General features: G+C 43.1%; 1 protein-coding gene and 2 pseudogenes across 3 annotated transcripts; 1 reads left to right on the top strand and 2 right to left on the bottom strand.

The window, feature by feature from the left end:
• Positions 1-21,145: 21,145 nt before the first annotated feature.
• Positions 21,146-22,311, bottom strand: LOC311132193 (sclerostin domain-containing protein 1-like; the record flags this gene model as incomplete). The annotated part of the gene is made up of 2 exons (XM_084165413.1): positions 21,146-21,630; positions 22,116-22,311. The coding sequence occupies 2 exons, from the start codon at positions 22,309-22,311 to the stop codon at positions 21,146-21,148; spliced, it is 681 nt and encodes a 226-aa protein (XP_084021539.1).
• Positions 22,312-29,371: 7,060 nt separating this feature from the next.
• On the bottom strand, positions 29,372-34,925 carry LOC311131902 (ankyrin repeat and MYND domain-containing protein 2-like; annotated as a pseudogene). Its single transcript has 10 exons — positions 34,859-34,925; positions 34,353-34,417; positions 33,345-33,483; positions 33,084-33,182; positions 32,715-32,875; positions 30,926-31,140; positions 30,502-30,637; positions 30,062-30,190; positions 29,785-29,890; positions 29,372-29,538 (listed from the first exon to the last, which is right to left on the bottom strand). The product of its transcript is annotated as an ankyrin repeat and MYND domain-containing protein 2-like (transcript).
• Positions 34,926-35,288: 363 nt separating this feature from the next.
• On the top strand, positions 35,289-59,404 carry LOC311132017 (eIF5-mimic protein 1-like; annotated as a pseudogene). Its single transcript has 12 exons — positions 35,289-35,408; positions 45,574-45,643; positions 47,371-47,547; positions 49,543-49,646; positions 54,083-54,148; positions 54,470-54,605; positions 54,742-54,851; positions 55,139-55,309; positions 55,507-55,653; positions 55,836-55,974; positions 56,213-56,335; positions 59,376-59,404. The product of its transcript is annotated as an eIF5-mimic protein 1-like (transcript).
• Positions 59,405-72,089: the final 12,685 nt, after the last annotated feature.

The following is a 72,089-nucleotide window of genomic DNA, read 5'->3' as shown; positions in this document are numbered from 1 at the left end:
ACACAGAGTCCTGTCTGCCATGCTCGCGTTGTGGTGTGGGTCGTAAATACAGTATGTACCACTCCTTTAAAAAAGCCACAATCAAACGGGCCTGAATGCCGCAATTTCTTAGCTAATGGGCCATGTCACAACACTGAGCCATGTTTACATGGAACCAGACTGGCTTCTTCACAGAGATGATTAATCCCAAACACTGTAGGCCTAAATAACGGAAAACCTTAAATGTTAGATAGCTACACTCTCTCTACTTCCCTCTATTACAAGTGTACATTAGTAATACAGACATGAACACACACATAGGAACACACACACACACACACATGCATGCACACTCTCTGAAACACACACACTTTTTCTTTCACACACACACACACAAAACACAGACCCTGTCGAGGGTGTTTATCTGACAGAATTAGTTTGATTTAAGAGGATATAATCCTATTTATTGTGAAGATGATGATGATGATGATGATGATGATGAAGGGTACATAGTCAATCTGCCTGTCATAAACACTGGGATAAACAGATGTGTATAAACCACCATGTATGGTAGTCTGACAGAGTGCAGAGCCTGGCTCTGTTCTCTCAGTTCTGTCTGGAGGACAACACAATACGTCAATGCGTTAACTGTGTTCATGTAAATATACTGGGGTCCTATTTTCATTATGAGTGTAGTGATTGAGGGGGCAGAACCAGCACAGCCTGAGAGGGACTTGAACCAGTGACCCTTGTGCCATGAAGGTCAACACCTCTTCAACGACTTTCTATCCTGCCCAGTCATACAGCAATGAGAAAGAAGAGACAGACAGACAGACAGACAGACAGACAGACAGACAGACAGACAGACAGACAGACAGACAGACAGACAGACAGACAGACAGAACCGGCTGAGAAAGAGGAGAGAGAGAGAGAGAGACTGCATCGCTGGCCTTTACAACATTATATAACTCTCATGGTGAGAGTCTAAACAACAATCCGATTAAATCTGACTGAAGGAATGAGATTATTTGGCGGGCTGTGATAGGAGGAAAGACCACTTTCACTAGTCCCATAGTCTCTGACCTTCATAAGCTGGCCTCCATATAAAACAGAGTGGAAGAATATAAATCTTGCTGTCACTCACAGTCCAAACCCTCAATCCAGCCTGTATAGTGCCAAGCACTGCATCTTTCTAAAGTCAGGATCCTTAGGCAAGCTGAAGACATATGGATCTAGAGGTTGACCACAGCCGGATCATCCACATGCAATCAGAGCTCTCTAATTGAAGACAAGGCTAACGTGTCATGTACGGCAGTCATGAAGCTGAAGGATTAAAGATACGGCTGCTCCCTCTCTCTGGGTGGAAAGTTCAGTACGCAGGCATTTCTCCTTCACTAAGAAAGATGTGTTATTTATGGCCAGATGATGCCCTGTGGATGACCCACCTAAGGATATCACACACACCCACACGTGGATACACACACACACAGTCATATGCAGAGATCACTGGTATTCCACAGGGCCTCAGACGACTGACCAATGACTGACCAACATACCTATTATAGCCTGGAACAGGCTCAGCCCGACACACACTAATACAGCCAACGCTAACACAGGTTTGCAATTGGCTACGGTGGCTTATGTCTCCTACCTCATGATTGGCTGTTCAGGAACCCATCCCCAACCCAGTGCTGATGGGTCCAGGCCGGGCCCCAGAATGTCGGTACCGCCGGGCTGACCGGGCCGACCGCAGACTTCTGGTCGTGTGAGCCACACAGTAAATCCAGAGCCCCCACATTAGTTCATGTCTACATCACACAAATTATTTTGTCAGCATACTGTTTGGGTGAAGCTAGCCGCATGCCATCTAAACCACAAAGATTATGTCATTTCCTGCTTTTAGGAGGGCAGATATTGCTGTGGGATGCTGGAGAGGGGCTGAAGGGAGGCTGGTTCAGGGTGCAGGGTGGAGAGTGGTGGAGGGTGGAGAGAGGAGGGCTGAGGGTGGTGGAGTTGGCCCCAAAACATTCTAATTAAAGATGTTAGGAAAGAAAAGAGGCCCCTGGAATGGCATGGAGCCTCTATCTTCCATCTAGGGGCCTACCGGCACGAGACGAGAGCTTTTCCAACATGACTCACCACCACCTTACCACAAACTGAGAGGCAGCAACGTCTGAGCATGCTGAGGATGGGAGGAAGGGGAAGAGGGAGGGAAGGAGGGACAGAGAGAAAGAGAAAGAGAGAGAGAAAGAGAGGTATGTGTGGCGTGTGATTTGGTGCAGGAGGGCAAATCACAGAATAAAGGTTTATTCTGTATATATGTCGATACAAAGTACAAGGAGCTCCACCGAGCTCATATAACCTCCACAATAAGCAATCACACACAAAGACAAGCGGGCAGAGGGAACACTTATACAGGTACTGATGAGGGGAATTGAAACCAGGTGTGTGTAATAAAAAAGACAAAACAAATGGAATGATGAGATGAGGAGCAGCAGTGGCTAGAAAGCCTGTGACGACGAACGACGAAGCCTGCCCAAACAAGGAGAGAAGGCAGCTTCGGAGGAAGCCGTGACAGTACCACTTGACGCGCAGCTCCAGCAGCATGCCGACACCGGCCTCGGGGACGGCCAGGAGGACGCGGAGCAGGGCGAGCCGGATGGCGACGGTGGAAATCCCACAACAGGGAGGGATCGAGGATATCCCTCACCGGGACCCAACACCGCTCCTCCGGACCGTACCCCTCCCACTCCACGAGGTACTGAAGGCCCCCTACCCGACACCTCGAATCCAGGATGGAACGGACAGAGTACGCCGGGGCCCCCTCGATGTCCAGAGGGGGTGGAGGGACCTCCCGCACCTCAGACTCCTGGAGCGGACCAGCCACCACCGGTCTGAGGAGAGACACATGAAACGAGGGGTTAACACGGTAATCTGGAGGGAGTAGTAACCTATAGGTAACCTCATTGATTCTCCTCAGGACTTTGAACGGCCCCACAAACCGGGGCTCAACTTCCGGCAGGGCAGGCGGAGGGGCAGATTCCGGGTCGAGAGCCAGACCACATCACCCGGTACAAAAACCGGGGCCTCACTGCGGTGGCGGTCAGCGTTGGCCTTCTGGTGACGCACGGCGCGCTGGAGGTGAACGTGAGCAGCATTCCACGTCTCCTCCGCGCGCCAAAACCAGTCATCAACCGCAGGAGCTTCGGTCTGGCTCGGATGCCACGGTGCCAGAACCGGCTGATAATCTAAGACACATTGAAAGGGAGTTAGGTTAGTGGAGGAGTGGTGAAGAGAGTTCTGGGCATATTCGGCCCATGGCAAGAACACCGACCACTCCCCCGGCCGGTCCTGGCAGTAGGACCGCAGGAACCTACCCACATCTTGAATCACCCGTTCCACCTGCCCATTAGACTCAGGGTGAAACCCAGAGGTCAGGCTGACCGAGACCCCCAGACGTTCCATGAACGCCTTCCAGACCCTGGATGTGAACTGGGGACCCCGGTCAGACACTATGTCCTCTGGCACCCCATAGTGCCGGAAGACGTGAGTAAACAGGGCCTCCACCGTCTGCAGGGCTGTGGGGAGACTGGGCAGAGGAAAGAGGCGGCAGGCTTTTGAAAAGCGGTCCACAACAACCAGGATGGTGGTGTTACCCTGAGAGAGGGGAAGATCAGTTAGAAAGTCAATACACAGGTGGGACCATGGCCGTTGTGGAACTGGTAAGGGCTGTAACTTGCCCGCTGGGAGGTGCCTAGGTGCATTACTCTGGGCGCACACCGAGCAGGAGGAGACATACACCCTCACGTCCTTTGCCAAGGTAGGCCACCAGTACTTTACGGTCAGGCAGCGCATTGTACGACCGATACCTGGGTGACCAGAGGAGGGAGACGTGTGGGCCCAACAGATCAGACGGTCACGGACAAGAGACTGCAGCCCAACTGGACAGTGAGGTGGAGATGGCTCTGTGCGTACCGCCCGCTCTATGTCCGCGTCCATCGCCCATACTACCGGCGCCACAATGCAGGAGGCCGGGAGTATGGGGGTGTTGTCTATGGGCCTCTCCTCTGTGTCGTACAGTCGTGACAGCGTGTCTGCCTTCACATTCTTCGTACCCGGGATGTATGACAGAGTAAACTCAAACCGGGTGAAGAATAGGGCCCACCTGGCCTGGCGAGGGTTCAGCCTCCTCGCTGCCCGGATGTACTCCAGGTTACGGTGGTCCGTCCAGACGAGGAAAGGGTGTTTTGCCCCCTCGAGCCAGTGCCTCCACACTGTCAGGACTCTGACTACAGCCAACAGCTCCCGATCACCAACGTCGTAGTTCTGCTCCGCCGGGCTGAGCTTCTTGGAGAAGAAGGCACAGGGGCGGAGCTTGGGTGGAGTGCCCGAGCGTTGAGACAGGACAGCGCCTATCCCTACCTTGGACGCATCCACCTCCACTACGAATAGTAGTGATGGATCGGGGTGGGCCAGTACCGGGGCTGAGGTGAACAGAACCCTCAGGTTACTGAAGGCCCTGTCAGCCTCAGCAGACCAGCGGAGCCGGGACGGCCCACCCTTCAACAGAGATGGGATGGGAGCTGCGACCTTGCCAAAGCCCCGGATAAACCTCCGATACTAGTTGGCAAAGCCAATAAAGCGCTGCACCTCCTTTACCGTGGTTGGAGTCGGCCAATTACGCATGGCTGAAATGCGATCCCTCTCCATCTCCACACCTGAGGTGGTAATGCGGTATCCGATTAAGGAGACGGACTGCAGGAAAAACAAACACTTCTCTGCCTTGCCATATATAGGTAATTTTCCAACAGTCGGCCCAGCACTTTGCGAACCAGGGACACATGCTCAGCGCGCGTAGCGGAATACACCAGAATGTCATCGATGTAGACCACTACACCATGACCAAGCATATCCCGAAACACCTCGTTCACAAAGGACTGGAAAATGGATGGAGCATTCATCAAACCGTACGGCATCACCAGGTATTCGTAATGCCCCGTGGTTGTGCTGAATGCGGTCTTCCATTCGTCCCCCTCTCGGACACGCACCAGGTTATACGCACTCCGGAGATCTAATTTTGTAAAAAAGCGCACCCCATGCATTGACTCGATCACAGATGGGATGAGGGGCAGAGGATAACTATAACGTATTGTCCCCTTGTTCAATGCTCGGTAATCAATGTACGGGCGCAGACCTCCGTCTTTCTTCTTCACAAAAAAGAAACTCAAGGAGGCGGGCGAAGTGGAAGGACGTATGAACCCCTGGCGCAGGGACTCGGAGACATATGTCTCCATCGCCTCCGTTTCAGCCTGCAACAGGGGATATACATGACTCCTGGGAGGCACAGCGTCTACTCATAGGTTTATTGGGTGAAACGGGCAAGCCACTCCCAGGACGTCCTCTAGCAGCCAGCAGGTTGGCCATGTCCACCAGCTGGTCCAAGGTTAACATGGCATCCTGGCAGGCTAGCTCCCTTTGGACATCCTCTCGCAGGTTGCACCGGAATCCGTCATTCAGGGCCCGCTCGTTCCACCTGGATCCAGCTACTAGGGTCCGAAACTCCAGGGCGAAATCCTGCGCGGTCCTCGTCCCCTGCCTCAGTTGGACCAGACGTCCCGTCAAACTCCCTCAGTCGGGATAGATGAATCCCTCAGGGTGATGGAGTGTGGGTGGCCGGATCCGGTCGCTCAGCTGGTCCCGACGGGTCGTGTCCTCTCCTCTCCAGGCGTTGGACAACCTGGAGAACCCGATCCATCACTTCTCCCAAGCTGGCTAGCATCCTGGAATGCTCGTGGATCCGTGCCACGACTCCAGGCATGGGCTCTTCTCCTGCTGACTCCATGACGGGTGTGTGATTCTGTGGCGTGTGATTTGGACGGAGTCAGGCGCAGGAGGGTAAATCACAGAATAAAGGTTTATTCCGTATATATGTCGATACAAAGTACAAGGAGCTCCACCGAGCTCATATAACCTCCACAATAAACAATCACACACAAAGACAAGCGGGCAGAGGGAACACTTATACAGGTACTGATGAGGGGAATTGAAACCAGGTGTGTGTAATAAACAAGACAAAACAAATGGAATGATGAGATGAGGAGCGGCAGTGGCTAGAAGGCCGGTGACGACGAATGCCGAAGCCTGCCCGAACAAGGAGAGGAGGCAGCTTCGGAGGAAGTCGTGACAGTATGAGGGGATATGACTTACAGTTTGGTCTATAACCATGGTGAGAAAGCTGCTCTACACCTTTCACTCTACTCTTCTCTCTGTGTTGATCTGTTTATAGACCATTGGTTTGTGATGGAAGTCATATAGGAGTATGTGGATTTATGACATACGCCTAAAGATGTAGGATCTTAATTTGAGCCAGCTGCTACAGCAGGAAAAATTATCCTGCAGCAACAAGAAATGTGAATTATTATTTGGATTATAATGAATGGACATTTTTGTAGTGGTTGATACATTGTTTGTAAACAAAAATCAAGTGTGAAATTTCTAAGTGGAAATTGCAAACTTCAGAAGCCTTTGTAAACCTCAAATACACTGGAAGGTTCTCCTGCAACAGGGTGATCAGATTAAGATCCTACATCTGTACATGGTATTTCAAACCCTGGGATATTCCATGTCTGATGACTAGAGAGTGTAGGTCATTCAGCACAATGCTATGCTACAGTAGAGTTACAGACAGATTTACACACTGCAAATCAATTTTTACAGATATCGTGCTGACAGGGTTTTGACGATGACAGAGTCTCTGGCACCATGTTTTCCATCTCAAAGAAAACTCATGTTGTCACGGATAGCAAGGAAATTAGGAAACATTTGGTTTCAATTTTTTTCCACTTAGAGTGGATGTGTTTGTGTTGACAAAGGCTGCAGCAGAATCACCACATGGATCATTCAGGGTCTATTCTGCTCTCTTGTGACCTGTCAGCATAGAAATTAGAACACATTCTAGAGCTGTGTAGGTTTATGACATCAGCCACTCTAGTATAGTTTCTCTGGCCAGCCAAGGACCCATCTCACAGTGCAGTAACCTAAACTTGTCACCATGTTGGAGGTTTATATCCTGGGATGTCTCAATTACATAACTCAAACAACCTGTACCTGCTGGAAATGGAAATGGCTGCAAATCTGATGTGGGGGTTTTTATGCTCCCCATAAAAGACTTTCACACAAATAAGTACAGTAAATTGCCATGGCTCTAGTTAGATATAAAAGGTGACCAGTGGTGTAAAGTACTTAAGTAAAAATACCTAAAGTACTACTTAAGTAGTTTTTGGGGTATCTGTACTTGACTTTACTATTTATATTTTTGACAACTTTTAATTTTAATCCACTACATTCCTGAAGAAAATAATGTACTTTTTATTCCATACATTTTCCCCAAAAGTACTCGTTACATTTTGAATGCTTAGCAGGACAGGAAATGGTCCAATTCACACACTTTTCAAGAGAACATCCCTGGTCATCCCTACTGCCTATGATCTGGCGGACTCACTAAACACAAATGCTTAGTTTGTTAATTATGTCTGAGTGTTGGAGTGTGGCTATCAGTACATTTTAAAAACAAGAAAATCGTGCCATCTGGTTTGCGTAGTACAAGGAATTTGAAATTATTTATACGTTTACTTTTACTTTTGATACTTAAGTATATTTTAGCATTTACATTTACTTTTTATACTTAAGTATATTTAAAACCAAATACTTTTAGACTTTTACTCAAGTAGTATTTTACTGGGTGACTTTCACTTTTACTTGAATCATTTTCTATTAAGGTATCTTTACATTTACTCAAGTATGACAATTGGGGACTTTTTCCACCACTGAAGGTGACGATAATACACAAATGCTGAGGTGTGTGGAGCAGTACATTGAGGAAAACAAGGTTATTCTCCCCCGAGATCAAGGAGATTACAGCAAAACGAATGTACAACAAGCCAAATTATGCTGTGCAGTGTTCTGAAAGAGGCCATCAATATTTTCCCGCAGAACATTTCACCCCTTCATTCCCACTCTAAATATCAGTTCACATCAATAACTAACAATACAGAGAGTAAACACGCTGCATTTTCATTGGCTGACAGGGGTGCGGTATAGAGGGGAAATTGCCGTGGTAATTAGTGATTGGCCCATTTCACTTCATTCATTTTGGGTTGCATATTTTGAGAAAGCAAAGAACAGAACTGGCATTGGCATAATATTTCCTTCTCCCTTGTGGCTAAAGGCCTATTTTTGTTTCTTTTCTAACCGGAAAGACCAAAACCACCACAGTGTTGTGATGTGGAAGGGCAGGTTTGATGCTTATTCTGTCCACAGCTCTGTGGTCTTACTGTAGACACTAGCCCTGAGATGTGTGAGACCCTTCCTTGACCCTGACCTCTCACCCCTAACCACAAACTAGAGTTTTGTTCAAACCAAAAACAAGCCTTTCTTATTGGACAAGTTCAGGTAGTACCGTAATGGCTAATGAACACCCCACATGTGACTCCACACTGCGGAAAGATTGCAGCTTAGTAAAAGCCCTCCTCTCTGTCCTCACCAAGCAGTTGACATACGGTTAGAATTACTGCCACACACCACCAGGTGACACTGTCCTCTCATAATTCAGATTTAGTATTTTATTAGGATCACAATTAGCTGTTGCCAAAGTAGCAGCTACTCTTCCTGGGGTCCAAACATAGACAAAGCATTACATCAAACAAAACATTGTGCATTATACACATTTACATTGCTCCATTATTACATTACAATATTACAGTATTATATGACATTACTAAGAATAATGTGTGGGTGTGTGTGTAGAGTGGGTGTTTTAGAGTGGGTGTTTTAGAGTGTGTGTGCGTGTGTGTGTCTTCACAGTCTGCATTGTGCCGTGAAATAGAGGTTTCCATGAGTAAAATTGAGGTTGTATAGAGTAATATTGAGGTTTTCATGAGCCTGACAGAAGCAGTCAAATATAATGAGTGTGTTTCCCAAAAAATCCAGAAAGCTGGGGAAACGATTTTTTACCTGTTTTAGTCCATTCATGATGCATTGCATACCTCTCACAGCAAAAACCTTGGTGCTGCTCCACAAAACAACAGTCTCAACGACAACAGTGAAGAGGCGACTCCGGGATGCTGACCTTCTAGGCAGAGTTGCAAAGAAAAAGCCATATCTCAGACTGCCCATCTTAATCTTTTCTTTTTATTGGCCAGTCTGAGATATGGCTTTTTCTCTGCAACTCTGCCTAGAAGGTCAGCATCCCGGAGTCGTCTCTTCACTGTTGACGTTGAGACTGGTGTTTTGCGGGTACTATTTAATGAAGCTGCCAGTTGAGGACCTGTGAGGTGCCTGTTTCTCAAACTAGACACTCTAATGTATTTGTCCTCTTGCTCAGTTGTGCACCTGGGCCTCCCACTCCTCTTTCTATTCTGGTTAGAGCCAGTTTGCGCTTTTCTGTGAAGGGAGTACTACACAGCGTTGTATGAGATCTTCAGATTCTTGGCAATTTCTCGCATGGAATAGCCTTCATTTCTCAGAACAAGAATAGACTGACGAGTTTCAGAAGAAAGTTCTTTGTTTCTGGCCATTTTGAGCCTGTAATCGAACCCACAATTGCTGATGCTCCAGATACTCAACTAGTCTCAAGGCCAGTTTTATTGCTTCTTTAATCAGCACAACAGTTTTCAGCTGTGCTAACATAATTGCAAAAGGGTTTTCTAATGATCAATTAGCCTTTTAAAATGATAAACTTGGATTAGCAAACACAACGTGCCATTAACAATGTCTACACTGTATTTCTGATCAATTTGATGTTATTTTAATGGACAAAAAAATAGCTTTTCTTTCGAAAACAAGGACATTTCTAAGTGACCCCAAACTTTTGAACGGTAGTGTATGTGAGGACATAATCATAATATGCCGATTTGCAAAAACAATCTATTTGCATGTAATCCTTTGGAGTTTGGACTGGAAATGCATATGGGGGCAGAACTTCAGAACCATACTGTCACGATCGTCGGATATAGAGGACCAAGGCGCAGCGTGGAAGGTGAACATACTTATTTATTAAATGACACACGAACAAAACAACAAATCGATACGTGACGTCCACAGGTGCAAAACACAAACCAACACGGAACAAGATCCCACAAACACTGTGGGAAAACCACCTGACTAAATATGGTTCCCAATCAGAGACAACCAGCAACAGCTGATACTCGTTGCCTCTGATTGAGAACCACTCTGGCCAACATAGATATACAAAAACTAGACTAGACACAACGAGCACAAAACATAAACTCTACACACCCTGGCTCAACTTAAAAGAGTCCCTAGAGCCAGGGCGTGACACATACATTGTGTCTATAAATGGAGAAATCCTTGACAAATAATCCAAAACATGTGCTATTTCACTGCTGTAGGTCCTCTCTAGTCTAGAAGGCCTCTTGAGACGGTAACAAATCTACCTCGGGGGTACCCACTCCAACAGACATCCTATTATCACATTGGTCGTTAGCAGAATCTTACATCCAATAGTTTGACAAATGACTCGACATTGGAAATCAATCCATTGTGTCTGTATTTTGCACAGACCTGGGATCACTATTCGTTATCTTTTTAATACTTTGGCCGTGCTCAATTGAGCTTGCCTGGTACAATGGAACCAACGGAATAGCCCCAAAAGTGCAAAACCCTGCACATCTGGCACACCAGGGCAGGCTCAATCAAATGCTCAAAGCATTTGAAAGAAAACAAATACTATTTGAACCCATGTCTGTATTCTGCATGGTCCTAATTGGGATCTGATGCTCACTACCATAAGAGGCCAACTCTGTCAGCGGGGCTCACAATGCTATTTGGCAAGGTAGTAGCGCTTTCTCTGTAACACAAAACAGATTTGTGGGATTTTCAAGCTGCAGTTATAATTTGTCATAGAGAAAATATTCTATCCACAGCGGTGTTCTTTTCCCATAATATTATTATTATTCACCATTCAACATATTCCTTTTTCCATTAGCATCCACTAAACCACTCACACTCCCCACTAAACTCCTTTATACACACAGCCTTGGTCTGTGGAGCTTTGTCAATCACCCACAGAGATATTGGGTTGCCATTCGTATGTTCGGCAAACGTTTTACCTTCTATTTGCCCAAAGTATGAGGGCTTTAGTGTCTGTTCACCTCAATGACATTGGCCCAGATCCCAAAAAGTTAGCAGAAACACAGTGACAAGGAAAAACTCCCTACAATGAAGAACACTTGCAAGGAACCCATCTCTCAAGAAGGGAGGGCCATTTTCCTTTGGCTATACTGGGTTGAGATTAGTGTACACTACAGTAGAGTGTACTTAAGTGCTACCAGTCCTTTTCTCTGTCATTTCAGAGCATGAAGCATGGTGCAAACAGTTTGTGAAAGGCTAATATCCAGCGGCAAGAAGTCATCCATAGAGGAGCAGGAGTATCAGGTGGCTGTTGTGTATTAATCTCCAGTCACACAATACGTAACAAGAAACAAATAACATTGCTCTTTCTATTTCCTGTCTTTCAGGATCAGGTGTCTGTCACAGTAGCACAGTCTCGTGTACAGGGATACCCGGTACTCTTAATGTGTGCAATATAGCACTTCCCTAGTTTCATCATCAATGATTATGGGGCCTGAGCTCATGGCTAAAGTGCTCCTGCACAGTGACATCAACAGGTTTCACAGTAAAGCTGTGAGCAATGCTTATTACATAGAGAGAGAGCGAGAGCGAGAGCGAGAGCGAGAGAGAGAGAGAGAGAGAGAGAGAGAGAGAGAGAGAGAGAAGCCTGTAACCTTTTAAAGCAGATTAATACAAAGGCTTGTCTCACTAGATTATTAAAATGTATTCTGACACAGTCACCATTGTGGGTAGCTATTTTTCATCATCTCAGGCATTCATACCTCCTACTTTATGCTTGCGACTGAGTTTCAACCTGGGTTGGCTGCCAATAGACTGTGTTAGCCCGCTGAGCTAAAGTCTAGGCGTTAGATTGGGGAGCTATCTCAAGTCTTCAGATCTCAGACAGGATTACTCATCATGTGAGAGTAGCACACCGAACCACCTCTGTTACATGTACAGAAGCCAGTGTAGAAGTTCACCACGACTGCTTTGACAGGTAATTGTCATTCTAGAGGTGATCTCATTGTAAAATATTGAATTATAATAATTGAATAAATATGTTACATACTGTACTTTCAGGAATCATAGCTTATGGTAGGTAGGGATGTGGATACGATGCATGTATAGACATTAGGTTAATTAATATAAAATATACAATTTCCATAGGAGTACTAAAAGTCAATGTAACTCATCATAAATCATCAGGTTGCAGTTTTACAGTGCTACAGTATGTGAGCTAGTGAGTTTACCCTCAAGTTACCCTCCCTCTCTTTACCTGGGGCTATGAGCTGTCAATCTCCTGCAACTCTTAGTGTTACAGTCCCTGTCCTGTTGGCTATGAGCCATGCTATGCTAATCTGTCATATTTCATCCAAGTTTGACTCTTAACAAAATAACTTGTTTAATCAGATTATGTTATAAAACTTTTCCAGTGATTAGGAATAGTTCTTAAGGAGCAATGTTGACTAAGAGCCAGGAAGCTTGCTGCCTCAGGGTCTGTCTCCCTCTAACGCTTTGTTGTTCTTCTAACCAAACTTTCAGAGGGAGAGAGAGAGTTATTTGAGTGAGAGAGAGAGAGCGGGAGGCGAGAGAGCGAGAGCGAGAGAGCGAGAGAGAGAGAGAGAGAGAGAGAGAGAGAGAGCAGGAGTCCAGTGAGACTACCCTGGACTGGCTCAGTCTCAGTTATGTGACTGCAGATGTCCTGAGTATACTCCACAGCCGGCCCACCCAAGTAGAACCCAGTGATCTCCCCTGGCGATGACTGATGAGCACTCACCAGGAGGAAGAGAGGCTTATCATCGTCATCATCCCGGCAACAAAGCTTGGTGACACACACACACTCTTTGCCTTCTGCAGCTGATGACCTGACAGGCTTGTTTTTCATGGCACACCTGGGACAACACAGACAAGCTCACCTGGGAAGACAGAGAGAGAGACAGAGAGACAGAGAGAGAGAGAGAGAGAGAGAGAGGACCACAGGTGAGAGTAAAATGCTGAATCACTCCTCCAAGTGGTATTTCAACAGCATGAATGTATACTACACAATACACAGCACAGCTACCCTAAACCATATTACAAGGTGATGATGCCATCAGCTCTAGCTGACAGTATACTATTGACTCACATGAATCAAAGTAAACACCTACACTACAGCATGGCTGGAGAAACAACAGCACATAACATGTCTGTCTGTCTGACTGTCAAGATCTCTTAACAGCATTTTCACCACAATAATGATTATAAATATTAGAGTGTTCAAGTTTAGGAATGTTATTTATTTGCCCATCTGGTTTCTGCATTCTGAGTTGTAATTGTATTTCTATGTCATGGTGAGAGGCTGAACTATCACTGAACTAGAAATATGACAGAACGTTGACTTGACTGGGAATGTCCATTCTACTGTACTAGTCATCCTATTTCTATGGAAACCTACCAACCATCCACTGGGCTCATGAGAATGTTACTGTACTCTTTAGCCTTAAATCAGTCTGTCATGTGACCCGATCAGGTGTCTCTTTGTCGTCCTGTCAGCTCTGAGTTGTAAGGGTGTTAAGAGCATACTCAGGCTAGCACTACCCAGACCCACTCTCACTGTTGATATCTCTCTGTAGATGTCCGGAAGCACTCCCCAAGCTCTCGAGGGCCAGATATCTTACGCTCTCTGTCAGGTAAGAGGAAGATATGAACATGAGTACCCATGAAGGGCCTCTGTGCAAAGTACCCTCTCACGCAGGCACACACGTGTGCACACACACACGAGCATGCGCGCACACACATACACTTTCAATCTCATTCATCAGTTACACTGGGGCCAAATGAACATAACTCTTCCTGCGTGTGACATTTATTTCTCTCAGTATCGCTGCCAGTTACTGTGCCATGTCATTACCGAACTAAAATGTCCGTCTCTTCAGATGAGGTGACAAAACCAACAGTTCTCACTAATGAAGGAAAATCCTACAGGTGCCAATGAGGAGAAAGGGGAAAAAATATTTTATAGATCTGTCAAGATCTAGACGTTGTGAAGTTGTGAGGATAATGATGAAAACATTTCTAAGGAAGAGATCACTGTGTTGCATTTTATAGACTGGGTTGAGGCTTGAACATACTGTATGTAAGGGAGTGTGTGGTAAGTTTTTTATTTTTGCAGCATCACTCTGTCAAGGGAAATGCATGTATAGTATTCTTTCCAACAAATATGTCTACATATATTTCAATGATGTTGTCTATCCCTGGAGTTAATCAGAATTAATGTCAACATTACAGTTTTGAAAACATAGCTTGTCCAAATAAAGTGGTCTCTTGGCACAACTTATCCCGGGTATGGGGTAAGTTGAGCCACAGGACAGGGTAAGTTAAGCCGCCTACACATTTCTGTACTGTATGAAATATTACCACTACCTTTTCACAATCATGTCTATCTTTATTTCCCAAACACAATTAAACACATTCACAATCGTTTTTTTTTCTTTAAATCATTTTAAGCTGATGCTCTGCTTTTTTGACACCACACTCCAAAAAGCAAGTCCTGCAGGCTCTAGCTTTGTCTTATATTGATTATTGTCCAGTTGTGTGGTCGAGTGCTGCAAGGAAATACCTAGTTAAGCTGCAGCTGGCCCAGAACAGAGCGGCACGTCTTGCTCTTCATTGTAATCAGAGGGCTGATATAAATACTATGCATGCCAGTCTCTCTTGGCTAAGAGTTGAGGAGAGACTGACTGCATCGCTTCTTCTTTTTATAAGAAACATTAATGGATTAAAAATACCAAATTGTTTGCATAATCAACATACACACAGCTCTGACACACACACTTACCCCACCAGACATGCCACCAGGGGTCTTTTCACAGTCCTCAAATCCAGAACAAATTCAAGAAAGCGTACAGTATTATATCGAGCCATTATTGCTCAAATGAACAGCAAACCTGGTTTAAAAAACAGATAAAGCAACACGTCACGGCACAACACCTCTCCCCTATTTGACATACAGTGAGGGAAAAAAGTATTTGATCCCCTGCTGATTTTGTACGTTTGCCCACTGACAAAGAAATGACCAGTCTATAATTTTAATGGTAGGTTTATTTGAACAGTAAGAGACAGAATAACAACAACAAAAATCCAGAAAAACGCATGTCAAAAATGTTATAAATTGATTTGCATTTTAATGAGGGAAATAAGTATTTGACCCCTCTGCAAAACATGACTTAGTACTTGGTGGCAAAACCCTTGTTGGCAATCACAGAGGTCAGACGTTTTTTGTAGTTGGCCACCAGGTTTGCACACATCTCAGGAGGGATTTTGTCCCACTCCTCTTTGCAGATCTTCTCCAAGTCATTAAGCTTTCGAGGCTGACGTTTGGCAACTCAAACCTTCAGCTCCCTCCACAGATTTTCTATGGGATTAAGGTCTGGAGACTGGCTAGGCCACTCCAGGACCTTAATGTGCTTCTTCTTGAGCCACTCCTTTGTTGCCTTGGCCGTGTGTTTTGGGTCATTGTCATGCTGGAATACCCATCCACGACCCATTTTCAATGCCCTGGCTGAGGGAAGGAGGTTCTCACCCAAGATTTGACGGTACATGGCCCCGTCCACAGTCCCTTTGATGCGGTGAAGTTGTCCTGTCCCCTTTGCAGAAAAACACCACTAAAGTATAATGTTTCCACCTCCATGTTTGACGGTGGGGATGGTGTTCTTGGGGTCATAGGCAGCATTCCTCCTCCTCCAAACACAGCGAGTTGAGTTGATGCCAAACAGCTCGATTTTGGTCTCATCTGACCACAACACTTTCACCCAGTTCTCCTCTGAATCATTCAGATGTTCATTGGCAATCTTCATACGTGCATGTATATGTGCTTTCTTGAGCAGGGGGACCTTGCCGGCGCTGCAGGATTTCAGTCCTTCACGGCATAGTGTGTTACCAATTGTTTTCTTGGTACTATGGTCCCAGCTGCCTTGAGATCATTGACAAGACCCTCTTGTGTAGTTCTGGCCTGATTCCTCCCCGTTCTCATGATCATTGCAACTCCACAAGGTGAGATCTTGCATGGAGCCCCAGGCCGTGTTTCTTCCATTTGCGAATAATCGCAGCAACTGTTGTCACCTTCTCACCAAGCTGCTTGGCGATGGTCTTGTAGCCCATTCCAGCCTAGTGTAGGTCTACAATCTTGTCCTTGACACCCTTGGAGAGCTCTTTGGTCTTGGCCATGATGGAGAGTTTGGAATCTGATTGATTGATTGCTTCTGTGGACAGGTGTCTTTAATACAGGTAACAAACTGAGATTAGGAGCACTCCCTTTAAGAGTGTGCTCCTAATCTCAGCTCATTACCTGTATAAAAGACACCTGGGAGCCAGAAATCCTTCTGATTGAGAGGGGGTCAAATACTTATTTATATTATGTCATGTTTCATGTTTTGTGTAGACCCCAGGATGAGTGGCTGCTGCTTTTGCAACAGCTAATGGACATTGACTAGAAATCACTGGCCACTTTAAAAAATGGAACACTAGCCACTTTAATAATGTTTACATATCTTGCATTACTCATCTCATATGTATATACTGTATTCTATATTATTCTACGGTATCTTAGACACTTTAATAATGTTTACATCTCTTGCATTACTCATCTCATATGTATATACTGTATTCTATACTATTCTACTGTATCTTAGTCCAATGCCGCTCTGACATCGCTCGTCCATATATGTATATATTCTTAATTCATTCCTTACTTTGATTTGTGTGCATTGGGTATATGTATGAGAAGAAAAAAAAATTATACACTCACTAACTGTAAGTCGCTCTGGATAAGACCGTCTGCTAAATGACTAAAATGTAAAATGTAAAAAATGTTGTGAAATTGTTAGATAATGCTTGTTAGATATTACTGCACTGCCGGAGCTAGAAGCACAAGCATTTTGCTACACCCGCAATAACATCTGCTAAACACATGTATGTGACCAACAACATGTGATTTGATTTGATAATAGGGATCCTAATAAAATACTACAAATACCAAATCACAGGCTTAACACCTAACAAAAACGTTGTACTTTTTTAAACACCTTTAACATAGGCTCTGTAGTTACCTCATATCTCAATGATAATGCCTTGCATTACAGCTGGGAAGAAAACACTTCAATTTGCTCAACATGCCATTGGCTCAACCATTGGCTCAACTTACCCCAAGGCAAACATTTTGACTATATTAGTCTACACAGCTACAAAGGTGTACTTTCATGCTAGGTTTAGGACCTCATATTAAAGCTTTTAGACCCCAACTGATGTATAGAACGATCTTAAAATGATCTACTTTGGTTTAGATACAAGCATCATGAAACCTGTAACACAATACATTCATTTGACTTTGTGAAAATCTGTTTTTTGGATGTAACTTGCTTACCACTTTTTCCATGTGGTTTCTTGCTTCACAGACTCCATGAAATGATGAAGTCTTCCTAAATATTTGGTCAAATGATACATTTTGTGTATGGTTTCCTAGAAACAACGGTGGCTCAACTTACCCCTTTGGCACAAGACTCAACTTACCCCACTATCCCCTACATCCCCTGGCTGGCCTATATCATTTCTTGATGATGCTCTAGCAGGGCAGATTATGTATGGTCTGGATGAAGAGATCCCAGTGTAACATCCTGCAGGAATTAGAATCAGGTGTGCGTGTGCATCGCAGAGATTAAACTCCTCTCTCTCTGAGAATTAGGCAGCTGTTCCCTGACACCCTGGCTATTGGTTTCAGAATCAGAACACACGGAGACCGCCTGGCTCGCCGTCCATCTACAAGGCTCTGGACAAATGTTAATTCTAATTTATTTTATTTTATTTGTGCACTAGATACTTTAAACAGGGGTGCCATTCCGGAAGCAGTCATTTTATTTTGACTATGACCAATATGCTCTATGCTGTGCAAAAGGGATGCGATGTTTGGTTGCAATGAGCTGGATTGATGGAGTGTTGCTGCTTGCTGTGACTGATAATTTTTCCCATCAGTGTCAGATCAGTGTCAGATCATGAGAGCTGCTAGCCCATGTATCCACATGTATCCTCATGTATTCTATTGGTGACAGGGAGGATTAGCCCAGTAGTGGCATTGGCTCTGAGAGAGACTCTGGTTTGGCAGAAATTATGTCATAATTAATTGGGCCTCATTATAATGGATCGTTACCACATGGACCCAGATGGACCCAGCTCAGTTCAGCTCCGACGCCCACCTGCCCAGCACCCTGCTGGGGTGAGAAGGTCACAACCTACCAACCATTCATCATATCAACCCCCTGGTTGAGTTCAGTTGGGCACACCATAGAAAAGGAAACATTTACAAATGTTTTGAAATGGAAAACGAAAATGACTGTTTCTGATTGGAATAGTATGAAGTCCAAGTTGTCCCTCCCTGATTTAGTCCTTGTTTCTTCTGATGCTAATGAACATGACCCTGGTTTCTCAGGTATAGGTTCTGGTGGTAGAAAGTAGAAAGGTGCATCACATTTCCTGGGAAAGCATTCAATGCAGTTCTATCAGTGTGAGACATCAGGCTACGACAGGATGTGGAGTTCTATACAAGTCCAGTATTACAAGATTACAAGGCTGAGACTCAGAACTGCTTCCATAAGCATGTGATTATGAGATTGTGTAATAGTTTATGGTCCTACACAGAGCCAGGGTTGAACAGAGAGCGAGAGAGAGAGAGAGCGAGAGAGAGAGAGAGAGAGAGAGAGAGAGAGAGAGAGAGAGAGAGAGAGAGAGAGAGAGAGAGAGAGAGAGAGAGAGAGAGAGAGAGAGAGAGAGAGAGAGAGAGAGAGAGAGAGAGAGAGAGAGAGAGACAGAGAGAGAGAGAGAGACAGAGAGAGACAGAGAGAGACAAAGAGAGACAGAGAGAGACAGAGAGAGACAAAGAGAGACAAAGAGAGACAAAGAGAGACAAAGAGAGACAAAGAGAGAGGAGAGAGACGAGAGAGAGAGAGAGAGGGGGGGGGGGATGAGTTAATAATATGATTGCAGATTGTCGGACAATGTCTATAATTTTTTAAGGGTATCCGATTGATTTCGCAAATACGAGTTGAAACGTGGCCTGTGGCCCATGACCAGTGGATCACTTTCAGTTTCTTGTAAGAAACAGCGTGTTTGTGGTAGTTACAATTCAAATTAAAGGTAGGTGGTCCTATACCATCACTGCTACTCAGGAGGAGAATATGTAGTCAGGGATAATTATAGAGAGGAAGTTTTACAAGCCTTGTATTATTGTGTCAATAACGCAAGCTCTGCTCTGAGATTCACAGACATGATTTCCCTATGCTTCTTCCTCCTTCTGGAATGCACCACTCTGGTGCTGTCAGTTTTAGAACCACTCTGTCCTAATACCAAAACTAGCTGTCATCCCCTATCTAGGAATATCAAGGGTTCCCAATGCTCTTGGAGGAAGAGGTAACTTTCATGGTGATACAATGAAGGGATATCTGATACAATCATGTATGTTAACATGTAGCCGCTGACTGGAACAGGCCCAGTAGCCTGAAGGAGAGAGGATTCCTGCACAGAGTACTGTTTCTATTACACACAGTAGAACATTTCATCACTGGCTAATGCTTCTGTTGTTACTGACTTCCTGTTTGCTGTGAAGTAATAGCTCCTCTGTCTAAGGCCTCATGCTCAAAGCATTTAATTACTAATGATTAAAGCACAATTTATTGACAAGTAAATAAATTATTATTATACTAATTATTAAAGAAAAGTCATTTTTAATATTTAATCATAGTAGACAATATTTATTTCATTATCCAAAGGCAAATAATTTGAGACACAATTTGTCCTGAAAGTGATTACATGGAATCTAGCAAATATATAAAAAAAATATTAACTTATTTCTATTAAGTTTAGCTATCCCCGTACAAAAATATATTACATTGTCATAGTAATCCTTTACATAAGTAATTATAGATGTGGCCGATGTACCCAGTGTAACTTTACGAACAAATGCACAATGTTAAGGTAAAGGGCATCATTACGTGTTCCACAAAAAATTATACCTGATCAAGTGTATTTGTGGTCTATGCTATGTAGGAAAAATGCTCTAAAAACAAGGATAGCAGAACACAGGAGTAATATCAGGACCCTTGACCAGAGAAACCCTGTGGCTGCGTATTTCATGGAGGCTCGGCACAACATTAGCTCTCTGAGATACATTGGTATCGAACATGTTAAGACTCCTAGGAGGGGGGGAGATACTGATAATCTATTATTGAGAAGAGAATTGTATTGGATTCAACGTTTGTGTATCATGTCTCCTAAAGGTCTGAACCATGAGTTTGATATCAGACCATTTCTTACACGAATATGTCACGTTGATTTGTTTTGCCTTCCAGGTCTCCTGCTTGGTCATTTTGTAAATATATATTATTTTCTGGAAATACTACATGTGCCAATCTCACTGATATCAAATTATTAGAGATACACAAATTGTTTTTGCACCCACCATGCGTCATGTGCATAAAGGTGAAATGTGTATATTTTGGGAAGTGAGCACTCAGTTTCGGATCTAAACGTGGTCAATAAAGAGGTGAATTGGGAGCTTAAAGAGTGTGTGGGCCTTCTTGTTCTTTACTAGTATACTTTAAAAAGTAACACAAAGAGTATAGAATCACTATTTATATACATACTATGCCATTTTCTGTTATTCTAAACATTATTATTTGGACAACATATTCAGCTGTTGATAGGAACACTTCATCTTACGTTGTCTAATGTGGTTCTTGTGCTATTTAAACTAGTCTCATTCTATCGCATACAAAAACACATACATTTACAAACACATCCACAGTGGTCAATATTTGGCAAACCAGTTGCACTGTCTGAGGAATCATTGCATAGCCTCCTCCATATAGCTGCATTAAACACAGCGAACACATTGGCTCCATCTAAACAAACTAGTGTCTGTTGGTGCTGCATTTGTTTCTGAAGTGGGGGCACAGAGAGACTTTCCATCCCTTCAGAGGTGTACAGAGCCCCCCTGACCAGAAAGCTCAGTTCAGTAATTTTTAGGCTGTTCTTCAGCCCAGTCCTCCTGCCCAGAACGTCCATCCTTCCCTTCCTTTTCATTCCTCCTCTTGGGCCCCTGGGGTGTGGAGCTCTGCCCCTGGGCCTGCCCCACCTCCACCTCTGACTTTCCATTCCCCGAGTCATTGTGCTGCCTGGAGTAGCGTTTACACTTGCAGGAGGTAACCACAGTGATCTTGTAGGTCCTGGAGCTTCCGTTCTGACACTGCAGTCTGATGCGCTGGGTCCGGGTCCGGTCGATGACGCAGCGCCACTCCTGGGACTCCCGCCGGCTCCAGAACTTTCCGGTGTAGCCGGGGCCGGAGCCGATCCAGTTGGGCAGTAGGTGGGAGGGGAGACACTCTCCAGCACACACCAGCTCCTTGACCGGGTTCAGGCTGGTGCACTGGCCATCTGAGATGTACTTGGTGGAGCGGAGCTCTCTGCAGCCCACTTGGCTCTGTGCCTGGCCCTGCTCTGTGATGGAGAGAGAGAGAGTGTTACCTTCTGTCAGATACATATTGTCAAAAACGAATCTTGCTGTCAAACCTTTAGGCAGAAAATAGAGTAATCCCAAAAATTCTAACTCAAAAATAAATAAACGCTCCTCAAATGATAATGACATGCAAATACTGTGGCATGGTCAGGGTAATCTGATGTGCAGCAGGAGTTAACAAGAAGTCCAACACAATTCCAAATGCTTGAACTTTGAACTTTTCTCCCATTCAAACACTCAAGTCTCCCATTCAAGTCTATGATTCAACTTTAATTTGATTTAATTCCCATTTTTGTCTATGGAAAATGTGCCTATATATGGAATTATATAATTCCAATATTATATCATCAATACTTTAGCAATAGACATATTGACCTATTGCTAAAAGGATCAGTGAATACAATGAATCTATTTGGTCAACTATGAATTGTTGAATTAATCAATTTGAAATAAAAATGCAACTCACCTTTCCCCGCATCGCTGGTCAAACGCCTTCCTCCGTTGCGTGCTTGATTCATTGATACATTACTAATCGGTGTATCCTGGACCGTACTTATTAACTGAGCGTTTAACTTTTCCGTGGCGCCGTTCTTGACAGCTTGACAGCTTCTTATCAGAAGGCAAAATAGCGCAAGCTGGTACCCACTCGTGGTAAGAAGCATCTCTGCACCTCCCCGTAGGCACTCCGCAGGCAGGTAGATAGAGAGTGCGAGAATGTATGTGCCGCGATCTAAAGGAGGAATAATATCGTTATGATGTTACTTTACCTTTCGTTCAGTCGCTTATATACCCGCCTCTTGTTTTGGCACAACATGTTAGTGCGCATGCAGTGCGTACATTTTCTGAATGAACTAGGCGTTTTCACGCATAGCTACGCCCACTGAAGCAAAGGGAAATGCGTTTTTTACAGCTTGTGTACTCCTCCAAGTACTATGTACAGAGCCTACCAGTTAGTTGAGTCAACATACAGACAGACAATTAATAGATGTTTCTACCGATATAGTTTGATGAACGTTGCTGTCCTCTATGGATAGGCCACTGACAGTGGATAAAACAGGATCAACACCTATATAAATGCTGATAATAAACTGGTAATAATACTGGTTTGTTGACCATCAGGTAACTGTGTGTAAATAATGTATTAATAATTGAATTAATGTATGCAAATCATAAGTAGACAATCAAAGAGTTCTCGAAAAATGTTTTGGGTGCCACATGCCCGAGGCATATTCTTTGATACTCTATTTAATGTTGATTTGTAAATTTATAGTTCAAATTATATTCATTTTCTGAAAGGATTGATTTGGCTTAGCAAGGAAGCTCAGCTGGAGACCCTGCAGTCAGACCAGGTGAGTGCTTAGCTCTTGTCCAGGGCGATAGTGTGCTTTTCTAGAGGAAAGCGCTAACGCCATGGACCAGAGCTTGTGATTACTGTAGTTCTCATGTTGTGTTCTCTCATCCAGTGAGCTCTCCATCTCTGCAGGTCAAGTGCTTCAGGTGAGCTCACCAACATGATGTATGATGCATTACCCAAATCAGAGAATAAGACAAAAGTTTAGATCTCCTCCTTCATCCCTCCCTCTATCCCTCCATCCATCCATCCATCCATCCCTCCATTCATCCCTTCATCCTGCCAACTCCTTGCCCCTAAGAACCAGAGTGTCCGTTTTCACTCCGTTCCCAGGGCTGCCCTGACAATGACTTCACCCAATGTCTCCTCAGCTATGTCCCCTCCTTTGATAAGAGTGAAAATAAATCCACTGTAAAACTGTCCAGGCTCATGCCATATTGTTAAACAGGTAGCTTTTCTTTTTCATATCTTATTTCTTCTTTCTTTTTAAAAGACCCGCTGTCCAAACAATCTCCTATTACCCCAAAAAAAGCAATGTTAGTCATACTGTCGGGAAGAAGGGGAGGGAATGGATGAGGGTGAGGGGAAACTGAGAAGAGGGAACCTGGGGGCTTAAAAGAGGACTATCAAAGTTATATGATACCATGACACAGGCAGCATTCGCACATTTTTACATCTCAAAAACCGGAAATTTGAGATCAATCCTTTTATGCGTCCGTGAGCCCTCGGAGTGACATGACATATAGGTGAGGAGAGAGAGAGATAATAGAGGGGGAAACAGGGGGATGGGGGGGGGTGAGAGGGTGTGGAGGATTGGGGGATTGGGGGATGGAGGGATGGGGTGGATGTGGAAACAGGGGGGATGGAGGGATGGGGGATGAGGTACATTTTACATTTTAGTCAATTAGCAGACGCTCTTATCCAGAGCGACTTACAGTTAGTGAGTGCATACATTATTTTTATTTTTTCATACTGGACCCCCGTGGGAATCGAACCCACAACCCTGGCGTTGCAAACGCCATGCTCTACCAACTACATCCCTAGGTAGATGGGGACACAGGGGGGATGGAGGGATGGGGGATGAGGTGGATGGGGACACAGGGGGGGATTGAACGATGGGGGGACTGGGTGGATGGGGGATGGAAATGGGGAGATGGGGGATGGGGGATGGAGGGATGGGGGATGGGGGTGGAGGGATGGGGAGATGGGGGATGGGGATGGAGGGATGGGGGATGGAGGATTGGGGGATGGGGGATGGAGGGATGGGGTGGATGGGGTGGATGGGGAAACAGTGGGGTGGGGAGGATAGGGGGATGGGGTGGATGGGGAAACAGGGGAGTGGGGAGGATGGGGGACTAGTGAGTTATGGCTGTATTGACAGACAGGCAACACGACAGCACCATGCTCCTTAGTTAGCTGGCCCCTATGAGCAGCAACCACACACACACACACTCGCACGCACGCACGCACGCGCACACACACACACACACACTATGAGCAGCAGCAGCCATAAGAGGCATGGGCCACTGTCTGTTCTCCCGTGGGACCCTGGGCAGTGGAACCTTGAGAACAATGCTGACAGGAAGCAGAGACAGGGGTCTATAGAATTCCACAGCATGGCCGTAGGACTTAACTACCTGATGTATGTATCTGATGTTTGTGTGAGAAGATGGTCCAAGAGGGCCCCTTTCCTGCCCTTGGCCATGGGAAACTATAGAGTTATTCTATAGATGGTGTTGAAGACACTCTGGAAGATGTGCATAGCAACCAAGAGGAGGCTGCCAACAAAAAAGGTCAACAATTGAGTAATTGAAATATTGGTAGATGTACAGTACCAGTCAAAAGTTTGGACACACCTTCTCCTTCAAGGGTTTTTCTTTATTTTTACTGTTTTCTACATTGTAGACTAATAGTGAAGACATCAAAACTATGAAATAAAATATATGCAATCATGTAGTATCCAAAGAAGTGTTAAACAAATGAAAATATATTTTACATTTGAGATTCTTCAAATAGCCACCCTTTGTCTTGATGACATCTTTGCACACTCTTGGCATTCTCTCAACCAGCTTCACCTGGAATGCTTTTCCAACAGTCTTGAAAGAGTTCCCACATATGCTAAGCACTTGTTGGCTGCTTTTCCTTCACTCTGCCGTCTGACTCATCCCAAACCATCTCAAATGGGTTGAGGTCGGGGGATTGTGGAGGCCAAGTCATCTGATGCAGCACTCCATCACTCTCCTTCTTGGTCAAATAGCCCTTACACAGCCTGGAGGTGTGTTGAGTCATTGTCCTTTTGAAAAACAAATGATAGTCCCACTAAGCCCAAACCAGATGGGGTGGCATATCACTGCAGAATGCTGTGGTAGCCATGCTGGTTAAGTGTGCCTTGAATTCTAAATAAATCACAGACAGTGTCACCAGCAAAGCACCCCCACACCAAACACCTCCTCCTCCACGCTTCACAGTGGGAACTACACATGCAGAGATCATCCGTTCACCCACACCGCGTCTCACAAACACACGGCGGTTGGAACCAAAAATCTCCAATTTGGACTCCAGACCAAAGGACACATTTCCACCGGTCTAATGTCCATTGCTCGTGTTTCTTGGCCCAAGCAGGTCTCTTTTTCTTATTGGTGTCCTTTAGTAGTGGTTTCTTTGCAGTAAATCGACCATGAAGGCCTGATTCACACAGTCTCCTCTGAACAGTTGATTTTGAGATGTGTCTGTTACTTGAACTCTGTGAAGCATTTATTTGGGCTGCAATCTAAGGTGCAGTTAACTCTAATGAACTTATCCTCTGCAGCAGAGGTAACTCTGGGTCTTCCTTTCCTGTGGCAGTCCTCATAAGAGCCAATTCCATCATAGCGCTTGATGGTTTTTGTGACTGCACTTGAAGAAACTTGAAGTTCTTGAAATGTTCCGTATTGACTGACCTTCATGTCTTAAAGTAATGATGGACTGTCGTTTCTCTTTGCCTATTTGAGCTGATCTTGCCATAATATGGACTTGGTCTTTTACTAAATAGGGCTATATTCTGTATACCACCCCTAACTTGTCACAATGCAACTGATTGGCTCAAACGCATTAAGAAGGAAATAAATTCCACAAATTAACTTTTAACGAGGCACACCTGTTAATCGAAATTCATTCCAGGTGACTACCTCATGAAGCTGGTTGAGAGAATGCCACGAGTGTGCAAAGCTGTCATCAAGGCAAAGGGTGGCTATTTGAAGAATCTCAAATATAAAATATATTTTGATTTGTTTAACACTTTTTTGGTTACTACATGATTCTATATGTGTTATTTCATAGTTTTGATGTCTTCACTATTATTCTACAATGTAAAAAATAGTAAAAATAAAGAAAAAGCCTTGAATGAGTAGGTGTGTCCAAACTGTTAACGTTAGTGCATTTGTTTATCAAGGACTGTCTGCACTGTGAGAATTGGTCATTGGAATGATCTTTGTTTTGTGTTTCAGAAATAGAGAATGCTCACTCTCTGCAGAGAAAGTCTGACAGCATGTTGTATAGATCTGTAGATTCAGCAGATACACCATCATGCTCCAGTCCCCTTTGAACCCTGCCAACAGAGTGCCTTAGCTATATTACCACTAATCAGAATCAGTGCAATTGATGGCATTAATGGGGAATGCTGCCATCTAGTGTCAAAACTACAATTTGGGAATGTCCCCATAACAACAAAATGGACAGTGAAGGACAATTATTAAGGCACTCTTTATTGACGTGATTGAAAATGTAAAACTGGAAACCAATACACAAGCCATTTGGGTGTAAAGGGTTGGCCAGCATTAAAATTAATATAGTCATTGGGCCATTTGTGGATCATACAGTGGGGGAAAAAAGTATTTAGTCAGCCACCAATTGTGCAAGTTCTCCCACTTAAAAAGATGAGAGAGGCCTGTAATTTTCATCATAGGTACACGTCAACTATGACAGACAAATTGAGGAAAAAAAATCCAGAAAATCACATTGTAGGATTTTTTATGAATTTATTTGCAAATTATGGTGGAAAATAAGTATTTGGTCACCTACAAACAAGCAAGATTTCTGGCTCTCACAGACCTGTAACTTCTTCTTTAAGAGGCTCCCCTGTCCTCCACTCGTTACCTGTATTAATGGCACCTGTTTGAACTTGTTATCAGTATAAAAGACACCTGTCCACAACCTCAAACAGTCACACTCCAAACTCCACTATGGCCAAGACCAAAGAGCTGTCAAAGGACACCAGAAACAAAATTGTAGACCTGCACCAGGCTGGGAAGACTGAATCTGCAATAGGTAAGCAGCTTGGTTTGAAGAAATCAACTGTGGGAGCAATTATTAGGAAATGGAAGACATACAAGACCACTGATAATCTCCCTCGATCTGGGGCTCCACGCAAGATCTCACCCCGTGGGGTCAAAATGATCACAAGAACGGTGAGCAAAAATCCCAGAACCACACAGGGGGACCTAGTGAATGACCTGCAGAGAGCTGGGACCAAAGTAACAAAGCCTACCATTAGTAAAACACTACGCCGCCAGGGACTCAAATCCTGCAGTGCCAGACGTGTCCCCCTGCTTAAGCCAGTACATGTCCAGGCCCGTCTGAAGTTTGCTAGAGTGCATTTGGATGATCCAGAAGAGGATTGGGAGAATGTCATATGGTCAGATGAAACCAAAATAGAACTTTTTGGTAAAAACTCAACTCGTCGTGTTTGGAGGACAAAGAATGCTGAGTTGCATCCAAAGAACACCATACCTACTGTGAAGCATGGGGGTGGAAACATCATGCTTTGGGGCTGTTTTTCTGCAAAGGGACCAGGACGACTGATCCGTGTAAAGAAAAGAATGAATGGGGCCATGTATCGTGAGATTTTTAGTGAAAACCTCCTTCCATCAGCAAGGGCATTGAAGATGAAACGTGGCTGGGTCTTTCAGCATGACAATGATCCCAAACACACCGCCCGGGCAACGAAGGAGTGGCTTCGTTAGAAGCATTTCAAGGTCCTGGAGTGGCCTAGCCAGTCTCCAGATCTCAACCCCATAGAAAATCTTTGGAGGGAGTTGAAAGTCCGTGTTGCCCAGCGACAGCCCCAAAACATCACCGCTCTAGAGGAGATCTGCATGGAGGAATGGGCCAAAATACCAGCAACAGTGTGTGAAAACCTTGTGAAGACTTACAGAATACGTTTGACCTGTGTCATTGCCAACAAAGGGTATATAACAAAGTATTGAGAAACTTTTGTTATTGACCAAATACTTATTTTCCACCATAATTTGCAAATAAATTCATTACAAATCCTACAATGTGATTTTCTGGAGAAATAAAATCTCATTTTGTCTGTCATAGTTGACGTGTACCTATGATGAAAATTACAGGCCTCTCTCATCTTTTTAAGTGGGAGAACTTGCACAATTGGTGGCTAACTAAATACTTTTTTACCCCACTGTATGTGACATGGAATGGTATGGATACATCACTGGTAAGACATTCATGAGTCAACAAAGGGAACATAACAATAATGATAATATAATTCTCAAATTATAGCAAGTTCAGAATAACACATAAATAAGCCCTTCATATTGTGTTTTTCATCCATTGCAATAATGAAAAAATAACAATATGACATGTATTGTTCAGTAAGATGGTCCCATTTCAACATGAGTGCATTTTTCACATTACTACGGTCAGAGATTAAATTGTTATTTCAAGACATTACTTAAAGAATATTCAAGGCTCACATTTGAAAGAAGAGAACGAATTTGCTCAAAAGACATGCAAACAAGCAAAGCACATTAAAACCAATACAGCTACAGCTCAATGGCTGTGTTTACACTTGCAGCCCAATTCTGATCCTTTGCCCAATTTTTGGCAAAAGATCTGATCTGACTGGTCAAAAGACAATTTATCGGCAAAATTGGTCTGCCTATGTAAACGCAGCCAATATGCTGTTGTACATCATATTCACACCCTGAATACTTCAGCCTCCCCTATCCTAAACAGAATAGACCTCATTGGGTCCATATTAACAGTCCTTCCAGCTGCCTGGTGAGTAAAGCGTTCATCCTCACTAGCCCCTTTCCCTCACTAGCCCCTTTCCCTCACTAGCCCCTTTCCCTCACTAGCCCCTTTCTTTCAATCTGGACATCCTGGCCAATCAGTAGTAGTGCTTATGTTCTGGTTTTCATCATTCCCCTTTAATCAGGGACTGATTCAGACCTCAGAAACCAGGTGAATGGAAGCAATTCAATTCAATATTCAATACAACTTCATTATTAATATCACTGAACTCTGGCCAATCAGTAATATTAATCAATGAATGAATTAACTACCCAGTAGAAAAAGAACAGCAGCAGTCCCTCTCATTCCTGGTTGCAGGATGGTGGTCCCTCTGAGGATGTGGAGGGGCAGTTCAGCTGGTCTGGCGCTGAGGGAATGGGACACCCTAATGACGCCATGCGCTCTTCTGCCTTCAAGCACAGCTCTGCCAGGAAGCTGGCTGTCTCCTTCACCATGTCACTCTCCTCATCTGGACCCAGGATAGAGAGGAAAGGGGGAAAATGGTTTAAAGTTGGCCTTAGAAGGCGCCACAAAGCTACAAGTATGTAACAAGTTCCAGTAGTAAAGCCGGCTTTAGAGGTCAGTATCCCAAACCCAGAATAAGCCTATTCCTGGGCTAAAAAGCATGTACAGTATGGAGTACCATAGCACACTGTAGTATAACTATAGTGAACCTACTGTATGTGTTTTCAACAGATAGGAGTGTGTAGTTTACCATTGAGCTCCCTCAGTCTCGGGGTATCCTTCTCCTGCAGTCCTCTACAGATCTTCTTATGGGTGAACCAGTGGAGTCGCTGACACATCAACCCACAGTACGTCACCTGTAGTAGTAGTAATAGAAAACATGTATTAGCATTTATTAAGCATTTATAAGCATATAAGAACGGTGTATTCATGAACGTTATCATTAAGTGTAACCAAAGTAATAGAGAGGGAAACGAATGAGAGAAACCATGTGCTTCTGTATCGGAGTTCGGAGGTGTTTTTCGTACCATTTTGCAGAGGGAACATCTCTTCTCTGCCCCCCTCTCTCCACACGTAGCCCAGAACTCAGTGTCTATGAAGGTCATCTTACCCGTGAGAGCCTGGGTTAGCACCGAGAACGCTGTCGGGTCGTTACCCTGAAGACAAGAGAAGCAGTGGAACATGGAATGTTAAACATTGAACAGTGAACGCTCCCATACAGAAAGGCATTTGTAATAACATCAATTGTCAATATAATCAGAATTCATTGAGAATGATCATGGACTCCTTAATATGGAAATTAAACATTGAACATGTTTTGCGTAATCCAGTCAATCTTCAATTGGTTAATTTCCCGCGGGGACAAATTACGTGAGTCCATGATTGAGTCCATAGGAGGAGCCTTACACTGGATGAGACCTAAGTCAAGGGAAGGTTTGACTGGATGAATGACTGGAAGTTCACTCACGATCTCCACTGGTGCGATACTCCTGACCAGCTGCTGCAGCAGTGTGGCTTCACAGTAGGGAAACTTCCTGATGCAGTCTCTAATGAACTTCTCCTGGTACTGAGGAAAACCATCTCCATCCCTCCCCTTCAACAGGCTGAGAGAAGAGACATACAAATTACAAATTATTTTAAAGACAATGAAGCATGGAAATTGACTAGGGAACTGTCTATACAGTTTACACACAGCATGCATGCAATATACTGCACTATAAAACACAACAATTAGTACCCAATGGTTAGTCTGGAAATGTTTACAACAACAGAAAATAATACAATTGGATGGGTACAGGTTAGAATGCTAGCAATGCAATCAGTCACAGCAACCACTGTCAAGAGGAACAAGAAGATGCATGGAGAGTGACAACACACATACACACACACACCTCTTGATGAGCACATCTAGCTTGTCATCACAGTCCAGAAGGAAGGCCATGCATTTTTGCAGCACATAGCTAATGTAGTGCATCTTCATGGCCAGCAGCTCGTTCATATCCTGCTGCTTCACACACTGCTCACACAGCAGGTCCATGACATGGTAACACTTCTCTAATGCTCCCACGTCCACCAGCAGAGGGTTCTCCCTGACCAGAAGCACCAGCTGGGGGATGGGGGGGTGAGGGAGGGAGGGAGGTAGAAAGTGTTACAGAGAATGATAGAAAGAGAGAGACGGAGCAAGAGAGAAAGAGAGTTAGAAAGAGAGAGAGATAGAGAGTTAGAAAGAGAGAGGGAGAGAGAGAACGCGAGAGAGAGGAAGAAGAGTACAAAACGAATACCTTTTTTGTTTTTGTTTTTTTTTCTCCTATGGGGACAGCCGAAGAACCCTTTTAGGTTCTAGATATAACCTTTTTTTCTAAGAGTGTGTGAGAGCGAGGCCGTCACAGCTCATGTTCTAGAGAAGAGATTCCCAATGTCAAACAAAGCTGTTTAAGAGAAACAAATGAACACTTTCCAATGTTTCAACAAATTGAAGTCCTATTACGTAAAGAAGCACTAACCTTCACAGAGACAATGTGGCAGAAACCACAGGCTGAGTACTGACTGGTCACTTGGTATGCTACTGAATAAACACACTCTCCTATGACTTCATAACTGACTCAGAAAAACACTTGTAAAATAACTAGGCTATCTCATCTAAACATATGACAGCCACCAGGTGTGTGCAGTTGGTTAGACAGCCTAAACAGATCTGACTTTTCTTGTACATTGGTGCACTACCCTGACCGTAACATGACTTTAAGTAAACATTTCATTGGACGGTGTATAACATGTGTATCCTGTACATACGACTAATAACACTTGAAACTTGAAACATGACTTTAGCCAGCAGGCTAATACAGCACAGGTCTGAGAGTGTTACAGTGGTATCTCTCTCTGTGTCCTGCGTTCATGTTCAGACAGATAGATATATTTAGACAGATCTAAAGCGGGCAGCGGCACCATGGGGCGTGTGACTGCAGCCTGCAGCAGGTGAGGGTTGATCATGCAGGGAATGGAATTCAAAAGGGCACTAGGCTATCCAAGCCATAGTTGAATTATAGAATAACAGAGGGACTTAGGGGGAAGGGGGTGGGAGCCCATAATCAAATGTACCCCCCATCCCCACTCTCATAACTGTCAAAGATATCAATGTGCACTAAATAGGGAATAGGGTGTCATTTCAGAAGCACCCTTAGACTACTGGGAAAATGTAGTAAATCAAAGCCCATTGGGTTCCTGGAAACCATTCTGGCCATCTAAAGTGTCTTAACAACACGGTCAACACACTCCACTTCCCCAGAGTCAGATCAACTAAAGGATGCAATTTGTATGTCTCTGCGTGCAGTTTGAAGGAAGTTGAAGGTAGTTTCTGCTAGCTGCTCCGGTGGACATCCAGTCATTGAGCTAACGCTAGTTAGAAATGGCTTCAGAAACGACCTTCCACTTCCTACCAACTGCACGCAGAGACATACAAATGGTATCCATGAGTTGATCTGACTCAGGGTAAGTAGAAAAATTACAAAAAATATATCCTTTAATGCATTTTATTCTCAATTTTACATAAACACTCACACTAAAAGCAATCTCGTAGAGTGTGCAGTGCACAGAGCTTTAAGGGGAGTTTATTTTTATTTTTTTTACTTCCCCCTTAGATAAGAACCATTTAGAATTCAATGTAGAATATAATATCTCTACCTTGACAGGGTTGAGGTTGGAGGTCATGAAGATCTTATGAAGAGGTCCGGCCAGTTTGGGGGGCAGTTTGGCTTCTCGCTCCAGCCCCTGAGGTCTAGTGTAGTACTCCAGCCGCGCTCCAGAGAATAAGTTGTTGATCACTGTCACACAGTCGTGCTGGCCTGAGAGTAAGGACAATCATCATAATCACAATCATTACCATCATCATCATCTTGATTTTCATAATCATCATAATAAACAACAGTTTGTGACAAGGGGACTGACATCAGGGCTGTGATCTATTTTGTTTTAAATTCAGCCAATTCAGAAAAAGTAACCAAAAAGCAGAGTATTTGCAGGAAAATAAGTTTAAGGTGATCACTGCCTTACCCACAAAAGCAGCCATCTGAGCAGCCATGCGGCCTACTGAGTTGACCAGGTCTGTCTCTGCACCCGCATCCAGCATCATGGACGTTATGTCTGTCTTTCCTGGGTAAGGGCAAGTTATGGCAAAGTGTAATTGTTTATTAAATTCTTATGAAGCCCTTATGAATGAGTTATGTATGGGTTATGAATGTTTTATGAAGTCCTTAAATATTGGCAAATGTACAGTATATGCTGTATGAAAAAGGATGCCTGCCCTGGACTAACCTGAGAGTCCAGCAAACATGAGGGCTGTGTATCCATAGTCATGTTAATTAGAGTTGACGTCTGCCCCGTGCTGTAGCAGCTGACGGCATGTGTCTGCCTGACCCTTGTATGCTGCATGCATTAGGGGGGTCATGCCATACTGAGGAGAGACGGAAAGGATCATATTATCATTTAGGGTACTGATTCTACTGGTATTCACCTCATAGCCTCCTGGTAACAGCTTTTTTTAACAAATACTAAAGAAGCAAACAAGTAAATCATAGGTTATTACTGTGTAATTACCATAGTAAATACCTGGTACTTTCTGTACTGTAAAATAAAGTGCTACAGAAGTACGAGACTGTCATTGTTACGTGTTTCTCCACACAGTACTTAAACATCTGACAGTTATGTCAGCGCTATACTGTGTGGTGTTGTAAGGTCGGACTGAGACTGTGTGGGTATATACTGTCAAGCTCTGCTGCTCCGTCTGATTCTGACAGACTGGACACACTTGTGATATGGTTGTTTTTTGAACATCCTGCTCCCCCCGCACACACACACACACACACAAAGACGTGGTCTGAAGTAGTCTGTGGGTTACATCTAGTGGCAGCGTGATGCTATTATGGAACGTCCTGGAGGACTGCATCCTGCCCTTTAGAGTCTCAGCCATATGTCTACATAACAATGGAAAACATATGCTGCAGGCCTCCACCTACAGAATGTTATACATGTCTCAATGGCTACACCATCCCAATTACATCACTCTGTTTGTTTGTGTCACTAACCATGTCAAAACTATTAGCGTGCATGTGTAGAGGACTTTTGTGAAATTCACTAAGTGACAGTTATAGTTTATAATATTCTAAACATCTCAGGGATATTGTGGCTAGTGTATGGATCTGGTACAATGATATCTTGTTAAAGAGAATGACAAATCTCATCTTAGCGTTGACAAATGACACAAACAACACAGGTAACTTTGTCAGAGTTTTCCACAACCAGACTCCCTAGCCCCACCCATACCTCATCCAGACAGTTGACTCTGACATCCTTGGAGCCCAGCAGCTCTGCAACCTCCTGCACATCACCTGGTTCACACAGAATATAGATTTTAGATATAGATTGAAACATGCAATACCTCTATCTCATACAATCTCTCTTATAAATGATATGTGCAATCTCTCATTCTCTCCACATAGGTAAACTCTAAAATTAGGTTTTGGCATGAAACTGTGATTGTGAAAACAGGTGCACTCAAGCAGTTTGGTATAAAATGATTTAATTTGTCATAATTTATGTTGGTGATGATATTGCGACTACTATGGGAAGTAACCTAGGCTAATGAAATTATTACTATAACATTATTACATAAAAAATGTAGCCTACTGAAAATGCATAAAGCAAAAAAAATTAAAATCATATTTGTGTGACAATGCAAGACAATATTGTGGCAAAATGCATTGAAAAAAGGAAAACAACAGAAAAGCATGTTTACCAAAGTCAGACAAAAAAATCTACAAGCAATTTACCTGCAGCAACAACCTGAAACATTTCCGACTCAGCTGCTGAATGATCACCTTTCTTGGGAGCAGACATTCTCTTTGTTGTTAAAATGTAATTAATATTATCTGAGTTCACAAGTGTTGACAAACAATATCTTGCTGTGCATATGAATTTATCCCAAACTCGTTACTCCATTTGACCTGACGACAGTAAAAGGTGATGGACTTCACCAAATGTATAATAGGATAACCATCCTTGGACTACACAACAATGTGAAGAAAAGCGGTGACAGATTGTCCATAGCTTAAAATGCGTTAATGTCATGCATGTATGTCGAACATATATTCTAATTCCTCTTTATAATCAAAATCGTTTGTAATAAATGTATTTGAAGTAGAAAGCTCGCTTTATGCTAATGTTATCGTTTGGTATATTTAATTCTGCCTGGATTCCACTATGCTGACGTCTTTGGTTTATCCCGGCTGTATTTGAAGTGGCCAGTCCAACGCTGTGGTAAGTGACTATTCTTTCTTCTCGTCGGTCATCTCAACTTGTTGTAGAGTCAACCACTGCAGGGTAAGTACCTCAAATATTTCACATTGTGAAATGTAATAATATTTCAGGTTTAACTGTTAAACTTGATGAGCTTGGCGATATTTTGTGACAAGTTTAGCCATATAACGGAATTGAAATCATCCCTTACTACTCTCCTAAAATGTTTGTGTTGTTTGTCGTATGTACTTCTTTATAGAAGTTGTTTTATTCGACAAATATCAATTGCCAAATTGTCAAAAGTAACGATGTGGATAGCTGTGATTGCCATTGTCAAGCTGGTTCTGCCCATGGTGAGGTGTGCTACAGGTGCGCACAGGGGTTGGGCGGTTTTGGAGATGACAACTGGCATGGGCTACTGTACAATGTAGCTACTACCTATTATGTATCATTTAAACAAGCTTTATAAACATTATTTGTGACATGATAGTGCCCACAGTCCTCCAAATACAAATACAAATACATAATAGCCTACTGGAGAACGAGACTGGCATTTGGGTATATTTGGAATTGGATAGCCTTTAATAACGTGCAGCTCTCTCTGTCTTCACGTGCACAGATTATCAGTGATCCAAGAATAACGATCGAGGGAACCGCTCAGCACGCTCTGCCGCTGAACTCTTAGGAGGGCATTGTAGAGAGCCATGCACTTGACTGTACAGCTGTAGGATCTTAATTTGAGCCAGTTTGCTACAGCAGCAACAGGGAATGTGAATTATTATGTGGATTATAATTAATATACATTTTTGTAGGGGTTGATAAATTTTTCCTAAGGGAAAATTAAGTCTGACATTTCAGTGGAAATGTTTTTACACCACACGTTTTACATTTGTGGCATTACAGGAAGGTTCTCCTGCAACAGGGTGATCAAATTAAGATCCTACATCTGTATTGTTGCTCGCTATAACGGGAGCCTATGGCCAGATATGAAAGCATGTTTAGTGGTGTGAGTCTTGTCCTTGAGTCAGAACTGAGCTATTTCCACTTAGATAGGCCATCTGCAAACTCAAAAGAGTATGTATTGTAAAAATTCATGAAAACAGAAATTAGCTTTTTGGTCTTATTTTATGGTTAGGGTTAGGCATTAGGGTTAGCAGTGCGGTTGAGGTTAGGGTTAATGTTAGGGTTAGGTTTAAAATCTGATTTTATGACTTTGAGGTTGAGCTAGCTAGTGACCACTCAGCAGAATTGCCTCCAGAACAAGATTAATGATGAAAAATGCTAACCTACAATATGATAGGGCACAGGCATTCATTCATGGAAGTGAAGTGTGTCTTTCGCTCTCTCTGTCACTCACTGGCTTATGGAGGTGCATTATTTTATACCAACCTGGTCTCAGAGCATTTCGTATTATTCTGTACATAAATCCGAGACACTCCATTTAGTATGATATGTTACGTTTCGTATGGTATGTATTAATTTGTGGATGTCCATCGCCAATTTTGTATGATATTTTACGAATTACAATTCGTGATATATGTTACGAATTTACAAAATGTACAATATGTTACTAATTTGCTAAATGAATGATATGTTACGAATTCTAGCTAGGTGGTTAACGTTAGCTAGGCTAGGCTAGGGGTTAGAGTTAGCGGTTAGGGTTAATGTTAGTGTTAAGGTTAGGAGTTAGGTTAAAGGGTTAAGATTAGGGTTAAGATTAGGGTTAGGGTTAGGGTTAGCTAAAAGGGTTAAGGTTAGGGTTAGGGTTATAAAACATGCTAAGTAGTTGCAAAGTAGCTCAAAAGTGGTAAGTAGTTGAAAAGTTGGTAATTAGCTAAAATACTAAAGTTGTCCCTGATGAGATTCGAAATCGCAACCTTTGGGTTGCTAGACGTTTGCGTTATAAGCCTACCCATCCACCCTGACCAACCACTCTACTTTCGCTTTTGCCTTAAGTAACCATCCATCTTATTTAACCATACCAAACGTAACATATCATATTTTTACTATGTTACGTCTAATCTATGAGACCAGTCTGTTTATAAAGTAGTCACGTTTCATTGTCACCCTCTCATACAAGCACACACTTTCTGTAGTTCTTATCAGACGGACTGCGCTCCACAGAGGCTGTTGAGTCTCCCCTGTTGCCTGTTTCCAGGAATGTTATTTTGGGCATTGAATGTCAGTTGGACAGACCTACAAAGCTTGTGCGTTTGCATCCATGCGTGCATGTTGGTGGCAGGCAACTGCTATGTGTGTGTGTGTGTGTGTGTGTGTGTGTGTGTGTGTGTGTGTGTGTGTGTGTGTGTGTGTGTGTGTGTGTGTGTGTGTGTGTGTGTGTGTGTGTGTGTGTGTGTGTGTGTGTGGGTGGTGACAATGCACATGGTTTGACGAGGGTTTGAGTTGTTTTTGAGAACACTGGTTGTGACTGACCGTATCAACCGTATCAACACAGTTATGAAACTGGTCAGGGGTGTTACTAGTGCAGCCATACACATCAAATTGGTCCTCTGTCATGGAGTCTACGGAGTAGAGAAGTCCACTAACAGAGGAGGTGTCTCTCGTGACAGACCGTTACGCTGAGATTTGGTTCTAGGCGCCTAAATTAACAGAGGAGTAGACAACCTGGTAGTAACTTTTCACAGACAACCTGGTATTGAAAAGGGACATTATTCAGATTGATTGTCTCATCACAAGAAAATGTCAGATTTTCTTCTCCTTTTCACAATGTTACCTCTGAGGTGACGCATAACTGTGTGGAGGTTTACATCAGGTGAATCCTGTTTACAACATCTTCCACACTGATAATTGCTGTGGGACCACTACCCTCCATCCTCCAAGGGGGACTACCGGTGCTTAGCCCAGCTCACTGTGCTCTCCCTGGGGTAAAAAGACTGAAGCTGTGGGTATTGTCTGGTGCTCTCTAGAGGTATTTTTACAGAGTACACAGTGTGCACAGAGCTGTAGGGAGACAAGAGGCTCACTCTAACCTTAACTAACCCCTAACCATCAAATATTATTTATTGGTAGCACTTGCACCTGCATCTATAATGCTGTGAGCCTTTATAATGTCTTAAAGACTTTATAATACCTGCAGGTATAATGCTTTATTACTTGTAATAAGCATATGTGATCCTTTATAATGTCTTAAAAGGCTTATAACATAATATGTCTCTCTGTGTATCATCATCATTGTTGTAAAGAGCATCATTTATATCAGTGATTTGCATAATGCTTTTGAATAATCACAGTGGCATGACAGAATCTCCCCTCTGGAGTCAGTACAGTCCTCGGCGTGCACATCACTGACGACCTGAAATGGTCCCTTCACACAGACAGTGTGGTGAAGAAGGCGCAACAGCGCCTCTTCAACCTCAGGAGGCTGAAGAAATGTGGCTTGTCCCCTAAGACCCTCACAAACTTCTACAGATGCATTGAGAGCATCCTGTCGGGCTGTATCACCGCCAGAGTATGTGAGCGGAGTTGAGCAGTCGGAAATCCCGTTCATCGCTCTTGGAGCTCCGCTAAAAACCACTCCACGCTCACAGAAAAATAAACTGCCACTCCAAATTCGCTCCATTCATTCAAATCATCATTTAACCAACACCCATTTATTTTTGTGACTACCTGCACCTACCATTTGGTTTTGAAGTATTGAAACCAAACCATATGATTTCAATGAAAAGTATTTTAATAAACATGAAAAGGTGAATGTAAGAAGCGCTCATCATTTCAAATAGGCTGCATGTCATATTAAACAGCATATAAACACTCTAAATAGGTCAGGAGCCAGACAGGGAGCCTAAGAAGGAATGGAAATTAATTATTTAGGCTATATTATTTCAAATATTTCAAGGCTATAGCTTACAAAGAAATATATTGTGAAGCATTAGTGAGTGCAACACAGTAGGCTGGTAGGAGTCAGGGACATAAAGAGCTCAGCATTTAAACAACATTTAGTTATATTAAATTATTATAGTCTATATATTGCACATATAGGCTGTGACTGACTTAGAATTAAATACAAATTAAACTGAAAATACCTTATTAGGCTCAGTCTACAGTGCCTTTGAATTCATTTTTAGAAACACCATTGGCCAGAGTCTGTGGCTTCAGGCTCATGCGATGTTGCCTGGAGACCAGGCCAGCAGCCGAGAATATCCTCTTCACTCTTGCAGAACCACAGGGGATGCTAAACACCCTTTTGGCCACTCTTGCCAGGTAGGCCTAAAGGTTTTTATAGGTAGACCTAAATGTTTTTATAGGTAGGCCTAAAAATTTTTATAGGTAGGCCTAAATGTTTTTATATGTAGGCCTAAATGTTTTTATAGGTAGGCCTAAATGTTTTCAGGCAAAACAACCCAATAAAAACGGAAAGCTCCGTTTTGAAAGTTGGAATATGACAGGGCTATTCGGCCAAAATCAATTATGGTCTGTTGTATAGATAATAGGAAAAAAGATTAAGGAAACTTTAAGAGATCTGATTTTTAGTTTATTAAATACTTTGCTACAATGAAACACTTAATTAGCTACCCACCTCATTCCTTTCTTTTAGCATGTGCATGTAGTAAGTACCCCATCATGCATTCGGGATATGTGTCTTTTCAGATTCCACTAAATATTTGTTGGTCTGATGTGATTAATAAGGAGCATCCAGACGCTGCACTTTATTAATTTATGAAATTGCTTCTTCCAATTATTGATAAACATGCACCTGTTAAGAAACTGACTGTTAGAACTGTTAAGGCTCCATGGATTGATGAGGAATTGAAAAACTGTATGGTTGAAAGAGATGGGGCAAAAGGAGTGGCTAATAAGTCTGGCTGCACATCTGACTTACTGCAAATTGAGAAATTATGTGACTAAACTCAACAAAAAGAAGAAGAAACTGTATTATGAAGCCAAGATCAATGATATAAAGAATTATGGGAAAAAACTTTGGAGTACTTTAAATGAAATTATGGGCAGAAAGCCAAATTCAACTCCATCTTTCATCAAATCAGATGGCTTATTCATCACAAAACCCATTATTTTTATGATTACTTAAAGTGGGCAAACTTAGGCAGGAAATGCCAACAATGAACAGTGAGCAATCGTACTCATTCATAAAAGAAACTAACAATGAAAGAAAATCATTGCAAGTTTGAATTTTGTCAAGTTAGTGTGGGAGAAGTGGGAAAATTGTTGTTATTTTCCTGTATTTAATCTGAGCCTAGAGGAAAGTCTTTCCGCTACCCAAGAGTGGTAAAGCAGCCTTTATTGGTTCTAACAGCAGACCTATCAGCTTGCTGCCAGCTTTTAGCAAACTGTTGGAAAAAATGGTGTTTGACCAAGTACAATGCTATTTCTCTGTAAACAAATTAACAACAGACTTTCAGCATGCTTATAGAGAAGGGCACTCAACAAGGACTGCACTGACACAAATGACTGATGATTGGTAGAAAGAAATTGATAATAACAAGATTGTGGGAGCTGTACTGTTAGTTTTCACTGCAGCCTTTTGACATTATTGACCATAACCTGTTGTTGAGAAAACTTATACAGTATGTTATGGCTTTTCAATCTCTGAAATATCATGGATTCAAAGCTATCTATCTATTAGAACTCAGAGGGTTTTCTTTAATGGAAGCTTCTCTAACGTCAAACATGTAAAGTGTGGTGTACTGCAGGGCAGCTCTCTAGGCCCTCCACTCTTTTTACCAATGACCTGCCATTGGCATTAAACAAAGCATGTGTGTCCATGTATGCCGATGATTCAACCATATACGCATCAGCAACCACAGCTAATGAAGTCACTTAAACCCTTAACAAAGAGTGGCAGTCTCTTTTGGTATGGGTGGCCAGTAATAAACTGGTCCTGAACATCTCTAAAACTAAGAGCATTCAACCGGGCAACAGACTGTTCACTCTGCTACCATCTAGAAGGAGGAGACAGTACAGGTGCATCAAAGCTGGGACCGAGAGACTGATAAACAGCTTCTATCTCCAGCCCATCAGATTGTTAAACAGTCACCACAAGCTGGCCTTCGCCCAGTACCTTGCCCTGAACCTTAGTCACTGTTACTAGACGGCTACCACCAGGTACATTACCCTGCACCTTAAAGACTGCTTTGCCCCATGTACAGTGCATATGGAAAGTATTCAGACCCACAATCGGGGGAGAAGGGCCTTGGTCAGGAAGGTGACCAAGAACCCGATGGTCACTCTGACAGAGCTTCAGAGTTCCTCTGTGGAGATGGGAGAACCTTCCAGAAGGACAACCATCTCTGCAGCACTCCACCAATCAGGGCTTTATGGTAGAGTGGCCAAAAGGAAGTGGCTCCTCAGTAAAAGGCACATGGCAGCCCACTTGGAGTTTGCCATAAAGCACCTAAAGGACTCTCAGACCATTAGAAACAAGAATCTCTGGTCTGATAAAACCAAGATTGAACTCTTTGGCCTGAATGCCAAGCGTCACGTCTGGAGGAAACCTAACACCATCCCTACGGTGAAGCGTGGTGGTGGCAGCATCATGCTGTGGGGATGTTTTTTAGAGGCAGGGACTGGCAGACTAGTCAGGATCGAGGGAAAGATGAACAGAGCAAAGTACAGAGAGATCCTTGATGAAAACCTGCTCCAAAGCACTGAGGACCTCAGACTGGGGCGAAGGTTCACCTTCCAACAGGACAACGACCCTAAGCACACAGCCAAGACAATGCAGGAGTGGCTTCGGGACAAGTCTCTGAATGTCCTTGAGTGACCCAGCCAGAGCCCGGACTTGACCCCGATCGAACACCTCTGGAGAACATCTCTCTCCCCTTCCAACCTGACAGAGCTTGAGAGGATCTGCAGAGAAGAATGGGAGAAACTCCCCAAATACAGGTGTGCCAAGCTTGTAGCGTCATACCCAAGAAGATTCGAGGCTGAAATCGCTGCCAAAGGTGCTTCAACAAAGTACTGAGTAAAGGGTCTGAATACTTATGTGAATGTGTTATTTCCGGGGGTTTTTAAATATATATTTGCAAAAATGTCTAAAAACCTGTTTTTGCTTTGTCATTATGGGGTATTGTGTGTAGATTGATGAGGAAAAAGAACAATTCCATCCATTTTAGAATAAGGCTGTAACGTAAAACAAAATGTGGAAAAGGTCGAGGGGTCTGAATACTTTCCGAATGCACTGTAGATAGAGTCATTGAACACTGTTTACATACTGTTTTACCCACTTTAGATGTACAGTTGAAGTCAGAAGTTTACATACACTTAGGTTGGAGTCATTAAAACTTGTTTTTCAACCACTCCACAAATTTCTTGTTAACAAACAATAGTTTTGGCAAGTCAGTTAGGACATCTACTTTGTGCATGACACAAGTAATTTTTCCAACAATTGTTTACAGACTAATTATTTCACTTATAATTCACTGTATCACAATTCCAGTGGGTCAGAAGTTTACATACACTAAGTTGACTGTGCCTTTAAACAGCTTGGAAAATTCTAGAAAATGATGTCATGGCTTTAGAAGCTTCTGGTAGGCTAATTGACATCATTTGAGTCAATTGGAGGTGTACCTGTGGATGTGTTTCAAGACCTACCTTCAAACTCAGTGCCTCTTTGCTTGACATCATGGGAAAATCAAAAGAAATCAGCCAAGACCTCAGAAAAAGGAATTGTAGACCTCCACAAGTCTGGTTCATCCTTGGGAGCAATTTCCAAACGCCTGAAGGTACCACGTTCATCTGTACAAACAATAGTATGCAAGTATAAACACCATGGGACCACGCAGCCGTCATACCGCTCAGGATGGAGACGCGTTCTGTCTCCTAGAGATTAACGTACTTTGGTGCGAAAAGTGCAAATCAATCCCAGAACAACAGCAAAGGACCTTGTTAAGATGCTGGAGGAAACAGGTACAAAAGTATCTATATCCACAGTAAAATGAGTCCTATATCGACATAACCTGAAAGGCCGCTCAGCAAGGAAGAAGCCACTGCTTCAAAACCGCCATAAAAAAGCCAAACTACGGTTTGCAACTGCACATGGGGACAAAGATTGTACGTTTTGGAGAAATGTCCTCTGGTCTGAGGAAACAAAAATAGAACTCTTTGGCCATAATGACCATCGTTATGTTTGGAGAAAAAAGGGGACGGCATGCAAGCCGAAGAACACCATCCCAACCGTGAAGTACGGGGGTGGCAGCATCATGCTGTGGGGCTGCTTTGCTGCAGGAGGGACTGGTGCACTTCACATAATAGATGGCATCATGAGGAAGGAAAATGATGTGGATATATTGAAGCAACATCTCAAGACATCAGTCAGGAAGTTAAAGCTTGGTCGCAAATGGGTCTTCCAAATGGACAATGACCCCAAGCATACTTCCAAAGTTGTGGCAAAATGTCTTAAGGACAACAAAGTCAAGGTATTGGAGTGGCCATCACAAAGCCCTGACCTCAATCCTATAGAAAATGTGTGGGCAGAACTGAAAAAGCGTGCGCGAGCAAGGAGGCCTACAAACCTAACTCAGATACACCAGCTCTGTCAGGAGGAATGGGCCAGAATTCACCCAACTTATTGTGGGAAGCTTGTGGAAGGCTACCCGAAACGTTTGACCCAAGTTAAACAATTTAAAGGCAATGCTACCAAATACTAATTGAGTGTATGTAAACTTCTGACCCACTGGGAATGTGATGAAAGAAATAAAAGCTGAAATATATAATTCTCTCTACTGTTATTCTGACATTTCACATTCTTAAAATAAAGTGGTGATCCTAACTGACCTAAGACAGGGAATTTCTACTAGGATTAAATGTCAGGAATTGTGAAAAACTGAGTTTAAATGTATTTGGCTAAGGTGTATGTAAACTTCCGACTTCAACTGTATAACACAAACAAAAGAGCGAGGTGTAAACCTCCAAACAATACACAGGCAGAGACCCGTAATAACAAGAGCACGATACACGGTACTCACGAGACCAACGGACATGCGACAATAATCGACAACGACAATGGGCAACAGAGGGCACATATATACACATACTAATCAGGGGGAATGGGAACCAGGTGTGTGTAATGAGACAAGACAGTTGGTGGTAATGATCCAGGTCAGTGACACCTAGAAGACCGGTGACGTAGACCTCCGGAACTGGTGAACGGAATGAGCAGCAGTACCGGGGGGATCCGTGACATATACCAATTATGGCATATCACCCATAGTCAGAGAGAAGTTGGCTAAAGCACATCTAGATCTGGGACCAGGTTACTACAGTGTGCTCTGTGGAATCCCCACCAGACAACATATCTTGGTGTCATACAGTAGATGATAAAGGTTCCTTAATCCCTTGATGCTCTAGTACTGGCCTGTCTCAGACTGTCTATGTCTGTCCCAAGGAGGACTGTGCCCTCAAAGACCCTTTGTGTGTGTGTGTGTGTGTGTGTGTGTGTGTGTGTTTATGTGTGTATGTGTGTTTATGTGTGTATGTGTGTGTGTGTGTGTGTGTGTGTGTGTGTGTGTGTGTGTGTGTGTGTGTGTGTGTGTGTGTGTGTGTGTGTGTGTGTGTGTGTGTGTGTGTGTGTGTGTGTGTGTGTGTGTGTGTGTGTTTGTGAGCCGTGGTCAGACATGTCCTTGTAATTTGACACGTGTCTGAGAGAGAGAGAGAGAGAGAGAGAGAGAGAGAGAGAGAGAGAGAGAGAGAGAGAGAGAGAGAGAGAGAGAGAGAGAGGTTTACGCTACAGGGACAGGGATGAGGCTGCTATATACAGTATATAGCACAGGGCACAAGGTTGACAGGCAGGACAAGTCTCAGACAGTCACAGGGCATTCAGTGAAAACTCTCTAAATAACTCACTGTCACTGCTAAGAGGGACTCACAGCTGGTAAGCATTTCAAACTGTTCCTTTAGCCCTATGGAATCTGGTTGAGCATGTTTACATAAGAGTTATAGTTGTGGAAGCTTGTAGAAAATAAATGGCTGCTCAGTGACATTTTGAAAGTGTGTTGAAGGTCTGAGATTTACTGAAGCGCTTATAAACGATTATTAAATGGTTTGTTAACTATTAGTAAAATGTCAGACATAATACATTTTGGGCATATTAACACATATAAATAATGTTACAGACCTTTTTAAATATGTTGTGTTTACAGACTGCTGTTGCAATAGGCCTGACAGAAACAAAGACATTCTGTCATTAAATGGAATGATACTGATGTATGTGGAGTATGTTGTAGTGCTAATGGTCTGCTCATTTTCTGATTCTGTGTGTGTTTTCCTCCTCAGGACTTTTATGAATACCGGTAAGCAACAGAAGCCAGTGCTAACAGGCCAGCGGTTCAAGACCAGGAAACGGGGTGAGTTGAGTTACAGCCACAGACAGCTGTCTACGTCCAATGTCAATGCCTAATGTTTACCACATACAGTATGTTGGCAAGACAACATGCATGGTGTGAAATTGCAATACCAATATTTTGGCAAGACAGCAGACACAGTGTTACGTTGCGGTACCAAATAATTGAAACCGTTTCTTAAATCAACTGCCTCTTTAAGACTGTGTGTGAGATGTCTTGATTATCTTTGAAGTCTCACGACCTCCAAAGTGTCAATGCACACTTTTAGATCAGATTTCTCCTATTAAGATCTGCTTCTTAGTAAGGGACCAGCAAAGATATAGCAGGGTACTTCTCTTCTCTCCTCTCCTGTCCTCTCCTTTTCTCTCTTCTCTTCTCTCCTCTTCTCTCCTCTTCTCTCCTGTCCTCTCCTCTTCTCTCCTGTCCTCTCCTCTTCTCTCCTGTCCTGTCCTGTCCTCTTCTCTTCTCTCCTGTCCTCTCCTCTTCTCTCCTGTCCTCTCCTCTTCTCTCCTGTCCTGTCCTCTCCTCTTCTCTTCTCTCCTGTCCTCTCCTCTTCTCTCCTGTCCTCTCCTCTTCTCTCCTGTCCTCTCCTCTCCTCTTCTCTTCTCTCCTGTCCTCTCCTCTTCTCTCCTGTCCTCTCCTCTTCTCTCCTGTCCTGTCCTCTCCTCTTCTCTTCTCTCCTGTCCTCTCCTCTTCTCTCCTGTCCTCTCCTCTTCTCTCCTGTCCTGTCCTCTCCTCTTCTCTTCTCTCCTGTCCTCTCCTCTTCTCTCCTGTCCTCTCCTCTTCTCTCCTGTCCTCTCCTCTCCTCTTCTCTGCTGTCCTCTCCTCTTCTCTCCTGTCCTGTCCTCTCCTCTTCTCTTTTCTCTCCTGTCCTCTCCTCTTCTCTTAAGTCCTCTCCTCTTCTCTTCTGTCCTCTCCTCTCTCCTCTCCACACATAAACACAGACTATAAATACACTTCGCTTCAAGGGTTCTGTTTCATCTCTCTTTTACAGCAATAGATTGTTGTGGCTTGACATTCCCTCTTACACAACACCTACTGCGATCCAGCATTGCTACAGCCTGGCTCCCAGTCATTAAGATGTTCAAGTTCCTAGAATGTCAGCTCTCTTGTTTGTGCTCTCTTGGCAACTCCCAGACATGACAGGACAAACAGATCTGGGACCAGGCTATAGCTAAACTTCCTGCCAGTCCAGAAGCAGTGGGTGTTGTTATATAAATTACTCACAGAGCAGAAGAACGTGTAGTGTCGTAGGAACATTGGGTTCATACTCCGTGGGGCACCTTGTTGATTCTCTTGATCCATGTTTTGATACCTGGAGAGCTGTTAATGAAGGGGATATCGTTTGGACAATGTGTTCTTTGTGAAAAACACAGAGGATTAATCAGGGAGGCTAACGCTCCCCCAGGCCAAGTAGTGACCCATCAGGGCAGGGTCCCTTGTCCTCATCACACCTTGGCTGGGGAACTGAAGGGCTGTCTTATTTGGCCCCCCAAGGGGGAACAATGCAAATAGTCCGGGTAGATATTTGATTCGGCACCCTGACCATCCGCTCAAGAAAAAATCGGCCTGCAGGTGAATCTAGTTGATAATCCCTGGCATACGGTATATACTGTATTATGCATGGTTTACCATACCTCACTTTCTGATGTTAACTGTGTTTGGGTTTAATACATATTAGTGTACATACAACACTGATGTCCTCCTCTTCCCTTTCCCTCCCTACCCAGATGAAAAGGAGAAGTTTGAGCCCACAGTTTTTAGAGACACGATTGTTCTGGGCCTCAATGAAGCAGGAGGGGACCTCGATGCTGTAGCCAAGTTCCTGGACGTTACTGGGTCCCGACTCGACTACCGTCGCTATGCCGACACTCTCTTCGACATCCTCATCGCGGGGAGCATGCTCGGTTAGTGCATTGCAGCAAATTTGGCAGGCAGCCCGACCGGGACTCGATTCCAGATCTCAGGACTGTCAGTACATAACCTTAGCCATTACACCAAGAGGTCTGCCCCGCTTGATGAGGTTGTTAGGTGTTGTACTAAGGCAGCTATAGTATCAGGGTCATCTGCACCTGGTTTCAGCTCTCTGCTCAGTAATGGGACATCCTGGTCCTTTCGTATCAGTATTCACACTAGGGCACCAGGCATGACCATGTCCACTCAGGCAAGGACAAACAGATCAATGCTGGCTTTGTCAGATTACCAGGATAATTCCCCATTAAAAAATACATCCTGGCCTATCAGAGAACCGAATACACTGTTCCTTCTTCTGTATGTGTCAGTGGACTGCTCATTGAGCTGTATGCACTTGTTCTAACTCCAAGTTTTCCTCGCTAATAGATGAGGGTACTTGAACACAGTTTTTTGTGTTTGTGGACATATTTGTATTTTGTATTCAGTGAGGTAGGGGATGGGGCATTGAGTAATATGCTGAACCCTCTGTCCTGTTAACTGGTGGTCAGTGTGCCTGAACTAGAGTGACCCTGCAGATCTAAGCTCGTAGATTTACCCTATAATCACTCTGTCTTTCTCCCCACACACTCCTTGTTTACATGGCATGGAGTTCTCACAAAGAGTATGTCTTTGACCACACACACGAAAATACACACACTCACAAACACATGCTCATTCACATCCTGCCGTGTGTAATCTTTGTAGAATTAGTTGAATTCTCTGCCAGTCTGTCTCTGTCACACAAACACACACACACACACACACACACACAAACACACACACAAACACAAACTCACACACACAGGATGGGGCCTGTGTCAGTCTCTGCATGCTGCACATAAACCCCATTAGAGATAACAGGTTTACGCTGGTCCTATAATAAGAACCTGGCAGTGTCAGTGGAGAGACGGAGCAGCTCAGAGGGAGACCAGGGATACGTGGTCCTCTACATGAAAGGAACCAGCATCTCAGGGAACCACATTAGCCTTTAGTAGCATGAAGGCTAGGTACCTGGTTCATGCAAGCACACACAGCACTATTTATAAAATGTGCTATACTAAAGGTGGGATATTTGCATGAACACATAGAGGAAGTGATGATTTTGTTAATCTACAACAGTCCTATGAAGCAGTTATGAAGTCAACAGGGATAGTAAAGCATTAGATCCAGATCTAACAGGTTGCAGGTTGGGCTCTAAGCCTTCAGATACTGTAGTTGTTGTTAAGCCCTCATAAACATCCTCATTTGTCCCAAACAGGAGGAGATTAAAATAATGGATCATCCTGCGTCAACAGCCACCTCGGGGATGGAACAGACAAAGGGGGGAAAAAATGGAGAGATGTTAGTAAATAGATGATTGACTAGGAAGAACAGAGCTCTCTCTCTCCTTCCTGTGAATGGGTAGTGTCTCCCTTTAGGGTGGAGTGAATGATGTAATAATGTTGTGTAATAATCCAGTTACAGTATGATTACTGATTATTGTATATCAGGGTCTGATCACTCCCATCCTTATGCGCCAATATCTCCATGATATCCACAACTTCTTGTCACATCAATCAATCATGGACATAGAGTAGATAGATAGGTCTCTTTCTGATTATTCTACAACTCTACAGTTATAGCTAACAGACAGTAAGGACATACCCATGCTGCTAGCTAACAGGGTTAAAGCTTTAAACCTTGACCCTGATGACTTGCCACGTCTTTCTGTCCGTCTAGATGTATGTCTGTCCGCCCGTCTGTCTGTCTGCCTGTCTGTCCATCTGTCTGTCTGTCTGTCCGTCCGTCCGTCTCTTCTTTCTAATCGCTTTATGACTGGGCAGGATAGATAGTCGTTGAAGTGGTGTGTTGACCTTTATGGCACAAGGGTCACTACCCTCTCCGGCTGTGCTGGTTGTTCCCCCTCATTCACTACAACCGTAATGTAAATAACTGTCTGTCTGTCTCAGCTCCCGGCGGGACGCGCATTGACGAGGGGGACAAGACCAAGGTGACAGAACATTGTGTGTTTACCACCGAGGAGAACCATGCCAACCTCCGCCGCTATGCTCAGGTTGGTATACACAAACACACACACAAACAATCTAATCTAATCAAATAACATTTTATTGGTCGCATACACATATTTAGTAGATGTTATTGTGGATGTAGCGAAATGCTTATGTTCCTAGCTCCATGAGTGCAGTAATATCTAACAATACACAACAATACACACAAATCTAAATCTAAAAGTAAAAGAATAGAATTAAGAAATATAGAAATATTAGGATAAGCAATGTCAGAGTCCGGAGTATATATATATATATATATATATATATATATATATATATATATATATATATATATATATATATATATATATATATATATATATATATATATATATACAGTGGGGAGAACAAGTATTTGATACACTGCCGATTTTGCAGGTTCTCCTACTTACAAAGCATGTAGAGGTCTGTAATTTTTATTATAGGTACACTTCAACTGTGAGAGATGGAATCTAAAACAAAAATCCAGAAAATCACATTGTATGATTTTAAAGTAATTAATTTGCATTTTATTGAATGACATAAGTATTTGATACATCAGAAAAGCAGAACTTAGTATTTGGTACAGAAACCTTTGTTTGCAATTACAGCGATCATACGTTTCCTGTAGGTCTTGACCAGGATTGCACACACTGCAGCAGGGATTTTGGCCCACTCCTCCATACAGACCTTCTCCAGATCCTTCAGGTTTCGGGGCTGTCGCTGGGCAATATGGACTTTCAGCTCCCTCCAAAGATTTTCTATTGGGTTCAGGTCTGGAGACTGGCTAGGCCACTCCAGGACCTTGAGATGCTTCTTACGGAGCCACTCCTTAGTTGCCCTGGCTGTATGTTTTGGGTCGTTGTCATGCTGGAAGACCCAGCCACGACCCATCTTCAATGCTCTTACTGAGGGAAGGAGGTTGTTGGCCAAGATCTCGCGATACATGGATCTCCTCCTCTCCCCAAGATCTCCTCCCCTCAATACGGTGCAGTCGTCCTGTCCCCTTTGCAGAAAAGCATCCCCAAAGAATGATTTTTCCACCTCCATGCTTCACGGTTGGGATGGTGTTCTTGGGGTTGTACTCATCCTTCTTCTTCCTCCAAACACGGCGAGTGGAGTTTAGACCAAAAAGCTATATTTTTGTCTCATCAGACCACATGACCTTCTCCCATTCCTCCTCTGGATCATCCAGATGGTCATTGGCAAACTTCAGACGGGCCTGGACATGCGCTGGCTTGAGCAGGGGGACCTTGCGTGCGCTGCAGGATTTTAATCCATGACGGCGTAGTGTGTTACTAATGGTTTTCTTTGAGACTGTGGTCCCAGCTCTCTTCAGGTCATTGACCAGGTCCTGCCGTGTAGTTCTGGGCTGATCCCTCACCTTCCTCATGATCATTGATGCCCCACGAGGTGAGATCTTGCATGGAGCCCCAGACCGAGGGTGATTGACCGTCATCTTGAACTTCTTCCATTTTCTAATAATTGCGCCAACAGTTGTTGCCTTCTCACCAAGCTGCTTGCCTATTGTCCTGTAGCCCATCCCAGCCTTGCGCAGGTCTACAATTTTAACCCTGATGTCCTTACACAGCTCTCTGGTCTTGGCCATTGTGGAGAGGTTGGAGTCTGTTTGATTGAGTGTGTGGACAGGTGTCTTTTTTATATGGGTAATGAGTTCAAACAGGTGCAGTTAATACAGGTAATGAGTGGAGAACAGGAGGGCTTCTTAAAGAAAAACTAACAGGTCTGTGAGAGCCGGAATTCTTACTGGTTGGTAGGTGATCAAATACTTATGTCATGCAATAAAATGCAAATTAATTACTTAACAATCATAAAATGTGATTTTCTGGATTTTTGTTTTAGATTCTGTCTCTCACAGTTGAAGTGTACCTATGACCTCTACATGCTTTGTAGGAAAACCTGCAAAATCTGCAGTGTATCAAATACTTGTTCTCCCCACTGTATATATATACAGTACCAGTCAAAAGTTTGGACACACCTACTCATTCCAGGGTTTTTCTTTATTTTTACTATTTTCTACATTGTAGAATAATAGTGAAGACATCAAAACTATGAAATAACACATATGGAATCATGTAGGAACCAAAAAAGTGTTAAACAAATCAAAATATATTCTATATTTGAGATTCTTCAAATAGCCATCCTTTGCCTTGATGACAGCTTTTCACACTCTTGGCATTCTCTCAACCAGCTTCACCTGGAATGCTTTTCCAACCGTCTTGAAGGAGTACCCACATATGCTGAGCACTTGTTGGCTGCTTTTCCTTCACTCTGCCGTCCGACTCATCCCAAACCATCTCAGTTGGGTTGAGGTCGGGGGATTGTGGAGGCCAGGTCATCTGATGCAGCCCTCCATCACTCTCCTTCTTGGTCAAATATCCCTTATACAGCCTAGAGGTGTGTTGGGTCATTATCCTCTTAAAAAACAAATGCTAGTCCCACTAAGCCCAAACCAGATGGGATGGCATATCGCTGCAGAATGCTGTGGTAGACATGCTGGTTAAGTGTGCCTTGAATTCTAAATAAATCACAGACAGTGTCACCAGCAAAGCACCCCCACACCATCACACCACCTCCTCCATGCTTTACGGTTGAAATACACATGCAGAGATCATCCATTCAACCACACCGCGTCTCACAAAGACACAGCGGTTGGAACCAAAAATCTGAAATTTGGACTCCAGACCAAAGGACACATTTCCACCGGTCTAATGTCCATTTCTCGTGTTTCTTTGCCCAAGCAGGTCTCTTCTTCCTATTGGTGTCCTTTAGTAGTGGTTTCTTTGCAGCAATTCAACCATGAAGGCCCCTCTGAACAGTTGATGTTGAGATGTGTCTGTGACTTGAACTTGAACTTTATTTGGGCTGCAATTTCTGAGGCTGGTAACTCGAATGAACTTATCCTCTGCAGCAGAGGTAACTCTGGGTCTTCCATTCCTGTGGCGGTCCTCATGAGAGCCAGTTTCATCATAGCGCTTGATGGTTTTGCGACTGCACTTGAAGAAACTTTCAAAGTTCTTGAACTTTTCCGTATTGACTGACCTTCATGTCTTAAAGTACACAGTGGCCCCGTGTAGCTCAGTTGGTAGAGCATGGCGTTTGCAACGCCAGGGTTGTGGGTTTGATTCCCACGGGGGGCCAGTAAGAAAATGTATGCACTCACTAAAAACTGTAAATTGCTCTGGATAAGAGCGTCTACTAAATTACTAAAATCTCAAATCTAATGATGGACTGTTGTTTCTCTTTGCTTATTTGAGCTGTTCTTGCCATAATTTGGACTTGGTCTTTTAACAAATAGGGCTATCTTCTGTATAACCCCCCTACGTTGTCACAACACAACTGATTGGCTCAAGCGCATTAAGAAGGAAATAAATTCCACAAATTAACTTTTAAGAAGGCACACCTGTTAATTCAAATGCATTCCAGGTGACTAGATCATGACGCTGGTTGAGAGAATTCCAAGAGTGTGCAAAGCTGTCATCAAGGCAAAGGGTGGCTGAAGAATCTCAAATCTCAAATATATTTTGATTGGTTTAACACTTTTTTGGTTACTACATGATTCTATGAACACTACATGTGTTATTTCATAGTTTTGATGTCTTCACTATTATTCTACAATGTAGAAAATAGTAAAAAATAAAGAAAAACCCTTGAATGAGTAGGTGAATGAGTAGGTGTGTCCAAACTTTTGACTGGTACTGTATATATAAATTATATATATAGTATATATATACTTATGGACAGTGTATGGATAGTATATCTGAAGAATACGTAGGATAGCATTGTATATGTACAGTAATAGTTGAATAGGATGGCATTGACTAGAATACAGTATATACATATGAAATGAGTAAAACAGTATTTAAACATTATTAAAGTGACAGTGACTAAATTCAGGGCAGGGTACTGGGTGGAGGCCGGCTAGAGATGGCTATTTAACAGTCTGATGGACTTGAGATAGAAGCTGTTTTTCAGTCTCTCGGTCCCAGCTTTGATGCACCTGTACTGACCTCGCCTTCTGGATGATAGCTGGGTTAACAGGCCGTGGCTCGGGTGGCTGACGGGTGACACACGGACACACATGAATGAATGCACGCACACACACACACACACACTTGCATACCCATACACTCTCTCTCTGTCTTACCATTGACTGGGGTAAAGGGGAGTGTTGGGGGGAGACACCCTCAGTGAAGTGGTATTAGATCTGCTAATACCCACCAATCGCCTGGGAGTATCCAGTGTGTCCACGACGACATCATTTTAATATAATCCTCCTGGATTAAACTGCACTCCTTCATGATCTGTTTGCCTGTCTGTCTCTCTCTAACTCTGTCTGTCTCTCTCTTTCTCTTTCTCTTTCTCCCTCTCTCTGTCCCAGCTCTCTGTGTCTGTCACTGAATCTCATGTCCCTCTGTGTGTCTGTGTGTTTCTGTAGGTTTTTAACAAGCTGATCAGGAGGTACAAGTACCTGCAGAATGCCTTCGAGGAGGAAGTCAAAAAGGTAAATTATTCACAGGAAACAGGCTTCACAGGAATTCACAGGAAACAGGCTTCAGGTGAATTCACAGGAAACAGGCTTCACAGGAATTCACAGGAAACAGGCTTCACAGGAATTCACAGGAAACAGGCTCATGTGAAGTCCCTTTAACAGTTCTTCAGTTTTGGATGATCCTATGTACTTGTGATTACACTTTATATCTTCAGCTGGGTAGACATTTTTTATCCTATTGTCTTTAGTTTACATCATTTCCTGCCCATGTGTTGACCTGTCCTGATTGACTGATTGATTTACTGATTGATTGATGGATGTTTTATCCCTTAGCTTCTGCTGTTCCTGAAGGCGTTCAGCGAATCAGAGCAGACCAAGCTGGCTATGTTGACTGGTATCCTATTGGCTAACAGCACTCTGCCCCCACCCATCCTCACCAGCCTCTTCAGTGACAATGTTGTCAAGGAAGGTGAGAGTGTGTGTGTGTGTGTGTGTGGGGGGGGGGGAGTTCTCGTTCTTGAGGCACATATGTATGGCATATATTTATAGCTCTGGTTTTCTTCCAAGTTGTTCTCTTACACTTGTCTGTTATTGGTATCTTGCAGGTATCTCTGCGTCCTTTGCGGTGAAGATGTTCAAGGCATGGATATCTGAGAAAGATGCCAATGCAGTCACCTCAGCCCTGAGGAAGGCTAACCTGGATAAGAAACTCCTGGTAAGAAACACTTTAGGCAGGTAGCCTAGAGCAGTGGTTTTGAACCTTAAGTCAAAAAATTCTGTGACTCCTCGAATGGTGGTCCTCAAGAGCTTTTGATGGTGATTTGGTGGTCCCCGGAACAGAAAAAGGTTGGGAACCGCTGGCCTAGAGGTTAGAGAGACTCTTTTACTGTGCTCCAATTATTTTACTGTGCTCCAGCCACAAGAGGAAGCTGTTGTAGTGAATTTGCAGGGTTGAAGATCAATGGAAGTTGTTTGAGCCTAGACTTCTTGATATTTCTCTAGGAGCTGTTTCCTGCCAACAAGCAGAACGTGGAGCACTTCTCTAAGTACTTCAATGAGGCGGGGCTGAAGGAGCTGTCAGACTTCATGCGTGTGCAGCAGTCTCAGGGAACACGAAAGGAGCTGCAGAAAGAACTGCAGGAGCGACTCTCTCACGACTGCCCCATACGAGAGGTGTAATACCAGATACCATGTGCTGCCTTTGTACCCTTGAACAAGCTCCAAGAGAGCTGCATTGCGCCCCACCCTGTGCTTCCAACCCCTCATTGGGGTGTGTTTGTCTGTCTCTGGGTTGGATTGTATAGGCAAAAATAATACATTCCATTCTCCAACATAATGGACAGTAAATAATTATTCTTCTGTGGTTCTAGATGGTGGTGTACGTGAAGGAGGAGATGAAGAGGAGTGACCTCCAGGAGCAGGCTGTGATTGGTCTGCTGTGGAACATTCTCATGAATGCTGTGGAGTGGAACAAGAAGGAGGAGTTGGTCACTGAGCAAGCCCTCAAACACCTTAAAGTACATCATCATAACATCAACCATGAATAACTTAACTCACTCCTAACCCATCCACTGTATAACAACATTAGAGATGGTCACTGTGGAGGCCCTCAAACACCTCAAAGTACTGCACAACACTAACATCAACCATGAATGAATGAATGACTTTGTTGATGGGGTGTGTATCCTCTGCCCTCCAGCACTATGCCCCCCTGCTAGCAGCGTTCAGCACCCAGGGCCAGTCAGAGCTGGTGCTGCTACTGAGGATCCAGGAGTATTGCTATGACAACATCCACTTCATGAAGTCCTTCTCCAAGATAGTGGTGCTCTTCTACAAAGGTCGGTATTATCATTTTATACAGGACACTCTTTCACACAGTTTCTATGTAAAAAAGAAGAAAAAAAAGAAAAAAAAGGGAAAAAAGGGTCTCTCTTTCATTTGTCTTAGTGGTCAGGGCTGGGGTCAATTCCATTTCAATGTAGGAAGTAAACTGAAATTCAAATTTTACATAAATTCACATAACTTCTCCTTGTGGTGTCTAAATGTTCCTGTTCTGTCTCTCTTCTCTCCACCCAGCTGATGTGTTGAGTGAGGAGGCCATTCTGAGGTGGTACAAAGACAATCACACCACCAAAGGGAAAGGTGTCTTTGTCGAGCAGATGAAGAAGTTTGTTGAGTGGCTGCAAAATGCAGAAGAAGGTAACATTTACATTTAAATACAGGTTAAAGTTACTGGTTACAGTTACAGGTAACCTAATCAATAACTGAATAGAAAACCATAGCATTTTCAGAAAATCATTGTTGAATCATTGAAACTGGACTATTACAGTTTTTCTCAATTGCTAAAACACTAAAACCCATTGGCTGAACAAAGTTCTCAGTTGCCTGGACTCATTTAGCTAATTATGCAGTCTGTTGTCAATACCTTAAACCATTTCACATGGTAAAACACAATTTGCAGATCTCACTTAGACTTTTCAGCAAAACTCTAAATACATTCTCATTCTCAAAACACATTCTGCACTCTAATGCACATGTCATCCATACTGGTAAACACAAGTGGCAACAATCAAATACAAATAGAGAACACATGTCATTGATTGAACACAACCACTCAAAATTGATTTAACCTGTTTCAAATGATGCGACACAACCAATATAAGCCAGTTCAGAGAGCAAACAGGTTGTTGAAGGTGGGAAGGAGAAAGTCTGAGAATGGATAGAAGAAACAATGTGAGAGGACGAGGACGAGTGCGTATATAATAATAATAATATAATATGCCATTTAGCAGACGCTTTTATCCAAAGCGACTTACAGTCATGCGTGCATACATTTTTGTGTATGGGTGGTCCCGGGGATCAAACCCACTACCTTGGCGTTACAAGCGCTGTGCTCTACCAGTTGAGCTACAGAGGACCACAATGCGAGGTGGGCGACGAGGAGGAAGAGGAGGAGGAGGGCAAGAAAGAGGAAGAGGAGGACGAAGAGGAAGACAAAGAGTGGAAATATCTGATGAAATTCAAGCAACAGTCATAGACCATGTTCTTGTCCATGGACTGACAATGAGGGAAGCAGGACTTAGAGTGCAACCCAATTTGAGCCGATTTTCTGTGTCCACCATAGTAAGGACATTCTGAGAAGAGAACAGGTACAGTATACTACTGTATTTTTGTAATTGCAAATTTACTGTACTACACTATATGCAGCTGTTTCAATATACATTTGTAAAGTTAATCACAGTATGTATTGTACTGCATGAATATGTTTTGTAACTACACAACTACAACTACACCTGCATGCTGCCACATGCAGGTGGAAGGACAGCTATATTCACTCCGGAGCAAGAGGCCGTTATAGTTGGCATGGTCCTTCAAGATAATGCAATACGACTCAGAGAAATCCAGGAACGAGTGATACAAGACAACACACACTTCCAGGGATTCGACAGTGTGAGCATTTCCACAATTGACCGTGTCCTCCATCGTAACAGGATGCGAATGAAACAAGTATACAGAGTACCTTTTGAGCGCAACTCACCAAGGGTGAAAGAACTGTGAGCTCAGTATGTGCAAGTAAGTGTACATTCAGAAACATTTACTGTAATCCAGATTGTCTACAGTACTAACACATACTATGTGAATGACATTACTCTTCAGTACATACAATGTATGTGAATCAGAAGTGCATACAGTAGGCCTAATTGTACTCTACAGTATAGCACTGTCTCTGTACGACTTACAAAATCCTACATACAGTATATTGTATTTCTACACAGACAATATTTGACTTGGAATCCTTGGACAGACCCCATGAGTTCATCTTTGTCAATGAAGCAGGCTTCAATCTATCAAAGAGAAGAAGGAGAGGCCGAAACATGATTGGACAGCGGGCCATTGTTTAAGTCCCTGGTCAACGAGGCGGCAATGTTACAATCTGTGCTGCTATCAGCAACCATGGTGTTCTACATCACCATGTTACACTCGGGCCATATAACACCCAGCACCTTCTAAGATTTATTGCCAATCTAAGATATATTTTATTTGAGCAGCAGGTTCAAGAGCAGCAGGGTCAAGAGCTAAATGAGAATCCCATTCCCACCTATGTGATAGTGTGGGACAATGTCAGTTTCCACCGAGCTGCTCAGGTAAGGGAATGGTTTAACATCAATGGGCAGTTTATGACCTTGTACCTCCCTCCATACTCGCCTTTCCTGAATCCGATTGAGGAGTTTTTCTCCTCTTGGAGATGGAAAGTGTATGATAGACAACCCTACACCAGAGTAAATCTGCTGCAAGCCATGGATTTAACCTGAGGTGATATAGGTGAGGAATCATGTCAGGGCTGGATACGGCACACAAGAGGCTTCTTCCCCCGTTGCCTCAGGAGGGACAATATTGCTTGTGATGTCGACAAAGTGCTCTGGCCTGACCCAGCCCAAAGACAAGAAGAAGCACATTGATCACATGTTTACTCCTTTGATTTTTGTCCCTTTTAGTATTGTATACTGTAGTACAGTGCATTGTAGGCTGTATACTGTACAATGGACAAATTGTATGGCCCTGAACATTGTGCTTTCCATTTGTTAACAGTACTGACTGCTCAATAGATTTTGACTGGTTGCAGGTTCATATCAACAAAGAACAAGAATTACAGTATTACAGAGACAAAGGACAAATTTGTGAGATGCAGGGTACAGTACTGTAAAAATAGGGATACAAGGAGGAGGAAGAACAAAAAACAAAAGTAGTAATTTCTGATCAATTTTGAGCTACTATGATAGAACATGTTTTTGTTCATCAAAAGACAATGACGGAAACATATGAAATTTGTTTTGAGATTAAAAATGTACTTCTCCCTGAGAACTGTATGTTTTGAACAATGTGTTTTCTATTTTTCGGTGTATTGTTTACTGACTGCTTGAGAGTGTATATCATTTTGATCACTTTGTTTATGATTTGAGAGCAGTGTTTGATTTTGAACACAGGTAAAACTGTTTTGAGGCGAATGTTTCATTTTGCGAGAGGAGTCAGAGGTTTTGTAAATAGTGCTTGAAGATGAGGTTTTGTGTTTAATGTTTTCAGGAAATGGAGCAAGGTTTCAGAAATTGTGTTTTAGCAATTGAGAAAAACTGTAACTTTCGATAGACTTGGGCTGCAATGTGCGCTCTACTGTAATTCCTGTTTTTATCACTATGTGGAGCTGTTTAGTAATAATCTTGATGTTTATTTTCCCCTGTAGAGTCCGAGTCTGAGGGAGAGGAGGACTAGAAGACCAACCCAACAAGGAGTTTGTCTGTAACTCTGAAGTCTGTGGCCTGTATATGTCAATCAGCTCACCTGTAGTCCCCATGTTGCATAGGGCACGTTCCAGGTCGTCTTTAAAGCGATCATGCTACTTATTTTAGAAGATTTGCTAGGCTTTATCATATTAATGTGGTTCCTGATACATTCAAGATAAACACTTATCAAGGCATTGTAAGAAGTATGAGATAATGTGTGCAGCGTGACTGCAATAAAAAAAAAACCTGGAACACGCCTATCCATAATGACTAACCAACCAGGGGTCCGAGACACCTCAACATCCTGCTCTAGGCAATCAAAGCACAACCCTCAGCGAAAAACCAGTGGACCGCCCGACTCAACTTCAGGAGGACAGGAGACTAGATGTCATCTATCAAGACCGCCCAATCTGTGATATTTACAGACGTTTTTTTCAATTAAGGATTGGGCATTTAATAAAGAGGTCGAACACATCAGTCAGTCAGAGCGAACTCCCTTTACTAACGTTGTTCAGGGATAGAGAGGAAGTCAAGACCTCAATCTACAGTAGATTGTCATACCCGTTTTATGGAAACTCAACTTTGTGTTTGTAACTTGGCAATGCTTTTATCTTTTTATTAATAAAGTGTTTTTATTTGTATTCACTTGTTTAGTCTTGTTTCTGTATTGTATTCTTAAATAAGTTGGCAAGTAAATAAGGCTTATTTTCATATGTCTGATGGAGATCAAGGAAGTTGTGGTTTTCAATAAACTCTGATTAGTTAGGTACTCAGTAACTCAGAACTGAATGAGAAAGTGGGTGATTGTGAAGGCTATTGATGGGAGGAGATGAGAGGTGAAGTCTAGCCAATCATTGTGTAACTTAACCTACATGCACCTGCTTCTCCAACTGCGTATAAACAGGCCAGGTGAAGGAATGCTGTTGACATTACTGTGACCTCTGTCCTGTGCTGCAAGGAAACGGCCCAGAGTTCTAATGGTTCTAATGGCCCTTAGGTAAACAAACTGGCCGCATCCCAAAAGACACCCTATTCCCTATCTAGTGCACTGCTTTTGACCAAGGCCCATAGGGAAGAGGTTGCCATTTGGGACCTAAACTCCAGGGATTTAATGAGCAACAGGGACCTCCACTGTAGATGTAGAGAATTACATCAATGCCATACTACTGCATTTACTGTAGGTCTGTTTCTCAGAGCAGCATGTTGCCCCTTTTTATTTATCGCTTATGTACAAGTATGTGGTAACATTTCACAACTCTTAGTACAAAACTCAAAACAGATAATCAAAAAGGCTGTTTTTTTCTAAACTTTAAGCACATTTTCAATTGACTAAGTACAACATACAAAATCACACAGTAACTTTTTCACCAAACCTAATTAGTGTTTCATCTAGAAATACCTTTCATATAAAGGTATTGCCTTTCACAATGCAATGCTCACAATACTTTTCATATGATTCTCTTCTCATTTGTTTAAATACATTTGACCATCACTTAATCCAACTGCGCTTTATGGTTAATCACTTAACTAACCGTTTGGTAAATCTATAGATTTTTAACTGGTTTGTCTACTATATATGGATTTTGAGAATTACAGCAATAAAATGTGTGTTTGTAAAGTATAAACATCTAAATTCATGTATGATACATTATAACCATGCATAATCAATGGTAATTGATTTCATATAGTGGTAACCACAATTGGTCACCATATACATGTAAAAGGGGATGTGTGAACACTTGCAATTTCTTCCAACATGGAGCAGGATAGACAGCTAGGGAGAGGAAGAAATCAAAGAGCTCGTGGACAAGGGGCCTGTCAGAGAGGTGGGCATGGGCCCCATCAAAGAGGTCGAAGAGGTGGGCATGGGCCCCATCAAAGAGGTCAAAGAGGTGGGCATGGGCCCCGTCAAAGAGGTCAAAGAGGTGGGCATGAGCCCCGTCAAAGAGGTGGACATCAGAGAGAAGGAGGCAGATGGCAGGGAACTGTTGTGTCTAATGAAGTCCGGGCCATCTTCGTTGACCATGTGGTAAACAGAGGCCTTACCATGGCAGAGGCTGCCAGATTAGTTCACCCCGATCTGAAAAGATCAACTGTTAATTCGATCATGAGAACATTTCGCCAAGAAAATCGGTAAGTCTGCAGGATATGCACTATGATTTACATTTACAGTGGGGAGTTATTGCATGACATAAGTAATTATTGCATGACATAAGTATTTGATCACCTACCAACCAGTAAGAATTCCGGCTCTCACAGACCTGTTAGTTTTTCTTTAAGAAGCCCTCCTGTTCTCCACTTATTACCTGTATTAACTGCACCTGTTTGAACTCGTTACCTGTATAAAAGACACCTGTCCACACACTCAATCAAACAGACTCCAACCTCTCCACAATGGCCAAGACATTTACATTACATTTTAGTCATTTAGCAGACGCTCTTATCCAGAGCGACTTACAGTTAGTGAATACATATTTATTTTTTTATACTGTCCCCCGTGGGAATCGAACCCACATCCCTGGCGTTGCAAACGCCATGCTCTATCAACTGAGTTACATCCCTGCCGGCCATTCCCTCCCCTACCCTGGACGACGCTGGGCCAATTGTGCGCCGCCCATGAGTCTCCCGGTCGCGGCCGGCTGCGACAGAGCCTGGATTCGAGACCAGAGAGCTGTGTAAGGACATCAGGGTTAAAATTGTAGACCTGCAAAAGGCTGGGATGGGCTACAGGACAATAGGCAAGCAGCTTGGTGAGAAGGCAACAACTGTTGGCGCAATTATTAGAAAATGGAAGAAGTTCAAGATGACGGTCAATCACCCTCGGTCTGGGGCTCCATGCAAGATCTCACCTCGTGGGGCATCAATGATCATGAGGAAGGTGAGGGATCAGCCCAGAACTACACGGCAGGACCTGGTCAATGACCTGAAGAGAGCTGGGACCACAGTCTCAAAGAAAACCATTAGTAACACACTACGCCGTCATGGATTAAAATCCTGCAGCGCACGCAAGGTCCCCCTGCTCAAGCCAGCGCATGTCCAGGCCCGTCTGAAGTTTGCCAATGACCATCTGGATGATCCAGAGGAGGAATGGGAGAAGGTCATGTGGTCTGATGAGACAAAAATATAGCTTTTTGGTCTAAACTCCACTCGCCGTGTTTGGAGGAAGAAGAAGGATGAGTACAACCCCAAGAACACCATCCCAACCGTGAAGCATGGAGGTGGAAAAATCATTATTTGGGGATGCTTTTCTGCAAAGGGGACAGGACGACTACACCGTATTGAGGGGAGGATGGAAGGGGCCATGTATCGCAAGATCTTGGCCAACAATCTCCTTCCCTCAGTAAGAGCATTGAAGATGGGTCGTGGCTGGGTCTTCCAGCATGACAACGACCCGAAACACACAGCCAGGGCAACTAAGGAGTGGCTCCGTAAGAAGCATCTCAAGGTCCTGGAGTGGCCTAGCCAGTCTCCAGACCTGAACCCAATAGAAAATCTTTGGAGGGAGCTGAAAGTCCATATTGCCCAGCGACAGCCCCGAAACCTGAAGGATCTAGAGAAGGTCTGTATAGAGGAGTGGGCCAAAATCCCTGCTGCAGTGTGTGCAAACCTGGTCAAGACCTACAGGAAACGTATGATCTCTGTAATTGCAAACAAAGGTTTCTGTACCAAATATTAAGTTCTGCTTTTCTGATGTATCAAATACTTATGTCATGCAATAAAATGCAAATGAATTACTTAAAAATCATACAATGTGATTTTCTGGATTTTTGTTTTAGATTCCGTCTCTCACCGTTGAAGTGTACCTATGATAAAAATTACAGACCTCTACATGCTTTGTAAGTAGGAAAACCTGCAAAATTGGCAGTGTATCAAATACTTGTTCTCCCCACTGTACATTTATAGCAAATAACATATTGTAATATATGTAAATTCACAAAACATGTTACAGTATTCTTACAGTATGATATATTGACAGTATACTCTGTTCTAGCTTCATAATTGACAGAAGACCCCATGGTGGTGGCCGTGTGTTGACCGACCAGCAGGAGTGGGCAGTGGGTGAAATGGTGAGGGCCAGGAATGACATACTGCTGTCTGAAATAAAGCAGGCCATTGAGGAGAACGATGACACCTTTGCCAACGTGGCATCCATCAGCCTACCAACCTTTTGAAGGGGCACCAGGAATCTATGAAACACATTGGCCAAATTCTCAAGACAGGCTTGATGCAAATGAATGCGTGCTAAACGTTATGTTATATTTTCATTCATTTAATTTATTTTATTTTATTTCTTACATTTGATTACAGACAATATACCTATGTTGCAATTATATCTGGAAAATTAAATGTTTTTTTTGCATGAATGATTGTAGAGGATGTCTTCATTGAGCACACCTTTGATTGTTATAGATTTTCTGTCAATTTTGTTGGATAATGTAAGTGCATTGCCTAATGTGAAAACGGTGTAATCTACTGTAATTTACAGTACTGTAGCATATTACTTTCAGCACTTCTAAAGGCATTGTTTGCTATTGGATTAACTGGTAGTTAAAATTATGTTGTGTTTTGGTGATTAAACCAATGTTTTCCATTTCACAATAAACTTATATTTTGAATCAATGATTGTGTGGTGAGAGATGTTTACAATCCAAATGAATGCACAGTGACAGGTGTTAAATGAAAGACTGGCTGCATTACACGTGTGACCAGTTTGGAGTTTTGTACTAAGAGTTGTGAAAATGTACCACATACTTGTGAAAATAGTACCAAAGCAATAAAATAAACTGTAATATTCACTAGAGCCATAACCTGTTTTCAGACTGTTTACTTAGTCCAGGGGCTGAGTCCACTCTCTTTGGGGGTTTTCAGCTTATTGGTGCATGTAGGTCAAATAAATGCCTGAACAGCTTTCACTCTGACATAGATATTTTGTGTGTGTGTGTGTGTGTGTGTGTGTGTGTGTGTGTGTGTGTGTGTGTGAGAGAGAGAGTGTGTGAGAGTGTGTGTGTGTGAGAGAGTGTGTGAGAGTGTGTGTGTGTGTGTGTGTGTGTGTGTGTGTGTGTGTGTGTGTGTGTGTGTGTGTGTGTGTGTGTGTGTGTGTGTGTGTGTGTGTGTGTGTGTGTGTGTGTGTGTGTGTGTGTGTGTGTGCGTTCCTGTGTTCGTGTGTGTGTGTTTCATTTAAGGATCTCTGGTTATCTGGGTCTCCCCCTACCCCAACCTGTCTGTCTGTCTGTCTGTCTGTCTGTCTGTCTGTGTTTAGGTTCAGGTGAGCATGGAGATCCCAGCCATGCAGGGCCTAATTGACCCACAGACGATGATTAATTATTCATGAACTAGGCTATATCTGTAGTGTGAGTCAGGCCTCACATGCACTTCCACACATGCACTCTCACTGATAACCTCAACTAATTAGCCAGCTCCAATTCTCATAAGGGTATTCAGATATAGAGTAGGCTATCATATGTGTCTTGAGAAATGAGGTTAGTAGGAGTCAAGGCCAACAGGTGGATTTGGAACTTTAGATGATGGCAGACTCAAGGGGAGGGATTGGGTAAGTTCCAGACACATACTGTACATTCTGCACAGGCAAAGGAACCACATCAATATGATACAATTATATTGTAATTTTTGTGTGAGCTATCTATCTGGAACGCACACTCAACCTGCACCAGTTGGAGCTGTCTGGCGGTGAGAGCTGTCTCGCGGTACCACCACCACCACATCTCCGCAATTATTTATAAATGAATGACAAACGTGCTACTGTAACCAATCAGCGCGTGGAAGCTCCCGAGCAACCTCCCTTTCAGGTATGTCATCTCGCATTACCGTTCTCCTAGCAGCAGGAAATTATGCTGGCAGCAGGATGCAGATGTATTTATTTTAAAAATCACTCCTGCAAAGATATGCTAAACGTTGGGAATGTCGATATATTTTAACACTCTAGTGCAGTACAACTGTTTTGCACAGCATTGCAACCACCTTTGAAAAAATAAATGGATAATTTGATGTATTTTATTTGTAATATTGTATTTACACAAAAACTGGTATGTTGAAAATGATTGTGTAGGCTATATTTAAAGAAATACACGTTTAATAAAATACAAATATATGTAATTGGAATTAGTCAATATAGTCTGCAAAACATACGGGTTTAATGCAGAGTACTGGTGACTCCTTACTCCACCCACTCCATTCCATTCACTGCAATGCAATACATGGTAGATGGATACTTACTGGCTTGTAGAGCGAAAGCTTTTCTATCTGTCTCAGCTAAAGTGGGGTGGGAAATACTCAGTGGGGACTCTACTAACCAAATATGTGTAGTTTTGGAGGGGGACTGTGTCGTACAAATCCAGCAACACAGCTTTAAATGACCTGGTCCTGAAATCAACACACACTCCCCCCAAAAAATAATAAACACGAAAGCGAAACTTTTTAATCAAAACGAAATCTAATTTATTTACAGGTTAAATGTAATGAATATTAACCAGGCTGTAATCAGTATATCACACTTTCTGAACAGCAATGGAGAAATTATTTACAAGGCCGATATGTGTTTCTTATCTATCAAGGTTTGCGGTATACGCTAAAGGCCTATTAGCTAGTTTAAAGGAATAATAACAGAGTCAATATTATTTACAAGCTAAACTATCGTCATGATTATTGATCAAGGTCAGCAAAGGCACTTTTTGTAGAGTTTAAAATGTATTACAAGAGACAACAAGGCCACAAGGCTAACAGTACACAGTAAAATGAAGCTTTCAAAACAACAATGTAGAACATTATTTACAAGTTATGTGTTGCTTTTCTATCAAGGTTAGCAGTATACCGTAAAGGCCTATTAATCAAGTTTTCAAAACCAATAACAGAGACAAGATTGAAAGATAATACCTAATACAGAGACGTATTGATTACCTATCAAGGTCAGCAAAGGCATTTTCTGTAGAGTTTAAAATGTATTACGTAGTCATTTTCTCTCTGACAACTCATATAAAACATACTCTCGCATGCCATTGTGACAAAGCATAGTCACATTGCCCTCTAATAAGACTGCTTTAGAGAATAAGCACACATAAACACCACAACTACTACTGTCTGACTGTTTTCTAAAATGGGGGCGGGTCATTCTCACGAAACTGTCAAAAAAATAAAATAATTCTCAAGTGTAATTTTTCACAAAATGTATTCCTGAATCACTGAGATTAGGATCTGTAGTTACCTATTTCATAACTATGATTATGTTTTTTGATTAGATATTATGCATTTTACCAACATTTTCACAAAATTCTCATTGCCGTAACATTTTTCAATGTCCAAAAAGGTAATAAACAAATCAATATTTTCAATATTTTGTAACATTGATCCCTAATGAAAAGGCCTGAGTTAAAATATATATTTCAAATGAAATTATACAATTATTATAAAATGTTAGACTTTTTCTAAATTTGAGCTCTTTAGCCGTTTCGGTAATGAGAAGGCCAAGTGGGGTAAAGGGGGTGTTAGAGAATAAGAACCTTTTCTGAAGTCATGTAAGTGAATAAATGTACTTAACTTGTGCTCATCTAAGGACTACTCCTCTAGACGATGCATCATGGATGAATACAACTTTATTTAAAAACTGATTTGAGTTTTTACAGGAACTTGAAAAAGTGTTATGGTAATGAGACTCATGTCCACAGACACTGTGTTTGTACATAATAAATATTGTAGTTTAATGTAAACTTCAACTAGTATACAATTTGTATGATTTATGGACAAACTACAGCAACATATTTTGTGTTTTATTTAAATAAGTTAGGTTTTTCTAAATAAATGTTTTTATAAAATGACCCAAGAATTTAACCCGGAAGCATTTCGCTAATGAGAATTTGGAGTGAAAATGTACAATTTATTTAAAATAAGGCAGATGCATCTAAGACTTGTAGATGCATAATGGTTTTGAAACTCTATTTACTACAGACATTTTAAAATTGGTGGAAGTATGATTTAAGTCTCTTTCATACTGGTTGAGGGGATATGACACCCCTCCTCTTCTACAGGTAAGCCTATCAAATGACATATTTCTGTAGGAAATGCTACCCAGCAATAGGAAGGGAGGTTGGAAGGAGCACAAGTTAAAACAACCATTATTTTATCAAGTATAAAACTGGTGAAAAGGTATTTAATCCTGATATTGTGCTTGCTTAGGACTTTAAATAAGACAGGACTTCTAATAAGACAAAGGCCAAGTAATAATCATTTGTTTTTTTTCACCTTTATTTAACCAGGTAAGCCAGTTGAGAACAAGTTCTCATTTACAACTGTGACCTGGCCAAGATAAAGCAAAGCAGTGCGATAAAAACAACAACACAGTTACATATGGAATAAACAAAACGTACAGCCAATAACACAATAGAAAATCTATATACAGTGTGTGCAAATGTAGTATGTTATGGAGGTAAGGCCATAGTGCAAAATAATTACAATTTAGTATTAACACTGGAGTGATAGATGGGCAGAAGATGATGTCCAAATAGAGATACTGGGGTGCAAATTAGCAAAATAAATAACAATGTAAATAACAATATGGGGATGAGGTAGTTGGGTGGGCTAATTACAGATGGGCTGTGTACAGATGCAGTGATCGGTAAGCTGCTCTGACAACTGATGCTTTAAGTTAGTGAGGGAGATAAGAGTCTCCAGCTTCAGAGATTTTTGCAGTTCCAGTCATTTGCAGCAGAGAACTGGAAGGAATGGCGGCCAAAGGAGATGTTGGCTTTGGGGATGACCAGTGAGATATAGCTGCTGGAACGCATGTGGGTGTTGCTATGGTGACCAATTATCTAAGATAAGGCGGGGGATTTGCCTAGAAGTGATTTATAGATGACCTGGAGCCAGTGGGTTTGGCAACGAATATGTAGTGAGGGCCAGCCAACGAGAGCGTACAGGTCACAATGGTGGGTAGTATATGGGGCTTTGGTGACAAAACGGATGGCACTGTGATAGACTATATCCAATTTGCTGAGTAGAGTGTTGGAAACTATTTTGTAAATGATATCACCGAAGTCAAGGATCGGTAGGATAGTCAGTTTTACGAGGGCATGTTTAGCAGCATGAGTGAAGGAGGCTTTGTTGCGAAATAGGAAGCCGATTCTAGATTTAACTTTGGATTGGATATGCTTAATGTGAGTCTGGAAGGAGAGTTTATGGTCTAACCAGACACCTAGGTATTTGTAGTTGTCCACATATTCTAAGTCAGACCCGCCGAGAGTAGTGATTCTAGTCGGGTGGGCGGGTGCCAGCAACGTTCGATTGAAGAGCATGCATTTAGTTTTACTAGCGTTTAAGAGCAGTTGGAGGCCACCGAAGGAGTGTTGTATGGCATTGAAGCTTGTTTGGAGGTTTGTTAACACAGTGTCCAATGAAGGGCCAGATGTATACAAAATTGTGTCGTCTGCGTAGAGGTGGATCTGAGAGTCACCAGCAGCAAGAGCGACATCATTGATATACACAGAGAATAGAGTCGGCCCGAGAATTGAACCCTGTGGCACCCCCATAGAGACTGCCAGAGGTCCAGAGAACAGGCCCTCCGATTTGACACATTGAACTCTATCTGAGAAGTAGTTGGTGAACCAGGCGAGGCAGTCATTTGAGAAACCAAGGCTATTTAGTCTGCCAATAAGAATGCGGTGATTGACAAAGTCAAAAGCCTTGGGCAGGTCGATGAAGACGGCTGCACAGTACTGTCTTTTATCGATCACGATTATTATATCGTTTAGGACCTTGAGCGTGGCTGAGGTGCACCCATGACCAGCTCGGAAACCAGATTACACAGCGGAGAAGGTACGGTGTGATTCGAAATGGTCGGGGATCTGTTTGTTAACATGGCTTTCAAATACTTTCGAAAGGCAGGACAGGATGGATATAGGTCTGTAACAGTTTGGATCTAGAGTGTCACCCCCTTTGAAGAGGGGGATGACCGCGGCAGCTTTTCAATCTCTTGGGATCTCAGACGATACGAAAGAGAGGTTGAACAGGCTAGTAATAGGGGTTGCGACAATTTTGGCTGCTAATTTTAGAAAGAAAGGGTCCAGATTGTCTAGCCCAGATGATTTGTAGGGGTCCAGATTTAGCAGCTCTTTCAGGACATCAGCTATCTGAATTTGGGTGAAGGAGAAGCGGGGGGGGGGCATGGGCAAGTTGCAGTGGAGGGTGCAGAGCTGGTGGCCGGGGTAGGGGTAGCCAGGTGGAAAGCATGGCCAGCCTTAGCAAAATGCTTGTTGAAATTCTTGATTATTGTAGATTTATCGGTGGTGACAGTGTTTCCTAGCCTCAGTGCAGTGGGTAGCTGGGAGGAGGTGCTCTTATTTTCCATGGACTTTATAGTGTCCCAAAACATTTTGGAGTTAGTGCTACAGGATGCAAATTTCTGTTTGAAAAAGCTAGCCTTTGCTTTCCTAACTGATTGTGTATATTGGTTCCTGACTTCCCTGAAAAGTTGCATATCGCTGGGGCTGTTCGATGCTAATGCAGTACGCCACAGGATGTTTTTGTGCTGGTCAAGGGCAGTCAAGTCTGGGGTGAACCAGGAGCTATATCTGTTCTTAGTTCTGAATTATTTGAACGGGGCATGCTTATTTAAGATGGAGAGGAAAGCACTTTTGAAGAACATCCAGGCATCCTCTACTGACGGAATGAGGTCAATATCCATCCAGGATACCTGGGCCAGGTCAATTAGAAAGGCCTGCTCGCTGAAGTGTTTTAGGGAGCGTTTGATAGTGATGAGGGGTGGTTGTTTGACCGCGGACCCATTATGGACGCAGGCAATGAGGCTGTGATCGCTGAGATCCTGGTTGAAGACAGCGGAGGTGTATTTAGAGGGTAAATTAGTCAGGATGATATCTATGAGGGTGCCCATGTTTACGGATTTAGGGTTGTACCTGGTAGGTTCCTTGATAATTTGTGTGAGATTGAGGGCATCTAGTTTAGATTGTAGGACGGCCGGGGTGTTAAGCATATCCCAGTTTAGGTCACCAAGCAGTACAAACTCTGAGGATAGACGGGGGGCAAGCAATTCACATATGGTGTCTAGGGCACAACTGGGGGCTGAGGGGGGTCTGTAGCAAGCGGCAACAGTGAGAGACTCATTTCTGGAAAGGTGGATTTTTAGAAGTAGAAGCTCAAACTGTTTGGGCACAGACCTGGATAGTATGATAGAGCTCTGCAGGCTATCTCTACAGTAGATTGCAACTCCACCCCCTTTGGCAGTTCTATCTAGACGGACAATGTTGTAGTTCGGAATGGACATTTTTGGTGGCCTTCCTAAGCCAAGATTCAGACACTGCTAGAACATCAGGGTTGGCAGAGTGTTCTAACGCAGTGAATAACTCAAACTTGGGGAGAAGTCAACAAATGATAGCACCTGGGGGGTAGGAGTGATACTGGGGGCTACAGGGCCTGGGTTAACCTCTACATCACCAGAGGAACAGAGGAGGAATAGAATAAGGATACGGCTAAAGGCTTTAAGAACTGGTCTTCTAGTGTGTTGGGTACAGAGAATAAAAGAGGCAGACATTGTAGAATAGATCCAGGGCATTATGTACAGACAAGGATATGGAAGGATATGAGTACAGTGGAGGTAAACCTAAGCATTGGGTAACTACGAAAGAGATAGCATCACAGGAGGTACCGATTGAGCCGGTCTCCGCGTGTATGGGGGGTGGAACAAAGGAACTATTTGAGGCAGTTTGAGCAGGACTGGGGGTTCTACAGTGAAATTGTATAATAAGAACTAACCCAAACAGCAATAGGCTAGGCATATTGACATGGGAGAGAGGCATAACACAATCACAGGTGTTATTCGAGAAGACAACAAGAGGTAATGGGAGACTTGATATAGACAACAACTGGTAATGGCGACGAAAGTTTGGGCTGAGGCTAAACAGATAAACAGGATGGGGTACCTTGTAAAGGAACAGTCCAGCAGGCATTCGCTGTGTAGCTGAGCGATCATAAGGTCCAGTGAACAGCAATAAGTAAGTCCGGGAGCAGTTCGTAGGCTGCTACAGCACAGGCGAGCAGGAGGCACGGCTGTTGATTGCGCGTGCTAACGGGCCGGGGCTAGCAGATGGATGTTCGTGGTCATCGCAACGGGAAGCCTGTTGAAACCACATCAGACGATTACGTCGCCAGACCAGTCGTGATGGATCGGCGGGGCTCCGTGTCGACACTAGGAGGTCCCGTCCGGTTGACAGAGGTAGATAGCCGGGAGATGGGCCTGGCTCGAGGCTAGCTCAAGGCTAACTGGTACGTCGGGACAGTGGTGATTAGCCAACAACAGCTATTCGGTTGCAGCTAGCTAGTTGCGATGGTCCGGTGTTAAGGTCCATTGATTCAGTGATTCTGGCAGAAAATCCGATATGCTCTGGGTCAATAGCGCGCTGTGCAGACTGGCCGATAATTGTCCAGGCTAGAGCTGGCTGGTAGGTAGTGCAGGCCACGGACAGTGTTGAAGACCGCTAACGGTGGCTAATAGCTAGTTAGCTTGCTAGCTGGCTAGTTTCAGCCGTAGGTTCTTGATAAAAATAAAGAAATAATAGAATCCGTTCCACCATGGGTGAGGCGGGTTGCAGGAAAGTATATTTAGTTAAAGGATGGAATGTGAGATAGAGGAATATATAAGAAAAAAACAAATA

Source organism: Coregonus lavaretus (assembly GCF_964263955.1).
Source record: "Coregonus lavaretus genome assembly, chromosome: 7".
In the NCBI taxonomy this organism is placed as follows: domain Eukaryota; kingdom Metazoa; phylum Chordata; class Actinopteri; order Salmoniformes; family Salmonidae; genus Coregonus; species Coregonus lavaretus.
Note: the sequence above shows the minus strand (reverse complement) of the source record. Positions and strands in the feature narration are given on the sequence as shown.